The sequence below is a fragment of the Acanthochromis polyacanthus genome, chromosome 7 (assembly GCF_021347895.1).
Source record: "Acanthochromis polyacanthus isolate Apoly-LR-REF ecotype Palm Island chromosome 7, KAUST_Apoly_ChrSc, whole genome shotgun sequence".
Taxonomy (NCBI): Eukaryota; Metazoa; Chordata; class Actinopteri; family Pomacentridae; genus Acanthochromis; species Acanthochromis polyacanthus.
Genome location: NC_067119.1, coordinates 12,075,755 through 12,129,205, shown reverse-complemented (window position 1 = coordinate 12,129,205; position 53,451 = coordinate 12,075,755). Strand labels below are relative to the sequence as shown.

The 53,451-nt window shown below is 38.3% G+C and overlaps 5 protein-coding genes across 8 annotated transcripts; 4 read left to right on the top strand and 1 right to left on the bottom strand.

The window, feature by feature from the left end:
• Positions 1-274: 274 nt before the first annotated feature.
• Positions 275-15,551, top strand: mthfd2l (methylenetetrahydrofolate dehydrogenase (NADP+ dependent) 2 like). Of its 4 annotated transcripts, none has more exons than XM_022198108.2 (8): positions 275-459; positions 1,615-1,799; positions 2,025-2,147; positions 2,639-2,791; positions 6,120-6,227; positions 10,445-10,537; positions 14,674-14,799; positions 15,039-15,551. In XM_022198108.2, the coding sequence occupies exons 1-8, from the start codon at positions 317-319 to the stop codon at positions 15,152-15,154; spliced, it is 1,047 nt and encodes a 348-aa protein (XP_022053800.1). In that variant the 5' UTR covers positions 275-316; the 3' UTR covers positions 15,155-15,551. The 4 variants fall into 4 exon arrangements, with proteins under 4 accessions (XP_022053800.1, XP_051806284.1, XP_022053801.1 ...); XM_051950324.1 differs by lacking the exon at positions 275-459 and adding an exon at positions 469-781; XM_022198109.2 differs by lacking the exon at positions 275-459 and adding an exon at positions 469-805.
• A 124-nt stretch (positions 15,552-15,675) lies between these two features.
• Positions 15,676-18,920, top strand: epgn (epithelial mitogen homolog (mouse)). The gene is made up of 5 exons (XM_022198110.2): positions 15,676-17,225; positions 17,442-17,564; positions 17,922-18,042; positions 18,209-18,361; positions 18,649-18,920. The coding sequence occupies exons 1-5, from the start codon at positions 17,192-17,194 to the stop codon at positions 18,701-18,703; spliced, it is 486 nt and encodes a 161-aa protein (XP_022053802.2). The 5' UTR covers positions 15,676-17,191; the 3' UTR covers positions 18,704-18,920.
• Positions 18,921-19,038: 118 nt separating this feature from the next.
• Positions 19,039-29,811, top strand: LOC110953900 (proepiregulin-like). Its single transcript, XM_022198107.2, has 5 exons — positions 19,039-21,108; positions 25,304-25,384; positions 26,699-26,825; positions 26,898-27,053; positions 28,523-29,811. The coding sequence occupies exons 1-5, from the start codon at positions 21,069-21,071 to the stop codon at positions 28,668-28,670; spliced, it is 552 nt and encodes a 183-aa protein (XP_022053799.1). The 5' UTR covers positions 19,039-21,068; the 3' UTR covers positions 28,671-29,811.
• A 4,981-nt stretch (positions 29,812-34,792) lies between these two features.
• Positions 34,793-41,743, top strand: areg (amphiregulin). Its single transcript, XM_022198106.2, has 6 exons — positions 34,793-35,836; positions 36,530-36,706; positions 37,234-37,462; positions 37,627-37,788; positions 39,366-39,479; positions 41,388-41,743. The coding sequence occupies exons 1-5, from the start codon at positions 35,800-35,802 to the stop codon at positions 39,457-39,459; spliced, it is 699 nt and encodes a 232-aa protein (XP_022053798.1). The 5' UTR covers positions 34,793-35,799; the 3' UTR covers positions 39,460-39,479; positions 41,388-41,743.
• A 7,207-nt stretch (positions 41,744-48,950) lies between these two features.
• Positions 48,951-52,367, bottom strand: LOC110953888 (granzyme A-like). The gene is made up of 6 exons (XM_051950817.1): positions 52,230-52,367; positions 51,580-51,733; positions 51,259-51,400; positions 50,445-50,583; positions 50,085-50,342; positions 48,951-49,987 (listed from the first exon to the last, which is right to left on the bottom strand). Exons 2-6 carry the CDS (start codon positions 51,641-51,643, stop codon positions 49,796-49,798), a joined length of 795 nt encoding a protein of 264 aa, XP_051806777.1. The 5' UTR covers positions 51,644-51,733; positions 52,230-52,367; the 3' UTR covers positions 48,951-49,795.
• Between the last annotated feature and the right edge of the window lie 1,084 nt (positions 52,368-53,451).

The following is a 53,451-nucleotide window of genomic DNA, read 5'->3' as shown; positions in this document are numbered from 1 at the left end:
CACTTTAGAAAATGTGTTTGCTTCAATTCCAACACTGGTTATATGAGGTCTATCTCTGCAGTGAGAGTTGTGTACTTTCTGCAGCTCTGTTGTCGTGGATGTGCTCTATTTACACAACAGATAAAGAATCAGCTGAAACAAAGCAGTCAGCTGTTCCTTATAAACTACTACACCATGTGCAGAGGGTGCAGATCAGTCCATCATTCATCAGCTGCATTCACTGTCCTGCTCCCCACCCCCTTCACCACCTTACCCCACTCGCGGACGCGCACACGCACGGCGTACACACTCCACGCTCCTGGACACACACACAAACATGGCGGCCTCTGTTTCACCGCTACGCTCCTCCTTCAGGATTTGTAGCCCGCTAACGTTACACCATCACTGCTGCCGGGCCAAACTGCGGACGCACAGAAAATGCGAGAGCCAGAGGAGACACGTCCACCAGTCGGCGACGAGGTAAACGGCAGCACGTCAGCAACACCGCCGATTTGTCCTCTTAGTAGTCGGTGTTAGTTTGCGGAGGGGATGAGCGCCGGTGAAGGCGTGTGTGCCGTCACGTGTCGGAGGATGGTGATTGACAGCGGCATTCACCGTTCACGGTGGAGAGGGCAGGTTTTAACGGACTTACTGTCACATATTGAATGATGCGTAAATTACTAGTGTAATTAAACCGGACAGCGGTGTCAGCATTACATAAGTCACTGCAGTTTCGCCGGTTGTAGCTGACCGTTGATGGACGCTGCATTGGAATGATGTTAGCTGCGGCAGCTAAAGGACGGTTAGCTTCAATTTTACCGTTAAGGTGAATCGCCGTGGCTAATAGTGAGTCCACACCTCAGTTATTTAGCTGGACTTTAACACATGGGTCTCTCAGTAGTCGTATATTTCAAAAACAAAAGTACATTCTCACATTTTTAATAGATTTAGAGCTTAAATAAACAATGTAATGCTAACGTGTTACTCTAGTTAAGCTAGCCAGGGGCGCGTCCAGATTTTTTTCAAAAGGGTGGCAAGATGGGACTACTGAAAATCTCAGGGGAGCACACCAAAGCACATATCTGGATTTCAGTAACTCTGTCATGCCTGTGCTGTATGTAGCTTGTTCTAAGCTATGGCTGTGTACGAAATTAGCTCCTATAATGCCATTTTATAGTGCTGTTAGTTTCTTAAGTTGATGATGTTAGCTCCAGCATCTAAAGGATGGTTAGCTTTAATTTAGCTGTTATGTGGATGACCATGGCTAATAGTGACTCTACACCTCAGTTATTTAGCTGGACTTTACCACATGAGTCTCTCAGTAGCCGTATATGTCAGAAATAAAAATACATTATCACATTTTTAATAGATTTAGAGCTTAAGTGAATATTATGTAATGCTAATTTGTTGCTCTGGTTAAGTTGGCCAGGGGTGCTTCCAGAATTTTTTTTTTATAAGGCTGTGGAAAATTGTAAAGATGTTAATCTACTTTCACATAAGACAAAAAATGTCTGTCTCTGTCTTTATCTTTTATATTCTCAGATTTTTTTTCAATTAAAATTATCTTTCAGTCTGTTTAGTAGTTTGTACTGTGTATATGTGCATTCATTCATGTCTTGCAATATCCCTCTTCAGGCATGCTGCTGTGGTGATTTCGGGAACAGAATTGGCTCGTCAGCTCCACAGAGAAATCCAGCGTGATGTTGAAGAGCTGGTAGCTCAGGGTAACATGAGACCCCACCTAGGAGTGGTCCTAGTGGGGGACGACCCAGCCAGCCGTACCTATGTAAAGAATAAGACCCGAGCAGCCAGCATCCTGGGTACAGTACACGCATTCTTGAACACTGTATTCATAATGTGTATCATGCAGGTTACAGCCGTAACATAGATCTCCCTGGTGCATTCATTATTTTTAAGCATGCATGGATATATTGATACACATGGTTACACATTTTTCATAGGCAATGCTAATGTAACGTAATGTTATGCAACATGCTCATGGCTACATTTTAACATGGTATGTGGGATGTGTGTGTGCTCTCCAGGTATTTCCAGTGACACAGTGGTGCGACCAAGCTCAGTGTCCCAGGAGGAGCTGCTGGAGCTGATTGACAAGATGAACCGTGACTGGAGGGTTAGTGGCCTCTTGGTGCAGCTGCCACTTCCAGGTAAACAAAAAGCCCCACAGGTGTACACAGCAGACTTTTCCTCACTGACATCCAGATGTTAATTGGTTAGCACAGTGCAATCTCAGCTAGGCCTACACACACAGTAAAAGTATGGATTTTTTTATGTGAGTTGCAAGTATTCATAAAAGAAGGGTTTAATAATGTTGTTTTAGAATAGTGTTACCTTTTCCTGATTTACTGTAGACAATGGACGCATTTATATTTTGTTGAGGAACACAAACCTTGTTTGTCAAACCTTTCTCCACGCCTCAGTAGTTTTTGTCTCGCATTGTATTATTTCCGTAGGAAATGCCTGTCTGAGGCTGTTGTTGAAATCAAAGGAAAATATTTATGGACATACTGAAAAGACCCCCTTTTTGTATGTTTATAGCAGCATGTAGTGCATGTGTAGTTATCCAAATTTTGTCTTTATGTCCTATGTTATATTATACACACCTCTGAGCCTCTGTTTTTCTCCCTCCTCGCTTTAGAACATATCAATGAGCGAGCAGTATGTAATGCCATTGCTCCAGAGAAGGATGTGGATGGCTTCCATATTGTGAATATCGGGAAACTGTGCCTGGACCAGAGATCAATGGTTCCTGCCACACCTGCAGCTGTCTGGGAGATTATCAAAAGAGCAGGTAAACCACCAAATCTTATTTAGCTCATTTGCTCAGGCCCAGTTTCCTTCAAACTTCATTGTTGCTGGAAACAAATAATCCCCTAGAGGGCATTATAGCTCTATTAAATATAACTGAGCAGTTGTGATATTGGGTGTCACTGTGGTACAGTGGTTAGCACTGTTGCCATAATTTATCAGTCTTAAAATTGCATAACTAAAGGCAAACCTATTTCTGCAACTCATACTTTGAAGTCGTCAATTCCCAACAGATGTGGATCTCCAGTTATAAAAAATGTAAAGGTAACTCTCAGGCAGTTTGAGAAGCGGGTTTTTGAGGTCATTTGTTGTCATGACAGGCCCACTAGATACTAGTACCTCTATATACTGTAATTCATACCCTTGACCAAGATAGTGTAAATACTGTCGCAATTGAAAACTTGGAAAGTGTTTATTGACAAGCAGCTATCAGTGTGGAGGCTAGAACCCTTCTGATTTCAATTGTGCAATAAGGGGAAACTATATTGTTCAAAGTTTTCTTAACAGATGTTAAAGTAACTTGAAATAAGGAATGTAATTCCTTCAGTTTAGCAGACAAGGTTAAACTACAAACATTCTTTTAACAAAGTATTAGAGGTAGCTGTTAAAACAGAACTGCCCTGTAGAGCCACTGACGGTCAGGTTTTAATTCAGACAGTACTGACTGTACTTAGAGATGCTACAGGTATTAAATTAGAATAGATGCTTCTGATATTAAACTATAATATCAGATAATATTCTGTAATGGGAAATAACTCCATGGTAGCCTTACTAATCAAACCCAGAGGAGGGTGCTGTTGTTCATTGACAAGCAGAGCTAAACCTCTAGTTAATCTTGGGTGCTGATCTGGTTTATCGTCTTCAGTTTATTGTTTCTGAGAAGGCTGATGAGGAGAAAAATTGTTGCATAGTTCAGATGCTGTGGTTCCCCTGGCCACAAATCAAGGGCAAAGATACCATGATAGGACTAGAAGGGACTTTGATGATGTTAAAGGTCGCGTACCCACTGTGAAGAAATGAGACCTTGATGGCTGTTTGCACGATCAGCTATCAAAGTTTTTGAAATTTCCTTGCCCACACAATGTTGAAGCTGCTTAAAAAGCTTTCTATACTTGCTTTGTTGATTGAGTTGAGAGTGGAGAGTCAAGGGTGCAGCATAATCTGCTTGTCTATCCGAATGATTAGGATGTTTCAAATACTCATAGTTGGGTAAGTACACAGCTTGCGTGAGAGGGCGTCTTCTCACGCATGAATACTGTGGGCAGTCAGTGAAGTGATGTGAAGTTATTGAGGTCCCTGGTTTAAATAACCATTAACATATCTGACTAATTAAAGGCATGTAATAGACATTTACGCATTGATGCAGTGCCTACTGTATTTTTGTGACTATTTTCTTCTAAATATTTTCAGCTCCTTAAACATAATTTAGCATAAAACAAAGGCAAACTGATAAACACAAAATACAAATTTAAGTGGTAATTGTATTTATTGAAGCCACAAAGTTACCCAACATCTAGTCTGACTCACTGTAGGATGCAGGTTTAAAGCTGACATTGGTCACTCATGTCAGATGGCTTCGTCCTCTCCTTCCAATATTGTTGCTTCGCTGTGTGAAACAACAACCCCAAATCTTTGAGTAGCAAGGTAAAACACAGAGAAGTTTAAGGTTTGCCGAGGATTTGAATTGTGCTGTAAAGCAGCCCTGCTAGTTTTTTTTTTTGTTGTTGTTGTTGGATCGTCCAATTTAGTGACTGTGGTCGCCTTTGCGCTTGCAGATATTCCACCAAAATAATTTCACCAGACACTATTTGGAGTGAACACTGAAGTCACTTGATTTGTTTAGCTACACCCACAAGAACTGTAATCGGTTTTAAGAAATGCTGACAAACCAATGTGTTTTTCTTCCCCTATAGCAGAATGGTAGCGAGGTGCAGCCAGACCATTATATTCTACCAAATGGGCTGGATCACACTAAATCACCAGTGTAAAAATGTAGCCAAACTAAAAAGCTGGTTGTGCCACCTTTTGATTTAACTGCAGCCAAACCCTTCCAGTACCTGAAGATCAATCTCTGACATCACTGTAGTGAAATTTTTCTTCATCTTCTTTGCAGAACTGCTTTGGTGCAGCCTCAGTAGAGGGTTTGGCAATGTAAACCACTTTTTTTTTTAAGTGACAAGACTACTTAAGTTTTTTCTTTTCAGCCATACTCTTATGCGTGGCATCATTATCTTGCAGCATTACTCATCTGCACTGGCGCCTAAACTCACAGAATGATGACCTTTAACTCACTTGAGATTTTTCCTTTCTCATTTATGAAAAATTGTCCTGGGCCTGAAGCAGCAAAACATCAACATAACATTATGCTGCCACCTCCCGTATATTATTTTGTGTAATTATGTGTTTGGTTTATGTTAGTTTTGCTTGGATTCCTGTATTCTAAATTGCGTATAACATTCTCTCAAAATGTTTGAGGCTCATCAAAGTGTGTTGTGACAAACTTCAGATGAGCTTTAATATTCCTATGGTTTACCAGAGGTGTTAGTACTATTGTTCCAAGTCTTCTCTATTTGTAGACAATGTCTGTCACTGTGGATTTGTGAGTCCCAGTGCCTTGGAATTCGCTTTGTAGCACTTTCCAGACTGATGTACTGATTTTTCAGTCATCTTCTTGCTCATCTCATGATTTTTGCATCCTGGGCTACAGGTGAGACCTTCCACGAAAGGTCATGCTTCTGAAAATGGTTTGCTTAAGTGTTAGTTTTAGGGCTGGTCGTAATCAGTCTTGTTTGTGTCTCGACGAACTGCACTTAATTATCAAAGCAGTTTAGTAGGCGTTTCAAATTACTAAGTAAGGAGGCAGCTCTTATTTCTAGTTAAAAAGAAAAACAATACTGAAATGTCTTTGTAATTTTCTTAGTCACTGTGTTATTGTAGCTTGACATTTGACAACATGACTCAGCAGCATCCATATATATAATACAAGCTTTATTAGCAAACTGCAATTTTTGACAAGTGTATGCATACCTGTCCTCCCATTATAAATCATTTTGATGACAATAGATGTAGTTGTTGTCACAGGCGGGACATTGTGGTGCCAGACTGTGGTGCAGTTGGCAGAATCATCTCTCTCCACATGCCTGCCTGATTATTCAAAGGTGAAATACTGCCTTGGGCTCTCCATTTATTTTTTTCATTTTGTGTTTGTCTAACAATTTTAAATGTCTCTTTTTTCAGTTAAGCAGTATTGTCAATAAGGTATAATTTTTTTTTTTTTTTTTATGTTATCACCATAAAATGTCTTTGTTCAGGTATTGAGACTGTGGGAAAGAATGTCCTGGTCGCAGGTCGCTCCAAGAATGTTGGAATGCCCATTGCAATGTTGCTGCACACCGATCGCAACCATGAACGACCTGGGGGTAAGAGAGTGTGTATGTGGGTGCATGTGTGCTTCTCTTTGTTGTAGGTGAGTCAGCAGTGTAGTATGTTTGATGTGCTGCACTTTGTAGGGAAATGATATTGCACCATCTTGGCTTTCCCTGAAAGATATTGTATGCTTTGAGCTCTTGTCAGGATATGACCAATAAGTAAAGGCTTTAATGACTCCTCACCTTTTTGATTAAACAAAAAATGCTGATGCATGTCCTGCTTTAGAAGAAAACCCCGGGGAGTGTGAAGGAAAAGCACAGGGCGAGACTTTTGGCATTGTGCACCACCTGGGGACGGATCCACTCCTTATAAGGGTTCAGGAAGAAGGGATGGGATTTGGAATGGCTATGCATGTTCGGATGAAGCAACAAGATATGCTAGACATGTCAAAGTACACCAGTATCACAGGTCAGATCAACCGGAAGGTGTAAATAACTCACTTACAGCTGCATGCTCTGAGAAAGTATAGTCAGGGTCATGAGATCAAACATAGCAGTGGTCCTCAGTTTCAATTGCTGAATCGGATGAGGAAAAAACAGGATTTATTTGTTTAAATTTGTCATAGATTTAAGATTGCTTTGCATAGAAAAAAAATTAGGATCCAATCAGTGGTACCTCAAATGAGAACCCCTTTTGAATTTTCTAGAATGTCAAAGTGGAAAGAGGAAATAAAAATTAAGGCTGTAAGAAAACAAGGAAAGAAATTACCTGGATTAGGCTTCAACAGTTATTTGTAAATCCATTTCTATGTTTGAGTGCAAAGTCCTTGTAAATACTTAGGAACTACTAGCTACTTTTAAACTAGTGATTTACTTAATTTGGTTGCACCATTAAAAATTGACACTTTTTGCTTTGATGTGTATGTTACACTGTAACCGCTTTTATACCGTATTAAGTATAGCAAAAATATACAGTGAAGAGTCACACAAAGCAACCAATATAGCATCTATTAATAATCGCTGCTAGATTTTATGTTGAAGCTGTTGGGGAAAGGTTGTCTTTCATATTGTCTACCACATTGCTTATATTTTCTTTCAGTTTTTTTTTTCATGTAATGTTTAGGGTGATATTTCCCATTGATAGAAATCTCAGTTCAGAGAAACTGAAAATGTGGAATGAAATCCCGGTTTGAGTCTTCATGTGGTATTTAACACTGTTGAGCAAGTTACCTGGAACTTGAATTACTCATTTCACATCAATCATTCAAAAAAAAAAAATCACGTTTTCCTAATTACTTGGCAGCAAAAGTAATATGGTGCAATACCCTGTGTTGTACCCTTATTGTTTACCCAGCACAGCCCTATAAAAGCTGCCATCAAATAACTCGAGAATGTCCCATCTTTTGCAATTAAAACATACAGGAATAAAAGCAAACTCAAGCCCCTAAAGTTTGGACTGATTTATCCAGATGTTGCAGCTAGTTTAGCCTCACTGATGGCACACAGCTCCCCTGAATTAATCCTACAAAATGAGAAAACACTAGACTTCTGAGTGCACACAGATGGCTAATGTTTTTTTTTACGTAAGCAAACAAGAACTCACTAAATTTAATTTTGCCTGTTTAGTATCACCTGAAATCACATTTCTCATGTCAGCCATATGCAATCTACGACCAGTCTGCCCACTACACACAGATAAATCAATCAAAATGATAATAACCTAGCCTAGCCACGCTAGACAACCCACGACAACAAATTTAATTCTCTGCTAGGGTGGGTCTAGTTAACCTCCATAAGGCTCGAGGCTGGATGCTCCTAAAACTGGCCGGACGAATCGCCATGAAGTGTAGAGTCAGAAGGCGGGCGTAACTAAGTGACGACAGAGGCGTGACGATTCTGACAGAAACAACCGGCGCACAATAAACAGTTATCTTTCGACTCGGCTTTGGCCACAGCCCTTAAAGATTTGAAGCTAAAATTCAACTTGAAAGATAAACAAAGGACAGCACTGAAGTGTTTCATTGAGAAAAAAGACGTATTTGGACTTATGCCGACGGGATATGGCAAATCCTTAATATATCAGTTGGCTCCGCTGGTTGGGAAGCTAATGAGACTTAGCCACAATCCGGAACTACGTCAGCCTATTCGTTGCGCTGATTGGTTGTATACCTACCCAATTGCTGCAGAGTGATTTGATAGACAACCTTTTAGCCCGCCTCCCTCCCTGTCCAGCGTGCCTAGACCCTTGCGTCTTCAGAACATGGGTCTAGTGCGGCAAGGCTAATAATAACCCTCAATCAAACTCAAATTTCTAATTAAAATCCCTTTTGCTACTTGATCCTGAAAGAGAGGAACTACGTGACTTTATTACGATATTATGGAATGTGTAACTGGGTAAAATTGGAACTGTACGTGTATGTTATGTAGGAAAGACTGTTGGGTCAACAGGATGCCTTACAGTTTTCTGACTTCAGACAAACTTACCTCACATTAAATTATAAACTGTAGTAGAAAAAAAAACATTTTCATGAACCTCCAAATCACACCATTTAAGCATATCAGCTTGTACACAAATTCAAATAATTTACTGTTTTTGCAATGACACACCACAAAATCACTTAAACATCTAGCAGGAAGGCTGAAGATTACAACCATTTGATCAGGCCTCACCTCTCACCCTCCCCTATTTAGCATGTAGGAGAACCAACAGTGTCTTCTAAAATCATAAAAAAACATGAAACAACCCCCCCCCCCCCCCCCCAATTGTTTGGTTTGTCTGTTCTGAGATACTGTAGAAACATGGTAGACTCCATGAAAGAGGATCGACTCCATCTGTAGATAAAGGGTTCCTTCTGAGGTAACCAAAACACACTGATTCTCATGTACAGGCAATTGTACACTAATATAAACATAATTATCAATGTCATATTACATTTCTCCCAATAGATCCCCCTACATCCTGCACACTGGACCTTTAAATATTATCTAACAGCCTCGTTTTTTCCCCTCTACTGTATGTTCAGCTATACCTTTAAAGACGAGTTTAATGTACCAGTGCATAATGATAAGGTTAAAAAGCTGATGAAGCACTTTTTTTCTCCAGTAAATACATCTTTCTTGTCCCAAATGGAAGTCAAATCACCACAATGAGACTGTGTAAACAGATTTATGTCCCCGCAACAGGAGTAATGCAAGAACACACACATTTGATCAGGTATGCAATCTGCAGGTTTGATGTGCTGCAACTTGCCGTTCCTTCTCTCGCTTTCTTATCTTCCCAGAATTCTTCCTTGTGTGGGCTTTTTTATCTCGCTCCACACCCGCATTACTGGTCCTCGTGCAGTTATGGTGATGCAAAGTGTCCTCACATGTAGTTAAAGATTAAAATGACTGCATTTCCTCATTGTGTAATTACTGCCCAAGTGTCCTTACGCCACCAGCACCTGACACTGTGTTGGCAGATCCAACAGTAATGTAACTGAAAGAAACTAGTGCTTATGTTTTACATGGTGCAAAACACAACTGGCCAGAATTAATGTACATGAAGAGTAAATTCACCAAAGTTACACAGGTTAGGTGTTTAAATCTGTGCTTTGTCAGCCAGTGCCACCAACTTAGCACAACACAAGCAGATAGAATGTTGACCGTTTGTGGACTATTTACTGCAAATTGAACATAAAATGCGATAAATCAATCACTGTCGTCTCATAGGCTGATTTGAACAGATATATACAATGAAAGAAAACAAATTAAAGCACCTGACTGCAGCTAATGAATGGTAGATGGGTCTCTATTAGATTAGATTAACTTTCTTGGCCACAATTTAGCAAAAATTGACAATTAAACAGTTTATTTAAAGGGATCCACCAAGATGCTTAAGTCATGGATGTGTAGATTGCATGTAGTTCACTTAAAATATTTATTAATAACTTGTCAAAAGTGTAAATGGTACAGAATTGTGATTTAAAGTTAACATACTGCTTACTCTTGGTACTTAATTATGTACAAATACATGTTTTATACCTCAAGAATCTGTAAAAAAGTATAATATTCTGTCAGGACAACTACCACAGTTTGTCAGATACTGCAGTTTCTACAGTACGTAGCCCCAAGGGGGAAGTGTAGTGACAGAAATCTCAGAGACCGACCACAAAACCAATATAAAGCCAAAATTATTCACAAGGCTACACACCATAGAGGTGAAAAAATATTCAGTGTTTGTTCTTATTTGCATGAATAATTAAAAGCAAAATCATTTTCTCCCTCAGGTGATGCCACAGTGACCATCGCCCACAGATGTACACCGAGGGAGCGGCTGAAAGAACTAACCAGCCTGGCTGACATCATTATTGCAGCTGCAGGTAATTACAGCCAGGAGACAGTAAGACGCAATCCTGTCCATTCTTTCACAATTAAAGATGTCACTATTAAAGTCACATGCCTGATAAAGAACGTGGCACCAGCCAATGTTTCCTCAATAACTTTTACAACCTCAATTTGGTTATAAAGCCATGAATATGTTCCAGTACTTAGACTACCACACTTAAGTAGTGTAACATATTTAGTGTGTTTGAGTACATATTATCTCCAATTCAGTTTACCAGGAAAATACCAGGATGTCCAACTATGTCCAGTTAGGTTTTACAAGATGTGTGTCGGCATGCTTTTCCAGCCATCCTGACCCACAATCCTCTGTACCGTCATAGCAAATACCTCACAGTGTCTGACATGAGTGTAAACAAACTGGGGCATCTAAGAGTACCACAGACAGATGACAGCTTATGTTGCATAACAGCCTGTGACAGATAAACGAGAAAGGCGGTCAAAGTTTAATACGCAATCTTATGATGGAGTAGTCTGTCCTAATTGTAATCAACAGCATGCACTTTGTGGGCAGCTGCAGGACCTACTGAAAGGGAAAAAAAGTATGTGATTAGGAATGTAGCCCATGGCATCTTTTTTAAAAAATCACCAAAATGACATCATTTTTCAGAGCCAGAAACTTTTCGCCAGTTGCTGAACTATACCTTTGTACCATGCAGTTAAGTCAGGGAAATTAACCGAATCAAAGCCAAAGTTTGTGATATTTCTTTAAAACAAAGTTACTCTATATGTGCCTTTGAAAATTCCACAAAAAATAAACTATTCGCTCTATCCCAGAAACACAATGTAAAGCCATTAGTGACCAGGCTGATCTGAGCTGAACTGCAGGCCATGCCGACACAGAGCAGATAGGAGACAAGTATGGAAACAAATTAAAAATGTTAGTGATTAAATATCTCCTGTATGTAGAGTTGTGTTTTTGTTTTTTTCCTCAAATGTTGGTAAAGGTAGTGGACACATGGATCAAAGCTGTATATGTTGATTCCAAGTTTTTGTAAAAGAAACAAAGAAATGACACATCTGTTTTTTCTTTTTCAATGTCATGATTTATGCACAGAAGATATTTTTGAGTTGTGTCTGTTTCTCGTCATTGTTACGCTGTTTCTGCAGAAGTGTAGGACTTTGTATTGCAGTGGAAAAGGAGCCCACAGTGTGTAAAAATGTAATAGAAAACAGCCATTACTGAGGTGGAGAATAATTTAATTTATCACCAGATTCATTGATCAGGTTACAATTTTGCTTTGAAATAACTTATTTAAACTGAATGTTTTCTATATGACAGTGAATCTGTGAATGTTTTTCTCATTCATGTTGTATTTGTAATGTTTTCAGAGAGCAAACTTTCTATGCATTAGTTTATTTGCTACAGTTTTTCATACAAATTAAGCAGAATGTACTACAACTCGGCACGTGATTCTTTTTATTACTCTGCCAAGGGGGTGGCGCCTCGGCAGAGTTACGTGACCATCAACGTTGGTTTGTCTGTTTGTTTTCAACATTACTGAAAAATGGTCTGAAATGACACAAGAACCAAGTGATTAGATTTTGGCAGTGACTCGGCTTCTAGTCTGGATGCAGGGATTTGTTAAAGATTTTTCTGTGTCATTGCGAGATAGCGGCATGACATCACTGTAACTATGACAACAAGTGAGCACTGCACCTGCTGATGATCATATGATTGCGATCCTGCGACAAATGGACCATTGCAAACTTATCAGGACTTGTCCGTCGGAAATGATACAAGACACAACTGATTAAATTGTAGGAGTGTTTCTGAGTCCCATTAATTCCCGTCACCTGCTACATATTTAAGTCAGTGATTCGGTATCTGTACATAACGTACACATGCATAACACACGTCTGTCCTCAGCGCAAGGTCATTTTGTTTGTAAGTACATTTATATTAAATGACTACATTCCATGTTGCCATGATTTCCGCCACAAATTTCTTCAAGATTTCAGCCATCGGAAATGATCCGGTGACAGAAGCGCCTTAGCAGAGTTCTGCGCTCTCTGAGTGCTTTTCTTGTTTGTTGTGTAATTGAAGCAGTTCTCAACGTTCTCATTAAGTCTGTGTTGGATGATGTTTCATTGTTGTTGGAACTGGCACAGAGGGAATTATGTGGCCTGGTATTGCAATAAAGGGCAAATATTGTGAAAAGTGCTTGCCAGCCCTTACTTGAGTGATCTTGCTGGAATCTAAATAACCAACACTGAAGTTTCTCTGTATTTACCCGTTGCTCTGCCTCATCTGTGGTAATAGAGTTCAGCTTTCTGGAACAACAGTGGTGATCTTTGGCAGCTGGAATGTAGGACCATCAACCAATACATGATAGCAATACCTGTTGAAACACTCTTTGGGAACATAATACCTCAAAGGCTGCTTTGTTGTAGTCCATTTGTGATGGATCAGCTTTTTCCTCATGACTAAAAGCAGCTCCCTGGGGAGGGCACCTGAGCTTCTTTTTTTATCAGAATGTTAGGTATAAGTGTAGGAAATAATCAGCTGCATTTAAACTGTACTTTATGATTAAATAACACGAGTCATCCAGCCATTTGGGAATCTGCAAGCTTTTGGATTTAGTGAGGATTAAATTATTGTGAAACTTGCAGTAATTGCAGTTGGTAGGCAGTTAGATTCAGTATGTAGTTTAAGGTTAGCGTGTCACTGAGCTCCTCCAGTGTCTGTGCTACACTTATTATGATCAGTGTTATTTTCATGAGTTAAACCTGGTATTTAATTATTTAACTCAGGCTTGGTCCCATTGTTGCTACAGTATAATTGCAGTCTGAGAAGTTCAAATTGACCGTTTCCAGACAGACAACTTCAAAGAGGAGTGGTTATCAAAATAAATACACAATGCTAAATTATTTCCTTCCTCGCAGACTGTCGGCTCAGGTTTTATGATACGCTGCCCTTTAAGTTTAAGGTGAAGTGGAAAATGACACAGTGTTTCGTGGAACCTGTGATTAAACAGAGAAGACAAGCGTGACTGCCAAGAAGAAAAGACAGCCTGCTGTTCAGGGACTTTGATTTGATAAGTTGGATTCTGCAGAATGCTTATCTCTGTCCTGATATGGGTTATTTACATCGATGTGGTGTTTGAAATATGAGCATCATGGTGGTTGCAGGTAGCTTTTAACCAACCGACCAAGCAGGAGCAAAATAGTTTCTAGTTTGAGCTTTTCTTTTGGTGTTTTCAGATTAAAAGCTGGGGTGATGTGTGCGATTAAAAAAAATACTGAGCACAGTTTTTCACGTAGACAGTAGCTTACATCCAGTAAGCACTATATAGACATAATGGAGTATGTTCTTGTTTTCCTCAGTATTTTATATATTAATTAGGAGATCTTAAAGATGAAATTAATTGCTCCATACAGCCTATTTTTCTTTCCAGTTGCATACGTGTTGTGCTTTGATATAGCAGGTCCAGGGTTGTCTGCAACCGTGTTTGTGAACAAAAGCATTTCATAGAGATATTCTGAGCTATGGCTTTGTCCAGGATTTAGAGTGAAATAAAGAGAAAGTGCATGAGAATGACATGTCACTGCTTCCTACATTTACCCTGTCAGTGAGAACCCTGCTGTGCAAATGCCAAGTGAGGAGTCACAAAGTACTGTATAATGTTGTTTCAGCTAGAATATATTAATATTTTATGATTAGATATAATTTTTGATCCTATAATTTAAAACAGTAGGATTTAGAGAGACTGTCACCAGTTTGAAATCTATTCTGCTAAACATTTTAGAATTTTTTTGAGCATTTGTCCTAAAGCTAAGTTAACAACTAGACACATCCTCCTGTTCTTGGATCTGGCAGTTGCCTGCTTTATTACCCGATAATGAGGTATTTACGCTAACTTATGCTGCATTATATCAGCTGATATTTTGTACACAAGATGGCTATAAAATCGAATAAATTTAAGATGTGTTTAACCAAATTATTGCGAAACGATGGGCACAAGAATATATGCAGCATAGTTTGAGGTCATGTAAAAAACGTTTTTAGTGTAGTTTCATTCACAATCTTGTTTGTGGTTGTTGCTCAATGCAAAGCTTTGAAACAGAAGTAAAAATCATCCTCTGTCACGATATTTGTGGTTTCTGCGTGTAGGTGTTCCCAAACTGATCACAGCAGATATGATCAAAGAGGGAGCAGCAGTGATTGACGTGGGCATAAACCGGATCCAGGACCCAAAGACGGGCAAACTCCGGCTCATCGGTGATGTGGACTTTGAGGGTAAATAATCAGAACAGGAACTGAAATTTAATCTGAAAAGAAAATTAATGCTTAAACATTTGTTTTTTGGTCAACTGCTGATATATTTAAAATAAAAATAGGATTCCTGACATACTTCATGTGATGATATTCCACAGAAATACAGAGGTGTGGACAGAAATATGTGTCAGTACTAGCTTGATTTTTTTGGAGATAAAGAATATTACTCATCTACCTGTCAATTGTTTGATTTGTTTTAGGAGTGAAGGAGAAAGCAGGTTTCATCACACCTGTTCCTGGAGGTGTGGGTCCGATGACAGTTGCTATGCTGATGAAGAACACTGTGACTGCTGCCAGAAATGCACTGATGCATTAAGCACAGAACCAGTATAAAGCCATTCTTTTCAACGAATGCCATACGGTACAAACAGCATATAAACACACACACACACACACACACACACACACACACAGCTGCATACGTTTACTTAGGCACACGTCACAAACACAGACCTTTTGCCAAACATCCAACACACTTTTATTTAAACATCCATGAGCTCAAGACTCCATACCTGCTGGAAAACCTACTTGATATGGACTGTGTTTATATTGTTTATTTATTTAAGTTATTTGTTTCAGATTTCACTTTTTCAGAGTTTAGATTACTATTTTTTCTACTGAAGTCGGTTTGGTTCATTTTGAGCATTCCAGATTCACTGGAAATTTAACAATAATAATGAAATGAAATAAAAACAAATGGCTCTGCACCAATGCTACAGTCTATTTCTGCATTTTCCTTCTGATGTGGATCTGTGTTTTTTGGCGTTTGACGGAATGTTCACACCGTATTGAGAAGTGCATCAGTATGAGGCTCGTGAACCATTCGTTTGGGGATTTTTGGTACAAAAGTCAGCATTGTCATGGATAACAGAGCATGTTGCTTGTTCCATTTCACTGAATGCATCTGACCTGGGAAATTTACCAAGAAAGAGCTGAAAGCAAAACATACACTGATTATTTCCTCTAAGGTTGTCTCATCTTTTGACTAAAACCTTCAGTGATCGTAATAATTTGAAAGACTGTAAAATGGAAATATGTTACACACATTGGCTTTTACTCAAATCAAAAATAAAGCCTCATAAAGCTCTTAAGAACTTACTCTGTTAGCATTGTGGCTGTAGAAATGGCAGCTTTTGGTTGTCTTACCAGTTGCCATAAATGTGCAACAGAGATCTATGAGTCCTGATGACTTTGGTGAAACCCTGGCTATTTATATTGACACAATCTAGTTCAAATATCATTTAGTCCAATGCTTCGGTGTCTGCAAACTAACTTGATTTGTGTTCAGTGCTAATTATCAAATGCCAGCGTGCTAACTCACCATAAGGAGACAACAAAATCTAAAAAGGAAATAGATTTAGACTTCTCTATCTGATTCTGTGCTGTTCTCTTCTTCTAACTTTAACATATTTGATCTAGTTCATCTCATAAATCCGAGCATGCAAAAACAGCCGTTTGTCAAACATCGCAGCAGGCCGCAGTGGTGAAGACGAGTTGTTTCAGGTCGCAGTGAGACAGTGAAATTCAACTGCAGGAAGTCCAGTTTGAATGGCTTGCTTTTACAGCTCTGGAGTTCACCTGAGATAAATGACTTTATCCTCCATCACTGTGATCATGAGATAAACAGCAGAAATACAACATTCGGTTTACAACATAATCTACCGGGAGCGTGTGCTTGCATGCATTTTATTGGGCAAGGCAGCAAAGGATGTTGCACTGCAGCACAAGTCAAAAAGTCTGAGCTTTGCATTATGCATAGAGGAGTCAATTTAGTGAAGATAGCAAAACATTTTAGAGGAAGCAAAACAAATATACTGGTGGTAGATTTTGCACATCTGGCTTCTGATAACTTCATCTGTACAGCCTGTGTCTCCAGCTTTCTTTCATACATGTCCTCTCTTCATCTGTTTGACATTATTCTAAGTGGAAGCCACGAAAGCCTTCCTTTTGAAATTACCTCTCTGAAGAAACTGAGAGTTTCACAACTTGTGATCAGATGAAGCAACCTCTTCAAACTGCAGAGTACGTATCTGAGCTGAACTCTCAAACAGCCAAGGCAGGTTAATCCAATGAAGAAGCGAGCCTCCGGATATTCTCTAACCCCCCCACCTCTGCCGTCATCCCACGTTAGACTTTGTCTGTGCATGTAGAGTCGGTCCAAATAAAGGAAGTGATGCAGGTGGATTTTTGGAAGGAAATGCTTCTCATTAAAAAAAAAAAGTCTTTGGTTCATTGATTGGTTGCGAAAATCTTCTCAGTGGTTGACAGAAGAGTATATAAGAACAAGAAAAGCGTGTTGTTGGTCACATTGCAAAGAGAAGAAACTGAAATCATCACATCAGCACAAGACAAGATGCTTACACAGAGACAGACATACCTGGAGAAGGGTGAGTTTACTCTCTGGTTGGTCAACTTTGACATTAGATGATTAAGGAGGGAACTTTTTGAAGTTTTGTAGCAATACAGTCTTTTTTTATGTGTATATGGAGGTAAAAATGGCTGAGATTATGCAGAGTTGCACGTAATTTGTAAAGTTTTGTAGCACAAAGACCCGAAACCATTTTCAATATTTTAAATGAACGTTTTCTGTACTTTCCTTCCAGCTCTCCTCTTTGCTGTGCTGCTTCTTCTGACCTCAGCAGGTCATTCTGATTCTGCAGTGCTCCAGACCACAGCAACTCCTCCTCTTCCATCAGATTCACCTCTGACCACGCAGCTCAGCAACAGTAAGTGTCCTCACTCTGGGTTCTGTTTCAGCTTGAAAACGTGTTACGTAACGTCCCAAAATATCTTAATATATTTCCTAACTTGCCTGCAAAAGATTTAAGATTCTTTGTAGACGTCCGTGTGGCTTACTTAACTGATTAATTATTTACATCAAATAGTAAATTCTGACAATTAATCATTAGAATCAGTATGGGTCCCACTTCCTGCCACAAGGAAAACATGTAAAACTGTCTTTTATTTCATTTTTTTTAGCTTATTCATTGATTGGTTCATCACATTGTTAATTTACTTGATTGTGGCACAAAAGGGCTTCCGTATGTTTCTTGCTCATGTGATGCTCTCCTCTCTCTCTGCAGGCAGCATGGAAGGACCACGAGTCCAGTTTCTACACACACCATGTGGCAGCGATCATGACAATTTCTGTAGCAACGGTGGCCAGTGTGTGTTCCCCCAAGACAGCGTCGAGCCCTCCTGCATGTAAGCACTGAAATGATACCACAAACACAGCATGCTTCCTGCACAGGTGCCCTGTATGCTCTGATTATTTTAGCTAAGATCAGTACAAAAAATTTTTTTCTAATGCTACATGTTGGTTCATGTTCTCCTTTGGAATGCACTCACATATTTGTCCTCTTTTCTGCAGCTGCACGTCCTCCTATGGCGGGCCCCGCTGCATGTTCATTACTGAAGAAACTTATGTTCTGCCCGAGATAGAGGAACTGATTGCCATCGGCTTTGGAGTAGTCATGCTCATCTTTTTCCTGGCCATTTTGATTTACTGCATCGCCCTTAAGAGGTGAGTATCTTCAGGCTTTCTTGGAACGATACTGCACTTGTCTGCAAACACGGGGGGAATTGTGCTTTACTGTTGCAGAATCAGAGTCACAAAACATGAGCTCAGCATGTCTAATGAGATAAAACAGCTGTATTCTATGTAAATCTAAATTGCACTTCATTATACTTTTACATTAGTGGCATCTCACTGTGAGCCTGAAACTGTGTTTTGCTCAAAAACTGTTGAAGTATTCCCAAGAAGAAGTGAATGAATAATAATTCTGATGTATTTCCTTTCTTTGTTTTCAGGTGTAGGGAGTCAGCACCACTAATAAAATCTGCACCATCTGAAATTTCCGTGTGACTTCTCCTCCGTTTTCATTGTCACCTGCTGGAAAAACCCTAACACTTCATCATACTGTGTAATAATCATGTCATTTCAATGCTGTGAAAGGAGGAAAATCTGGATGACCTGAAAGCTGTATCACACCTGAATGGGAGGGGATAAATATTTATTGTAACTATTAAGTTATTTCAGTTTTCAATTTATTTAAAGTTTTGTAATAAATATGTGAAAAAGACTATCTGTGTTGTTTGAATTTCTGCACACACACACACACACACACACACACACATCCTGTTGTTTTTATTAATAATTAACTGGCTAATTGGGAGGCTCAACAAGCTGTTGAATTCTGACAGGAGATTCTTAAGGTGTCTCACATATTATCCCATTTAGTATTATTTAAAAACTCATGAATGCCTGTTTGATTTCCGCTTATTCGTCCTTAGAAGGGATAATGCTCTTTCCTCCGCAGACAAGCCACCTGTTCAGCCTAAAAGCCAAAAAATCTAATTAAACAAGAAGTCAATATGCAAAGGCTCTGACTGCAACAAAAATGATGATACATCATGGTTTTACTCTTGAACCGAGGAGATAATAAATATCAAGTATGCTGTCGTGTGTTGAATTTGCTAACCTTAATGTTGACATTGCATCTAAAAATGAGAAAAAATGGTAAAAACAAAGGTTGGCATGCACATTTCATGGAGTATTTTTTCCCATTCATGCTACTTGATATGTTTTTGGTCAACTACATTTATTTTTTACTTTCCAGTGTACCTTTGTTTCAAGGGCGTAGGTTTGCATAGGGACGGTAGGGACATAACACTACCAACTTTTCAAGAGGGTCAAATTGTCCCCACTAACTTTTAAGCAACCTTATTTGCATTATATAATGAGTTCAGTTATATAGGTCATTTTGATTGTCTTCCCATATGTTGTAAGGATAGAATTGACCCTACCATTATTAAGTGAATTATTTTCATTATGTTCAGACCAGGTTCAGACTTACATTTACCCCTTTTCACTTTCTGAATGTGCCGGTCCAATCAAACGTGCATGATTGGCTGATGACTTGACCCCCCGCCACCCACACGCACACTCACACAGCCCCGACAGAAATACACAAGAAATAAGCATGCCGCCTTCTCCGCCCCCTTCGAAGAGGAGGGATATTAGAAGTTTTTTTCGGCCAGCAGCAGCAGCAGACGACACTGTAAGTAATGTAAAAAGACGTCAATGTTGTGGACGTGGGGAACACACCACTAATGTTGCTACTGAAAGTCCGACCTGCATCAGAGTTAGCATAACATTAAACTGTGTGAACTTGCTAACCTGCAAAACTCGAGTAGGAAGCTGCTTAGAGAGAATTATCCTCCTGTATGTGTTTTCTACTGTTAACGTTAATTAAACTGTGAGAAACGTAGTGAACTCTGCTGGAAAGTATAGAACCAGAAAAACGTGAGCAAGAAGCTGCTTAAAGAGAGAGGTCCCAGTCTGTGTTTCACAGGAAAGTGCTGACAGTCAAAATAAAAAACACATGCTGCTGCTTTTCTTCTTGTAAACGGCCTGGTTTAGAAGGAAAGAAGGCTAGAGCATGTTGTGACTTTGCACTTTTGAAACCAAATACCTATTAGTGCATTTATTTATTAATTAAAATGTATTTAATTACTATCACCTGAACCAATACACATGAAAGTTAGTATAAGTCAATACAGATTTATTTTGCATTGATCATTTAGCTTATCAATTAATTAGGTTCATATTCGTGAGAAATGTAGCCCTGACCCCGTTCACCCAATCTGTTTGGTCTTATTAATGTCCCGTCCCCAGCAAAAAGTGTACATGCAGGTTATGCTGTTATATCGTCCCTACCAATGTTGAGACCAAACCTACGCCCTTGCTTTGTTTTTGCATATAAAGCCTTAAATATAATACATAATAATACAAATGCACATTGTTTTTTGTTTTTTTTTCACGTCTGCTGATAATGATTTGGGCTTTAAATTGATTTAGAATTAATAACATTTACTTGCAATAGACTGTTTTCTTTAGATTGTTATAGAACTTTTTTCTTAGAAGTACATCTCCCTCTGGAAGCTTCTGCCACCACAGTTTATCTTAAATTGCAGATTAAGGGTGAAGATTCCATTTCCACCTGGATTCCAACAAGTCTATTATCGATTGAAGGGCAAATCTGCCTTTTTATTTGGGCTTTGAAGTGTGAAATGGTCTAAATTACACGAGTCTGTCACCACACCCAGACCGCAGGACTGTGCTTCTACCTGAGAGTCTGTTTGGAAAAGTCGGAAGAGTTTTTCTTTTTTCTTTTTTTAAATCTGCAGCGACTCGTCTTGTTCTCTCATCGAGCGTCCCGGCAGCGAACATGTGGATCTGCAGAGAATCAACGATCCTCTCCCTCATCGGTAAAGTCTGTTTTCATAATATTTGGTAGAACAAAGTCAGGATCACGTATTAATTTAGAAAATGTTGGTCCTTTTCGTGAAGTTGTCGATGCAAACCCAGACAGGAGATCAGCCCCGATTTAGAGTTAAAAGCCGAGAAATGAGATGTTGTATTGGACTAAAAACTAACATTTACGCAAATATGAACGGTTTAGAACACTTACAATGCATTTATTTAACAGCTTCAGTGGCTCCTTACTCTCCAGATTAGGATTTTTAATTAGTAATTTCACTTCTCTTCATTTACCAGTTAGCAATTCTGTATTTTTATTTAACCTATTTTAAATAGATGGCTTAATCCCTCACTTGTTGCTGCCCTGTTTCTTTCATTTAACTGCAATATGCAATATTTTAACACTGCCAGATATATACTGACATTTTAACTATTTTATGGGTACTTTAAATGGCAAAAGAAATGCATTCTTTGAGGTGGTGTTGATGTGTAAACCATTTATCTGCAATGCAACCCCAATAACTACAGCTGCCAAATGAATGGAGTTGAATGAAAAGTGCAATATACCCCTGTATAATGCAGTAGAAGTTGAAATAATAGAAATCAGCATGCAATAGAAACATTTAACTAAAACGCATCTTTCCAAAAATGGCAATTATATTGAGTAAATGAACTTAGTTACTGTGTTTTAGAGAGAAATCCTGATATACTCCACTATGTTTGCATGTTTCTATGCAGCTTGTGATGGATTTTTTTAAAGCTCCACTAGTGGGAGAGACACTGAAAGTACTTTTAATAAGTTTCTTTGAGTTTTTGCGTCATGCTGCTGTGTTTTCATGACAGCAGTTTAAAGTTTAAGTGATGCAAATGTAGGCGATGAAGTGATTTAACAGTGTAAAGAGCAGACAAATTGACCTCAACCAGTTGTGTAATGCTTAATAATGATATTTGTAATACGTAATACTCCTGTGTGATGACAATTTTACTTAAATAATGTAAGTGCAAAGCTCAGATATTCTCTGCCGCAGCTAAAACAACTAAAAATCATTAATGCATGACTTTTAATTCTCTTGTTTTTTTTAAGGTAAAATGCAGCTAAAGTCAGAAATAACATCTCACATATGCCAAAAATTCTTAATCCGGACAGAAAATATGAATATAACTACATTTAGTATCCAAAGATGTTGCAGGTGCATTATAACAGACTGTTGATCCTTTGGTAAATTATGCAGCTAATGCTTTGATACTTAGTGTTTGCCTTAACTTAATGAGTATTGTGCATTTGTTAAATCGGTCAAAAGCTGAGCTATCATGAAATACAAGGCCTGTTTCTGCAGCTACAAGTAATTTCTAAAACCAGCTCGAGTGGAAATTTTGGGTGCAGATGTAGGACACGTCGCTGTGACGCCGATGTAGGGCCAAGAGCCTGAGGGGAGCTGGAGGATGTCGGCAATTAAACCGTGAACGGAGCTTCATTATTCTGACATGTGCAGTCGGGTTAAATCTGTCATTTGCTCAATCGGGCTCGTTCTTCTGTGCTAAAAGTCATATAGCAATTAAGACATTTTACATATTTTACATTTTGTGGAGGAGATCAGGTTAATAAAATGCTGAGAATGCAGAAACAATATTTTGTAGTAGACTGCAATAATCTAAATGGTAAAAAGTGAGTTTTAACCACCTTAAATGCAAGTAAATATTTGAGGTCAAGCCCTTTAAAAGGTCACAAGATGAACTTTAGGGGTCATGAAGTGATTGATGGAGAGTAAAAAGAAAAAGAAAAGTTGTGCAAACCAAATGCTTTGGATTTTTCCATAATCTTTTCTCTTTCTTTTGTAAAATTTAGAATTAATTTGACGCAAAAAAATAATAACAGTTGTGGCAGCACAGTGGACATATTTGAAATAGCAGCTGCTTGTATTAAACAGTTGCACTGTAAAGTTTTTCGCTGAGATTTCACAATAAATTATTGGATAAGTTTTGCGTAACTTTCACAGCAAGGATTACAGCATTATAATGTGAAAAGTACTCGCAACAGTTTCCTGTAACTTCACATCTGTGATATCACAATGCATTGTTTTAAAAGCACAACTATATACTGCAACTTCACAGTTTCAATAACAAAGCAATTACTGTGATTTTACATTACAGTACTGGGGAAATACAACCTTTTGCTGTACATCATTGCAACAAGGCCCTGTACTTTTACAGTGTGTGCTGTTAAAGTAATGCACAAGTTGACAGTAATTTACTGTGGGTTTACAATGTGTACTGTGGAAGTCATGCAAAAAAAACATTTCAGAGTTTTGTGTGCAGCTGTAAGTTTACTCCTTTGTTTTGAGTTGCCGTGTGAGTCACGTAAAGTCTGTTTTGTTGCTGCTCAAAAGCTTTTCAGTCACACTTTTTCACTGATGGTGCAAAATGTTGGAAAAATACAAGTTTAACTCTCATCTCAGTTAATGCCATGACTTAAGGTGGATGTTGGGAACATCAAAGTGCGCTGTTAGTGAGTCACAGGCAAATGATTTAAATGAGCTGATTAATTAGTAATACACACAATTTGCTTTGGCTCTATTTCCAGTATGTTGAGTTCTTCAGAACCACCCAGCAACCAGACGGAGTTCTCTCCCTGAAAACACAGAAAAATACCTGTGCAGCCATAACAACAGACAGAAACCCAGAAAGGGTGGATGGGAAGGATTTTATAATGGCTCCAACCAGATTCATAACCAGTCATAACCAGACACATCCTATATTCATGTGTTTTTTTGTTGCATCCTCTGGAATGTGGGCGGAAAATGAGCCGTCAAAATGAACAGCAAATATCTGTAAAGAAAGTGATACAAAACAGTGTAACTTTATGGCCACACTTTGTAAACAAACAAATGATCATTTTAAAATATGCAGATTTTTGATGTGGACATTATGTTCACTTTTGGCCTGTTTATTGGTTATTTTCAACATGTAAATTACTTTTTTCCTGTAATTTTACTGGACATTATCTGCAATTTAAAAAAAAAAAAAACAGGAAAAATGTAGGAAAATTATTTACCAAATTGTGTTTTTTTACCTTAATGTGCATAATTATACTTTCAAAAAATAGCAAATATTGGTAAAATAATTAGATTTTTTGCTCCTAAAAAAATCTATAACTACAAGTCTCAGAAATGGTACAGTGCTTGACTATAGAAACATATACCTTGTTTAATTAATTAATTTATTTTTGATGATCAAACACTGTTAGTATATGGTGATTTATTAAATATTATCCAGAATTTAACAAAACTGCGAAAATCTATAAAGGAGCAGTTTAAAATGATTTACTATTTTTTAAAATCTCAAATGTACCAAATGTTGCTTTCAATTAAAATCAATTAAAAAGTATAAGGATTTCATAATTGCTGCTACCAGATTCATAACCAGATCTAACCAGACCTGAACCTGATTCACGTGTCTTCTGTTCCTTCTGCTGGAATGTGGGCGTCTACAAAATGCAGCACGTTATAAAGTCGTGCAGGCTGGTACAGGCATGTGGGCCATGCAGGCGGCACAGGCAACACGTCACAACCTCACAACTGGCATCGAAACTGACAGTTCTCGCCAAATGATGTGTTTTTCCTGTGATCTTAACGAGTTCTAAAATTTTCCTTAATGCTGGCGCGGTGTCTTAACTAAATAAACAGGCATAAATCATGAACAGATTGCTGTGGACTAATCAGGATAATGATCCGCTTTGTAGCGTGCAGATTCTTGCTACGAATGCAAATTTCGAGAACATCAAACATGCTGATGTTTAACGACTGCAGACTGTGTAGCTCATTAGGTGAAAATGATGTTGGCCTGTAAAGTTCTGTTTCTTTCATGTCAAATGTAAGCTTTATAAACCACATATACGGTCATCTGTAATGACAAATGTAATTAGGTTAAAGTGTTCATATGTGATCACTTAAAAGTTATGAATTTAGGGTGTTTCTTTGTCTTTAATACAACATCTAATGCCATGTAAATCTACATAAAGGCAATTAAAGCTTATGAGAAGGGAGAGTAACTTGTTTAAACTGGTAACAGCTAACCTGTGGAGTCCCATTTTCATACTAACACTCTTTAAAGGGCCTTTACTGCCATGAACACATGATGTGACTCAAACTGACCTGCCAGTCCTTCATCCCGTATGATTAATGCTATTTCTTTCCTGTTCAACAGGTGTCATGCTGATCTGGCCATATGTCCTCACCAAGAATGTCTCACCCAGACTGCAGGCAGACGGCAGCTCTCTATCTGCAGGTATTCATTCACTAGCTGCTCTGATGAATTTATATCTGTGACTTTTGTAGGCTCATGCATGAGACTTCTTGTCAAATATGATAAATATATGAATTATTGTGACGAATGTATTTTGGGGACTAGAAGTAGGTCTCATATGGGGAAGTTATACTCTTGTATACTGATAGCATCACTTCATTTATTTTGTTTTTGGTACAACTTCTCACGAGGCTGTAGACATAAATGTATCTTGTAAAGATGGTTAACTGTTCACTAACAGTTCAGCTTTCTCTGTTTCTGTATGGTGAGCTACATATATTTGGGGTTCGAACTGTTTAAATCCAAAAAGAGACGTGAAGATGCCACACTGGGCATTTTTATGACATTTTTGGATCAAACAACTAACTGACTAATGGAGCAAATACCTAGTATATTCATCAATAATGACAATAAACGCTGATAGCAATCTGAATGCGTCAACATCAACCAAGGCCATAAAGGAACCTGAGTCCGACTGTTGGATTTGATCGTCTTTTAAGTTGAAAGTCAACAGTTTACGCGCTGCATTTTTAAAGCTTCACATCAAATGTGTTGAATTTGAAAGCCAAAACAATAAAAAAAAATGTTGAAATAAATGTGTAAAAATCTGATGTAACAGTATATTTAAAATGTATATATTCATCACATTTCAAAGTAAAGTTGCAAATTTCTTCAAAATTCTTCAGGTCAACAATTAAGTTGAACCAGGCAACTAGAGGGATAGAATAAACTGTTATTACATAGCACATAGAATAAAACATAAGCTTAAAATCAACAAATGAGGGCTGAAAATTAGGCTCATTCTCAGTACTTATCATCACAAAAAAGTTATAAATACAAGTCAGATGGTCTTGCTTTGTCTGATCAACAGCCAAAATAACAAAATATTCAGCTGAGTATAATATAAGAACTTTAAAAGCAGTGAATTATTGTGTTTGAGGACTGGATACGATCAAATGTTTGGTCATTTTGCTTTAAAAAGACTTACAGTAATCATTTTCAGCCCATTCATTTTCCTTCTGTTGACTAGTTGCTGCATAAAACACGTCAAATATAACATCAAAATTCATAACAATGTACTGATTTCAAAGATGCTCCTGATCCTCCAAGCCTGAGATCATGATAATCGCACTTTTCTTACTGCAAAAACAATACTAATACAGTAATGACAGCAGTACTACTCTGACGTTCTATTGTTCGAAACACAGGTTTGTAGATTTATTGTCATCTGAGGGGGGGGTGTGCTAAGGTTGCAGTGAGAAAGTTTCCAACAGCATCTTGTTGCTGGTGTCTCAGGGCAGAGAGAAGAGCGCCATCATGTGGTGAAGAGGATGACAAAGAGCTGCGACAGCACCTTTGACGATTACTGCCTGAACAACGGCCAGTGCATGCTGCTGGTGGACATCAATGAGCATCACTGCAAGTACGATCCTGAGTGTGTCTGCAGCTTCATCCTCGCCTCTAATTACTCCTGACTCCTCTGCTTGTGCTGCAGGTGTGTGGGGGAATACTCTGGCCCCAGGTGCGGCACCGTGCGGCTGAACGACTTTGTCGTTCAGCCGCTGGCCGAAGAGCAAGTAGTTGTCGTGGTTTTCTGCGTGAGTTTGCTGATTCTAGGTCTGGCTGGAGCTCTGTACTTCTGCTGCAAATGGTAAGAAGCTTTGATGTGACTTAACAAGTTCTGAGATATGTTAACACTGTTGCTGGTGAAGTAGATAAGGATAAAAGTGATTATTAGTGCCTGCATTTGAAGGATGTAGCTACTGATGGGACATCAGACTGCATGACAACCTCCAGTGTAACAAGAAGCTGCAGTGACATTAGGCTAAATCTGCTGTTTCTTCTAAATGTCCCTTTCCAGCTGCACTGTAAGAAAAATATAAAAGGTTAAAAAAAAACTGTGAACAGTTGATTACTGTAATGTTCAACAACTGGTAAAAAAAAAAAAAAAAGGAAAGTATCTGTTAAAGAAAATGATAGACAGTAAAATAGTGATTAATTTATGGTAAAGATACTGAATTTGATGTGGACTGTTTTTTCTTTATTTAAGCAATCAATGTGTCAGTTAATACTATTTACTAGATATTATTTGTCATTTAACAAAAACAAATGTGGGAAAATTATTTGCCAAATTCTTCTTATTTTTTTACATTCATATCCATATTTTTCTTCCAATTATTATTATTATTATTATTATTATTATTATTGTTATTATTATTGTTCATAATAACATGGAAAAAATTCCAGTTACTTGCTAAATTAACAATTAGGGCCAAATGCTGCACGCATTATGAATTTTAAAAACAAATACAGGAAAAAAGTACTGTTTTTTTTTACGGTCAACAAGCAAAATAATATTTTTCCTGTGATTTTATGAGATACTATCTGGTGAAAATCTGCTGAATCGTAGTTTAAAAATGACCTGCCATTAAATCTCTAATATACTTTTTTTCAAATAGAAGGAATTACCTGTTAAAAGTATAAAAAGGTAGTGTAATTTTTAGGGGTCAAACACTGTAAAAGAATAAAACACCATTTATAATTTTTGAAGTTGATATTATTTGCACTTATGACCAATTATTTTACAGTCGACATAGAAATACTTTTAATGCAATTTCACTCTGTATCTAAAAAATGTAGAAAAAAAAGGGAAAACATGTAAAATACCTGCAAATTATTAGTTGTTATTTAGAAAAACAACAACTTAAAAACAACTTTAAAAAAATTTTTTCAAGTGTGTCCTGAAAATACTTTTGCGTTTTTTTAAAAAATCTTGTGCATTTTCAGCTGAACAAAGTGTGATCATAGATTCTGAGGCTGATCCTGACACCAGATTTCATCTTCTAAAACCTTCACGTTCACCTTTTGTTTCAAACTGAGCAGTTCATGACGGGAAATGTTTCCTCACCATCTCCTTTCATGCAGATACATGTCAAAGCCCAGGTGATGATTGTGATCTCACAGCCATGTATTTCGGCTCTGAAGTCCCATCAACCCGCAGTTCAGATTTTATTAAAGGCTTTTCAAAGGATTTTTTTTACACATGGTGAAATACATAGTTGGTGATGTAATTATTGCCTTTTCCTCTACAATAACTAATGTCCCTTGTCATTTTTGCAGGTATAAAAAAAACAAATTCCCACGTCAGCAGAAGCGGCAGGGTTACAAAGGAGTCCAGGCTGTTTACAGTGTTTCGTTTACTCTCACGCCCACTGCATGTGCTGCTGGAAAAACGCAAACCTGGGTTTCTCCCGCCTTTCCTGAATGAAAAGTTCATCATGATGCTTCCTGACCAGCTCGCACTCAGTGGCCGGCTTACTGGTTCTGCTCCTGCTTAGAGTGCTGTGCGTCACATGGCTTTATCCAGCAGGGAGATCATCACAAAGAGATTAAAATGGTCAAAAAGCAGCAGCTTTGTACGCGCCGTGATTGTTTTCCTGCCGCACCGGTTCTAAAGTTTCGCCGCCTGTTACACTCAGTTTGAAAAGATGAATAGGGAGACACACAAAAACAGTTTCTGTGTGTGTGAAACCACCCACATGATGGTGGAAAAATCATGCAAAATGCCTGAATGTGAGGGCAAAGGATGGGCAAATGCAACGGTAGTAACATCTTTATAGAGATATTTAGGTCACTGTTTGCAAAAGAAACTTCATGTGTTGACAGGCAAGAGGCCACAGCTTGCAATAACTGCTGGAATGTTTATCAGAATCACTATCAAGCTATAGTTTCTTCACTTTTAACTCTTATTTTGTCATAATTTGTGTATCTGAAGTCTGATTTCAGATTAGTTTTTGAGATTCAATGAGGCTTTCATCAGCCTCCAAGATCTAAGAATAGAACTGATCAAAAATCTGAATAATAAAAGTTTTCATCTGCCTGCTGTTTCTCATCAAAATTACTTCCTCAAATCCACTTTTTCCCCATATTTTGGTTCCTTAAACCGTATTTTTAATTTAACTTTCACACTTCTGAATTAGCTTTTTATTATTGTCTCTTGATAATTGTAGCAAAAACATTAATTAGTCGCCTTTATCATTGTTACTGCCATTAAAAGTTTTGTGTTTTATTGTTCAAAACTTTGTCAGGTCATATAGTATTCCCATTTTAATTATTTATTTCACAGTATTAATGTGTAAACTGGATACTTGCTCTGTTACCGCAAAGAATGACTTTTTAAAGTTTGTATGTTTGTATGCCTTCACATGCTTCTCAAATCTACATGCTACATTTTACAGTTTTCTTCCATGTTCTCTTTAAAAGAATATCTTTTTTAGGAACACGTGAGAAAAAAACCTTCCAGATGCTGCTTGATGATGTTTTTACATGGAATTCTTGCAATGGCAGTATTAGCTGTGCATGTACCAGAACATATGTCTAATAAAATCTAACATAATATATACATTTAACATTTGCAGCTTGGAGTCACTTCATTTACTGCACAAACGATCATCTCTGCATTTTTTCAGACACCAGTGTGAATATTTGTGTGAAACTGTAGTGATACCGAGTGTGTATTTGCAGGAGTTTTCCACAAGAACACTAAAAAAAATGTAGATGTACTGAGTTTCAGTGCAGAGTAAATAAAAGAAAATTGTCCCATTAGTAAGAAACACTTACTATCTTGAAGGACACGACTATAAAGCTGCAGAAAATCTATAGAATCAAGCATGACAATAGCAGATATAACTTGCAAAAGTACTGTAAATTACGCAAACCAAGGAACTTAAGGTACATAAAACAAAATACATGTTATGTATAGCAAATGAAATCTTTGCAATTTTCAATCAGAACTTTCACAATCATTAAGCTGCAGTTTGTTCTTAATGTATATTCCACGACCTTTGCAGAAAATAGTGTTTTTTCTGCCAAGTTCTGAGCAAATCTACACTCTGGAGCATTCAGATCAGCAGAAATCATAAGAGTTGGTGGTAAATGATAAAGGATTAAAGAGGTTGTTGTTTAGTAAATAAAAATCTACTGATGCTGCTGTATGTGTAAGCTTAATGTGTGTTTTATCTTCAGCTTTATTTGGAACTCTGCGTAAAAGCTCAAGTTGAAGCTTCACAGAAACCGAAAAGCCTCAACAGTTTATGCAGCCAACAGGATGTCAGATGTAATTAGTTAGTTAATTAACAGCTGCATTTCTTCATTTTATTACTAGTGTACATTGTGGCTCACTATGACATAATGCAACTGACCCTGATCTTTACTACTACTGAGGATGTTTGATTGACCTTCCCTGCTATTACAGTGTCTATAAAATGTATTCACCCGCTTTGGAAATTTTCCCCTTTTTATTGCTTTTCAAGATTGAATCATGGTCACTTTAATTTGCCTTCTTTAACAAGAATTTGCAAAAAACAAAAAAAAAAAAAAAAAGACTCTCTCATGTCAAAGTGACAGATTTCTACAAAGTAATGTCAGTTTATTAAAAATATAAAAATATAAATAAGTGATTGCACAAGTATTCACTTCCTTGGACGTGACTCATCTAACTCAACACAGGCGCAGCCGGCTGATGTCACACAGTTTGAGTGCAGGTAATGGGTTCTTCTGAGTGACTGTTGTATGAAGACACCTGTATCCGGAAGGTGAATCAGTACTGCTGGTTAGAAGTACACCATTAAGTAGCAACGTTGTGAAAAAGGTAATTAACCCTCCTGTTGTCCTCATTTACGGGTACCAAAAAATATTGTTTGCTTGTATGAAAAAAATCCAAAAATGCAGCAAAAAAATCTTCAAATATCTGAAAATTTGCAAAACATTCAGGAAGAAAATTCCAATAATTCCTTTAAAGTTTTCCTTAAAAGTTTTATTTTTAAAAAAAATCCCCCAAATTTGGCAAGAAAATTCTTGTAAATATTTTCAGAAAATGAGTGAAAAAATTCCCCAAAAAAATCCTAAAAATATCTACAGTGATTACATCTCTATCAGTGAAACTTCCAATATTTTTTTAGAACATTCACATAAAAATCAACCAAAATCCAGTGAAATTCGCTTGACATTGGTTGATTTTTTTGAATGTTCTTAAGAAACATTTTTTAACATTTTTTTCCACCAAAAATGTTCAAAGATTTCCCAAAAATGTTGAAAATGTGGACATCAGAAGTTTCACTGTGAAAATATATATTTTTTCCACATTTTAAAACTTTAAAATGGGTCAATTTTGACCCGTAGGATGACACGAGGGTTAAAAAGCCCGTATTCAAAAACTTCAAAGTCACAGAATATCCCTCAGAGTACAGGTACATCCATCAGTAAGAAATGGAAGGAATATGGCACATGTGTACCAGTGACTGTGCAACAGCTACCAGTGAGGGAGGCCACCAAGACACCTACGACTTCCCTTAAGGAAATATCATTAATATTATTACTTTGTTGAAGACTGTTGTCAAAAAAGTAAAATTAGATTTACTATAATTCACAATTAAACAACAATAAAAAGGCAAAACTTCTGTACAAGTCTTTGTCTAATGCTTTTGATTAACCAGCTAACCTGTTACCTGCTAGCATACAGTGCTATCAGTGGGAAGATCGTATCATATTCTGTATGTTATGAAAGAAAACTTAAATCAAGAATGAATTTACACTTTTTGAACTTTATTTTAATAATCACAGGTTTGGACTGGACCATTTCACACGCAGGGATCTCGGATTTTGTCCCATTTTTTTTGACAAATGTGAAAACTTCAACAAAAGTGAACGCATGCTGTTGCACAATTTATACACAGCGCCTCGTGTACACTACACCCACACACTTCCCAGCCTCATGATGGATGGATGGACCAGCGTTTTAAAATCATGACTCGGCATTGTTTGCTTTATAAGATAGAGTCACCTTAACTGACCCTTTGATAAAGTTTCATTCCAAGCATCGGGACTTCATTCATGATTGTGCTTTTGCATCCATATAAATGTGCTTTACAGACATTTACTGCAAAAAAAAACAACAACTTAGAACTGCAACTACAAAATGAATGTAAATTGTTGAGTTTTATAGAACCCCTTACACTTTTACTGTTTTTATGTAATCTGATTCGTAAAAAGAAAGGGCTAACAGTAACATGGCTAACACTTGTTAAACACAAATGAACAGATATGCTTCTCGCTCGGCTGTTGACATTTGACCTACCGAGTGCAGCGTCCGGCGTCAAGTTAATCAGTAGCACCATTTGACTCCCTGCGCTCTGATTAGTGCTTCAGCCGGAGTCAATGAGGCATTTTAAACACCTGACTGAATCCTCTGCATAGGTTCTGCATGCTAATGACCAGCGATGATGACACATAAACATTAACTCACCTGCAGACATTGCTGTGTTAAGACATACTTAAAAACACATAAGCGTGCACTTACACACACAAAAGACCCGCAAACACGCCCACGCGCTCGGTGATGTCCATTCTGTTCTAAATATAACACCGGCGGATAAACATATCCGACATTCAGGACCTGCTGCTCTAATCTGGGCACTGTGCTCATTCTATGTAACTATTCTTACCTAATTATTGCATAAGTAATAGTAGCTTGCTCATGCAGTGAGTAATGGTGGAAGCCCCATTAAGCTGCATCCTTGCGTGTCCTTTAACAAAACAAAAATTTCCACGTGTATCATGTACACATTTGTTTTTCCTGCTCAATGCAGGAAAAACAAATGTTAGCCTATATTTTTATGGTATTTTCATTATTTGCGGTCATTTATGCTAGCAGCGTGACTCAGTGGGTGGAAATGTCTGTCATTTTGGTGCAAACTGGAATATAACGTAATTTATATTGGCATTCATGTTGCTCAGATGAGGAATCCTAATGAATTTGGTGGTTCTCAGATTAATCCTCTAAGTTTCCACCAATCCTTTTGCACATCTACTTGATAAACAGACACGTATGGTTCAAGCCCATCCGACTTTGACCCCCCCATTTCCCTTTAGCATCATAATGAAGCTGACATTTGCAGTTTTTAGGGGAATGTCTTGGCATCTTGTAGATAATTTGCTATGAAAATTTACTAACCAGTTGGGGCAGAAGCTACAGTTTCACTTAAGGGCAATAAGGTTCAGGGAAACCTAAGATCAAACACAATTACCACAGTCAAGAAATCAAAGGCTAACATTTTTTGCATTGGTAGACCTGTTTGATTTGAAGAGCAACAATGCCTGTTTTGGGTGGTTTATTTGTGCTTTTACCTGTTTTCTAAAAATGCATGATTCAGAGTTTTTTTTTCCAAAGACATGTGGCTGCATTCGTGCGTAAAAATCCTTCATGCTGTCATCCAGGCAGCCGTGTGTTTACAGTGGGCGGCTGTTATGAGGTGCTTCCCTCCAGACTTGTGTCAGTCTTTCCACACGTTCATATCGCATATCCCCAATGTCATTACACATAATCCAAATAATTCAATGGCCATAAACAAAGCGTGTCAGGAGTTCCTGGTTGCCGTGGAAGCCCAGGAATGAGATTTGGAAGTTTACAGCATTCCAGGCAGGTTTCTATTGGATTCCAGTGTGCACGAAGGATGGGATGGCCTCTCTGTGCAGACACAACAACATAACCAACACACCCTGCTGTGCAGCTTCCCCACCCAAGCCTTAAGGTCTCTTCTTGGTTACAGCTTACTGAAATAGTAACACCAGGCATCACTTAGTCAAATGCACAGACACATATGTCAATTCTGACACGGGAAGACACCCTGGTGAACCAAACACAACACGACACACACATGGGATATGAAAATAAGGAAGTAAAACAGGCACATTTTAACCAACGACTGAATAAAAAAAGAGATGTAAGAGTTACACGCAACGAAAACATGATGTATTTAGAAAAAAGGCAAGTTCAGACGTGAATTGCTATCACTTTAAACATGATCTCATATCACTGTTTGTAGACCTACTTGTTTTCATTTGTCCATATCTGTACACGATAACATGATAATAATGTATTTATGATCCTCACTATCGGCTTCATTGGAATGTAATTTCTTACTATTGACCATCTTTGTACCTTGAGTAAAGTGTAGACGTGACACTGAACTGTAAAACCTCATAAATAAATTTAGCCAAATCAATTCGTCTTTTCTAGTTTACTTAATGTAATATATGACTTTTGCTAGTTTCTGCTTAGTTGAATATAAATTATTGTGTTTTTTCATTTTCTATCCACTTTAGAGCTTGAAAACACAAACTCTTCTAACTTAAAATTATGTTGTTTAAACACAAAACTAGCAAGATTTTCCAGGATGTGCCGATAACAACTTAAAACTCCCCACACACCTGTTTTTTTTTTCTGCAGTTTGGGAAAACAGGCAGGGCATGGAAGCTTGCTGTGTGCCTTTAATACATGTTAAATAAAGTTATAGTTGTTTATTTTCTTAATAATCACAATATATCTAGCTATGAGAATTCCGTCTCTCTATTTGTAGATTGATAGTACATCTCAGTGTGATGAGAAGCATCCTCACATAATGTCTTTGTACTGATTCTAGTGAAAAAAGAAAAGGATATGACAGCTGATACTGTAGATTCTAAACAATAAATGAAGGAGAAACTCTTTAAACTTGCAAAAAAATACAAGTGACCACTGTGTATGGCAGTAATTGATTCAACTTAATATCTTAAGTTCACTGAAGTAGTTTATTCAAATTCAGTTAATTCAGCTCTAGTAATTAACCAACCACAGAGCAGTTAACTCACATCTGCATAACAGCTGTAGAACTTAGGTTTCTAAGCTGAATGAACTGAAAATTATTTACAGTGTGGGTTACAGTTCATTAAAAAAAAAAACAAGTGTTTCAGTCCTGCCAAGTGTCTCCATTTTTGTGGTTGTTTTTCATGTTTTTGTCTGCAGTTAGCCAGCTCAAAACACTTTTTCAAAACAAATTTGGGCTTAAAATGTCTTTTTTTTAAGTTTGAACTCCAATGCTGTTGTGAGTGCGTTTGTGCTGATGATTCACTACTGGACTAAAGGTGTAATTAAGGCCTCATTCGTGACCACAGGGGAAGTAACAGCAGCTACAGAAGCAGAAAACAGCTGTTTCTGAGCCTCTAATGGTGATGAGGAACAAGTCAGAATACATCAAACTCTTTTGTGTCTCAGCCTTGTTCAGACTTATTATTCCCGGACAGAAGCCTCATCGTATGTGAGAGCAGGACTTGAAAATGTGTCGCCTGGGGCAGATTAATCATTAGACACACAATGCATTTTGTTGCGCTCTCCCACACACACCCCCTTCTTTCTGCTCGGAGTCGAGAGGCAGGCGTTGGTCTATAAAAGCTGCACCCAGAGGAGGTAAAGAGAGCAAAGCGCAAAACTCTATCAGCAGGGGACAAACACACACACCTCAACACACTCAGATACAGATTAAAGCAGGACTGTCATACACTAAACTCTCTCTTCCTGGGATATGAACCCTCTCGTCTTCACCTGTCTCCTGTGCTTCGGTAAGTCTGGACTTGTACTGACTTTCTCTCTGTGTGTTTGTGCGGATAGTTTGGATCAATGAAATGGTAAGAAGAGAAATGTTGTGAGGAACAGAGGAAGGGGCCAGAGAGAAACATGTATCTGCATGTGAAGGCTTGTGAAAGATTTTCAGGTGTTTTTACAGAGAAGAATGTGTGACAGAAGCAGCTTTTTGCCTCTCAGCAGACTAAATCTTTTGCAGGTCAAGTCACTTGACGCTATAAAAGGTCAACATATTTCAAATACTTGATTGCCTTTTGATTGAATACTATTCATCAGTGGTACATTACAGCTGTGGATGTGGACTGGTTGTACTGGTTTCAGGTTGTTCTTGATATTTGGAGGTGAAATAATGACTCAGAAGCAAATGGGCTGAGATTTCTGTGTACAGTTTTATTAGAATATAAATCATTTTAGTTTCCTGGTGAAGTGGAATTTTTAAAAAAAACTGATTCCGATCAGTTTCTAATTTGATTCCTTGAAAACTGTAACTAATAAACAGAGTCAAAAGAATGTTCTTCATATTTCCAGATGCTGACGTAGAGATAAACTGAGATTTAATTGCATCAAACGACATGAACTTTGGCCTAAATTTCTCCTTATTGCATTGTTATGTCACTGTGTAAAGTTTACGTCATCTGATGTTTATTTCCTGTGTCCTCTTGGTTTTACAGTAGTGTGCAGTGCTCTAGGTGCTCAGGCATCTGAGGCCACAAACTCCACCGAGCTAGCCGGAGTCACTGGGGGTCCGGCCTCCGGCGAGGGCCTGCCGAGTTCGCTGGGCGACGATGACGACCTGGAAGTAGACGAGGAGCTTTCGGGAGGAGACAACGAACATTTTAGCCTCCACGGTATGAAAACCAAATCTGTTTCTTCTATATACTTGAATTTTTGATTAATAAATCGATTCTTCAGGTGGAACGGAAAGGTAAAGGGTTAGGATGTTGAAAAGCATAAAATTTGAGATACCTTGAAAATCTTGAATTTAAATATTGTTCCTTATTTTGAAGAATACTAACAGTTAAAACATAATAATATGCCACATTTGTTTCCCAGAAAATATCAAGCTATATCCATAGTTTGTACTCAGAAGACGCTTATCCAATACATTTTTGCAAAAAAGTGCAGAAGAAGAAACTTTTTCCTCTAAAAAGAATTTAAGTAAAGTGAATAAATACACTCAATTTTCACTGGGTACATTTTCTCTACTTATTACTCTTGAAATTCTATGTAACTGTCATTTAGCTCCTTTTTGTAATTTTCCCAAAACACCCAGCTAGGAAACCGTTTAAGGATTCATTTTCTGTTTAATGAATTCAGCAAAAACCTAAAACAATGACATAAACCCTCACTTGCAACTCACCCTCTCCTGATACAGACTTGGATCCCACCAAAGATGAGACGAAGAAGAGGAAGGGCAAAGGCAAGAGGAGGAACAGGAACAAGGGCAAAGGCACCACTGCCTTGAACCCCGAGCACACCCACTACACCAGCAGATCCACATCCACTCTGAGCGCCGCCGACGATCCCTGCACCTCCACCCACCTGGGCTTCTGCATCCACGGCTACTGCAAGTACATCGAGGGCCTGAAGGAGCCAGTTTGTATGTGAGTACAACCCCAGCTACCTTTGTATGACCTTCCTGTAACAGAAATATCGGAACAAATGATGCACAGAATATTTTTAAAGAAGTTACTGACAGGATAGAGTAAAAAGTGAATGACTAATGGTTGTCATTATTCAAAAAACACTGCATCTGATCCCTCTGCAGATGTATGAAAGGCTACGACGGTCAGCGCTGTGAGATCCAGACCTTGGAGACTAAATTCCCGCAGAGCAGCAACACTGAGCTGGTTCAGACAGTTTTGGTGATCATCGCTGTGGTTTTGTCAGTCATCAGCTGCACCGCCATCCTGCTCATGACCTGTGCTCAGTGAGTCTGAAAACGCCACACAGCCACAAACACAATCACACACTGACACACACTTCTGAATTTTAAAGCTGAATTGAAACCAGGCTTCAGTTCCTGGCAGCTTTAATTCCAGCAGTAACAGAAGTTTTTGTGGGTGGGAAGCCAGTGAGGGATCTTAGGGTAAAACAGTAAAATGCACTTTAATACAGACTAGTATTCCAAAGATAGATTTAAAAAAAGGAAAATTTGTCAAAAGTTATCTTGCAATCCAAAATCGAACTGATGAAAATGAGAAATAAAAACAGAATTTAAAAAGAAAGACAAAATTCTTTACTTTGACTTTAACTTCTAATCAGTTGCTAAAAATTAATCTTACTTATTAAATGTTCTATTTATGTTTTGTTGGCTTGATTATTAGCTCATTACTTTTTCTCCATGTTAATTTCTACAAGCAAATTTCCAATTTTTGTATATGTATGTAATATTTTGTGCCGAAACCAGAATGTTCCTAAGAGTAATGATAATACCATTGACAAAAAAAAAGCAAGATCAGCCCAAATCAAAGCTACCATGTACAAAAAAAAAGACATGGAATTACCAGCACTGGATTTGGGACTTTTTCTACAGAACAGCATCAGTCCATTGGGTTGATTGGTTCTTCAGCATCTCTTGATACTTAATAGAACAATTTTCAAACTCTTAAGTCAAAACACAGCTCTGATTTCACTGGATATAAGCGAGAAATCAAAACTAAACACTATAAATACCAGATTATGATATATTTTTCTTTTCAAATGATGGGATGACATTAAGTCGAGATCTAATGCTGGCGGTTTCGAATGAAAGTCCTCTTATTCATCTTTATTCTTTAAAACCATTATAAGTAAGATTAATGGAGAAACCATCCACACCCCATGAATCCCAACATAACACACATTACAATCCACACACATCCTGCCCAGAAACACTTCTTGGCAAATGAACTCACTGACACATCAAACGGCACATTAACACACCCAAACACACCCACACTATAAAGGTGTTGCTCACCACCCTCACAACATGGATGCAGTAACTCCTACACCTTACAGACAGCATTCTTACTTTTACTGTAGACTGGTAGTGAAATCTACAATTTAACCAACTTCACATTGCTCATACTTCATGTTCAGCTACCATCCTACAGTACTTAGCCTATTTAATGGTGGTGACGAGTCATTTCCTGCACAATCACAGTTCCTTATCAATATGTAGCCGAATAACAGCTATTGTCTGGGTGGTGGACAAAGTCAATAGTCCAAGATGGTGCAAACATGAGCGTCAGCAGTGCAATTGAAACTTTACAGCCACAGTTAGGCAGAAGCATTGAAGTCTCAAGGTGCATAGAAAGTAGACTTTATTACTGTGAGAGTTAAACGGGGTTAATTGCAATGTGTCAGTGAAGTTCATAGAAATCACAGTCAAGACACAATAAAAACACACTTTGGACTTCATTTTTTCCCCAATTAGCTGCACTCCTGCTGTGCAAAGTAACTGATCATGTGGGAATCATGAGAGCTGTTGTCAGCCTTTATGCTCACCTTGAATGTGTTTTGTAGTTACAGGTCTCATAAAAACTTCCTGGCATCCTATCTTGGAACTGGGTCGGAGCAGGAGAAGCTACAGAAGTCCGCCGGTGACGTTGTGGTGTGAGGGCGTCGAGTTACGATGAGGTGGGTGTTGCTGAGGTTTTGACCTACTTGTCCCAACACTAATACAAAGCCACTGTGCTTTGTGCCGCTCAGCATTTACTGCAGTCCAAACTGCATCAAAACAATTACCTCTAGGGTAAGTGTTAGCGCTGACGTCAGGGGGAATTTCAGACTGTACTACTTACATAAATTTATTCGCTATCTTACATTAAGAAAGAAAAATCCCCATTTACAGCAAGCACAAGCTTTGTGGGAGTCAGAATTAGCCGCTCCATCCTGCTCTATTAGATTAAGTTTACACTCAGTCAACCCCAACAACTAATTCCAGAATAATAGTGTTTCCCGATTTCCATGATTCACATAGAAATAAAGTGTGAATTAATGATCCTGTACCGAGTTCTTGTTTGAAAATGAGACAATCTGAATCATTAGAAATTAGTTCTGTGCCTTTAAACCTAAAACAACTTGACTAGCTGTTGGCCATATCTCTTAAAATATACTTGCTAGAGCCGTTGTGTTTAGGTAAAACCCAACATTTCCCAGCTATAAATGAGAAGCCTGTTTACGATCAACTCCAAAACCATTTCTGTAGAGAATTGCCATGCATTTTTAGGATTTAAATGTGAGCTGTGCTTATGCTCCATGCAAGTAAAGTTGAAGAGCATCCCAAGAAGGCCTTAGATAAAACCGAAACCTTCCCCAAGCAAATGCCGTGTAAATGCTATTTGCTCAAGTAATATTTTGATGCGGTAAGAAGGTCATGTAATCGTTTATTTCCGATGATGATGTATGTCTTGCTTAAGTCCTCTAGCATCTGCTCACGTGAGCTATAAGCCAAACAGGAAGGAGTGGGCTCACAGGGTGATGGAAGAGCCCTGTTGTTGTTATTGAATGCAGCGAGTTGCATCACGCAAAGAGGAATCCCCACTAGAGGCATTAGCGTGGATTAGCTGAAGGGTGTCTCGGCCTGTCCCATCTCTGAACCGCATTCCAGCGTAAAGGGAAACCACACGCTCGGTCGCACACATTCACCTGTGTGTCCAAACAATAGCAGTACTGACACACTGACTGTACACGTGATGACCGTAGCGTAAGAACTTAATCTCTGAACTTACATGCGGTCAGATCTCACTGAGCAAACGCACGCACACTTGCATGCGGTTGTCACGTGTTTAGAAGATGAAATTTCGGCCGTGAGACAATCAATGAGGCCACGCGGCTTCTCTTTAAAGTCTGACGTCACTTATCATCCACTCTGGGAAAGAAAGTCACAGAAAGATTGAAAAAGTGGCAGTTTAGATGTGTCTCTTTTTTTTTTAAATAAAATTGAGGAATTTCCTGGCTTGTCAGAATTTCCATGAATATTTTTATTATTGTATTTAGAGAGTAACTTTATAAGTAACTGTTACTTTTTCGTATTTGTGGTCATTATTTTTACCCAAGTGTACCCAATTTTACTTTTTACTCTAAGATCAGAAAAAACTTTATTGAGTCCAACGGCCATAAAATAATCTATATGACCTTTCAGGTCACAAAAAAAAAGAAAAATATTACTTGACCTAAAGCCACCGCATTAGATTTGGACACTCCCACTAAGGCTCCACAATGTGGTCACATCAGCAACAACAGAAAAACAGCAGTAAATAGCAAATCAGAATTACATTTAAAAAGGATTGTCTCAGTTTTTGACAAATGCAACCATATAACTTTAAAATAATTCCATCAACTGGCTGAATGATTTTTGCTTTTTAGTTGTGCAGACGGTCTTTGCAAAAACCAACCATACAGTGTGAAATTTTACTTTCAGTGGCTAACAGCGTTCTCTGTACAGTTATTTTAAGCAGTTTGCTTAATTTTCTATCAAAGTAGTTTGTGAGTTTCTATTTTTACAGCGCATTTATTGACCTTTGATTTCTGTCTTTTCCGCAGCCTGCAGCACGATTCAAAGACGAAGCAGAACAGAGGAGTCTGAGCACCTGACAAAGCTTTAGAGTGAACAGACGGCTTCACTACAGTAGATGCTATGTAAAAAAAACACTGTCCAGAACCTGTTACAATGTAATTTATTTAGTGTAACTATTTATTGCTAACAACTATATTTGTATGTTGGACACCATTATAATGTCTTTTATGTGCGAATGCTGAGCATTCAGCTTTTTGATGTTCTCTAGGTTTGGTTTTATTTATTGCACTGCTATCGTTGTAGGTCAGAGAAACGCTCTTCATCTCACTTTGGAAAAGGGATGGAATTTGATCACCAATAAAGTCTCTGAGTGCTATGTGAACGTGTTGTTTGTTCATGCATCTCTGCCTGAGTTTCTGTGTTTACATTCCCATCCCTGCATGTGTCTCATACCTTAGCAACACGCTCACACAAACACAGCCGAACTCAGATTCAGCGGACAAGAATAATCATGAGAAAAGCTCTTAGAAAATTATCTGACATCACTGAGGAATTCGGACAATCATGAGAGAAATGCAAAAAGCCCAAGAGAGTGGAAAGTTGTTTTAGGTGCGTTTGTGAGTGTGAAACAAGCTGGACCAAACTCAGATAAATAAATAGTACCTCAGTGCTTGAGTCTTGGAAAATAAATCAATGTATTTGGATACACCTTCTCGTTCAATGCTTTATATTTTTATTAATACTGAAGATTAACACTTTTTTCTTCACAACATAATTCCATATCTATTTTATAGTTTTGAATTCTTCAGTATTAATCTACAATGTAGAAAATAATTAAATAGAAAAACAGTGAATGAGAAGGTTTTGACTGGTAGTGTGTGTTGTGCACCAATGAGTGTGCAGTATTTCCATGACTGCAGTGATGAGCTCGTGAATAGGTAACAAATGCACTCTTGCACAGGCAGACTTGGAAAAGCAGTGGAGTGTCTGGTCTGAGCTATTTTGGGAATTCTCTGGTAACTCTCCTCACACAAACTCAAACAAAGACTTGAACGTAATTATATGGTTCAAGACAAAGGAGCTCAGAATAGACTGTGTACAAAGAGGGCAGCACACAGACAGGTTTGTCTCAGATGAAAGATAGATAGACAGATGGACAGATAGATAGATAGATAGATAGATAGATAGATAGATAGATAGATAGATAGATAGATAGATAGATAGATAGATAGATAGATAGATAGATAGACTAGTGTACGAGGGGCGTTCAATAAGTAATGCCCCTGACCCACTTCCAGTTGTCTGATCCAGCTGAAATTTTGCAAGTGCAATGATTTATATCTCTACGGGTTATGTAGCAAATTACAGCTGTACACTAGTTGTGGTTTCTGATTTACACATCTTTGAACTGAGTCAGGTGTGAAATTGAGCCTGTCGAGTGTCGCGCAGTTATCCAGTTTTTGTATTTGAAAGGACGCACACCACAGAAGACTGTTGATGAAATGAAAGAAACTTATGGTGATGATGCCCCATCATATGACCTTGTAAAACACTGGCATCGTGAATTCAAACATGGTTGGATCTCTGTAGAAACAGCTCCCAGACCTGGTCGCTCCCAGAAGGAGGGCGACCAGGTCTGGGAGCTGTTTCTACAGCCAACTGGAAGTGGGTCAGGGGCGTTACTTATTGAACGCTCCTCGTAGCTGGAGCTGTATGGGTTCCAGCAAGGAAACATTCTTCATTGAAAGCTTATAGCTGACAGTAAATGCAGGCACTTTAGATGTAGACAGTCAGAATCTACAGACTAACTGTGGCAAGTTCTCCAAGATTCTTGAACAACTTACATGCAAAGTAGCTTGAGAAAGTGTGTGCACTAAATTTACTGCTGAACGAGGCCGGCAGAATGTCACAAGTTTCAATGACTTCACATCAGTGGAATTTACAGTAGCAGTTCAGACAGCTGTTGAAGGTAAAGTGCAAAGTATAAACAATCAGCAACAGCAGATTTAAGTCACATGTCTGACAATAAAACTGACTGGAGACTGGAGTGAAACTATTTTTTCAGAACTCTCAGTAACCTGACTATATTTTCACAACTTTCAAAATGTTGGACTTGTTGGAGTTGTTCTTCAGATGATCTAACTTCCTCCTTCAGTTCTTCAGCCTTAAAATAAAGTTTGCAATTCGTCCAAGGGATTTCCAGAGAAATTTACATTTTACTTTGAAAAGAAAATTACTGAAGTAGACATACTAGCAATATAAAGCTCATATATAGATCATTTTATTTGTTCACTAGACCAAAAAAAAAAAAACTCCGAATATTAAAATCAAACAGAATTAATTTTCAGATTTGATGCAGGAACAAGAAGCCCGTATCATTTCTCCAGAAAATTGCTTTACTATATAAATAACTGCATTCTGAAGTGTATTTTAGCTAAACATTTTTCCTCCTTGATTATGTTTTTAGTGTATTTTTTTTAACAGTTTGCCATATTTTGTATTGCTTTCCAACTTTTGGCCCTTTTTCTTGCCAAGCAATCATATAATAGATAGGGCAGAATTCATTGTTCTCGTAAATGAAGTTTCAAACATTTAAAAACATGATATTGCTTAAGTCTTAGAAGTAGTTTGGTGCACTATTCCTATCAAACAGTGACTGAAAATGAAACTTAAGTCTAAAAATAATTGATAAACCCCAGCCTCCTGAACTCTAAAGGTGGACTTTGTGACATTTTGAAAGTGAACACAATGCCTCCTACGTCACACCGTCACCTTATCATTTCTTTCAAAACATGATTGACAGTGCAGCTTAGTTGTAAAGTAACTAAAGATTTGGGAGACAAAGTTGGTTAAAGAGTTGTTCACCATTAGCATTTCTTGTGTTCATACTTGTTGTGCAGGTTAAAAATGCATCTAGAACTTAAGTTAAGGATTTAGCAGGTGTTATGGACTTGGAAAGTTCACAGCCTGGCTCTCAGATCAGGCTCAATCTGCTGCACCTGTGTGATTGAACTCAGCTGTGTGCTGTTGTCAATCAGCTGGGCGGGGATATAAGGAGGGATCTCCCAACCGCGCCGTTGGTTGTGAGTAGGTGACCTGGAAGGTTTGATGCCATCAGTCGGCCTTCTTCCAGAAACCTATTTATCTGTGTGTTGTGTCAGTACACAGAACCCAGCACTTCCTTGCTTTTGTTTTGGGGAATGTTTGTCTTTTAAGGGGTTTTACTTTTTGTTTGATTTACCATCTTGGTAGATTTAGTGGGGGATAGTGGTGGTATTCAACCACACACTATCCTCTTTTAGACCACAGAACCCCATTTTCCGCTTTTGTTAGTTTCACCCGTTAACAATCTTGGTTCATTTAGTTTCGTCTGAGCAAAGAGGGGGGTGAAACATAACACAGACTGAGGTAGGGTAGATTATGTTTTCTTATTACTGGTGTTTTTTCCCTGACAATATAATGTACACATTCTGACCCTCTGTCACAGTACAGCAAATAGCACAATGACAGAACTGCAAGGGTTGCTTACTTTAGAAGACTTAGCCTGCCTTAAAGTGTCATAATAGCTTTATTTCTTACAGCCAACAGAAAGGATCACTTCATGACCAGTATGTGAAGGAGGAATGATTACACTGACCAACATTCTGTCAGCAAATGACTGCATCTCAGTGCTATATCACAACACTTTCAACAGTCTGTGACATGTTGGATGTTGCACATATTTACTAACAGTTGAAAGTTAGATGAGAAGATTACAAATGTGCAAATCTGCCTAGAGTAGATTGTCCTCCATACATGAGTTAAGTGCACGAAAGAAATGAGTGAGGGAGGCCACATAGACACTTATGACTCACCTGAAGGATCTACAAGCTTCAGCAGCTGAGATGGGACAGACTGTTGTCCTTCACCAGTCTAAGTTTTATGGGAGAATGGTGAAGGGAGAGCCACTCTTAAAAAGGCTCAGATTAAACCCCAACTAGAGTTTGCCAAAAGGCATTTAGAACACCCTGAAGTCCTTGGTTTGAGACCAAAATTTAACTTTTTAAGGCTAGAATTTGAGTTTGATAGACACCAACAATACACAACACTATCTTCACTGGGAAGCATGGTGGTGGCAGCATCATAATATATGGATGCTTCTCAGTAGCAGATTTTGAAAGGCTTGTAAAGGCAGAAGATAAAATAATGCAGCAAAGTATAGGGAAATCAAATCTGGAGGACAATTTGATGCAGTCTACAAGAGAACTATGACTTGGGGGAAGATGTGTGAAGATAACAAGGCAAGTTTCGAGGTGGCCAAGTCATACCCAATACTATAGTCTTATTAAGAATTTATGGCTGACTTGAAAAGGGTTATTCACTCATGATCCTTGTGCAACTTGACAAAACTTGATCAGTTTTTCAAAGAAGAATGGGGTAAAATTACAGTGTCTCGATGTGTAAGATTGATTTGGACCTATCCACACAGGCTTGGGCAAATACTTATGCAATGACTTATTTTACATTTTATACTCTTAAATCATTGGCAGTACTTTGTAGAGTCTTTCTAGGAATTTGTTTTAACAAAGCCTAATTTAATTGTCCATGATTCAGTGCTGAAAACCAATAAAAACGGAAAACTTCCAGGGCGGGTGAATGCTTTCATAAACACTGTATGACACAGGATATGTGTTTGTATTTTAACTTGCATATAAAGTTTCTGACGCACCTGATGGGAAACAACAGTTTTCAGTTGCCTTTAGTAAACAAAGTTTCACTCTGTGTTTGTGCGTGGTGCTGTGTCATTAGTGACAGAAAGGTGAGGCAAGGAAAGCAGCTCATCCAACATACACAGGTGATGCAAGTCGAGGTAAACATTTACTCTAATTTTGTGCGTGTTGGCGCGCGTTGTGCGTCTGTGACAGCGATCTCCGAGGTCGAAATGGCTATTTAAACATGGCAAAAACATTCATAAATGCTTGTGCATTCATCCATTTGAAAAAATACGTTAATATGGGTGTGGTGAGCTTTGATAGTTTCGATGGCACGAGGTGGGCCTGTGCGCTTTTGTGGGTGGCCATGGAAACAGTGTAAACACACAGGCAGATGGCTGGTCAGTGTTAATTCACTTAAGGACATGCTGGAATTTCATGGGTGTGGTAACATTTTCTTTTTTTTCCTTTACCTGTACAAGGGAGCAGGGCAGTTGCCAAGGAAAGTATTTTTTATTTTCCTGTGTTTGTGATTTTGATTTCCATCACAGACTTCTCATGCAGCAAAATAGTACCAGTTGTCAAGCAGCTCATATTTAGCCGTGCTGTTGTAGCAGAGCTCTGGAGGGGGCAAAGTCAGAATAGAGTAAATACTTTAATGACTTGGATGGATCACTGTTGTGCTTTTTTTTTTTTTTTTTTTTAACATACACTCAGGCTCCCCAGATGATTAAGGCTATGGATCCTGACTTTCGGATTCTCTTACTAAGTGAAATTTCTTGACAGACATGCTATTTTCAGGATGAACTGCAACAACATTTTATCAGTTTAAAAGTTTAAATTGTCCAAAAGGTTAGTTTAGAATAGAAACTTTATTTCAGACTGAGGTGGTCTACATTGTTAAATAAAAATACACACATATTAAAAAAAAGAAAACAGAAAATACACACAGATTTAAAAGAAAAGCCTAGTAAAGGCAAGAGCGCCAATGGCTCCAAAGCCTCGAAGCAAACTTTACCAAGCTGCGTCGAGGATTGCATATTACAGCACCAAATATTTGTGAAACCTATGACATTCTCACCGTTCTCAACTGCAGATTGTTTCTTAGTGCTTTTCGTAAAATACAAAACCACCACTGTGCCCAAATACAACCTCACTGAGCATGATTGTACACTCTGAGTTCTGTTTTTATGCGTTCATAGCATTGTAGTACCATTGTCTGTCCATCCACTGTCCCATTCTCATGAATATCTCAGGGAAGCTTTGAGAGAATTTCTTAAAATTTTACATGAATGTTCAACAGGACTAAAACTGATTGGATTTTGGTGGTCAAGGACATTCTTGTGCATGTGATATATCATAAATACTTGTAGATTATTTTATCATATCATGAGAGTGTTCTGGCCACCTGTACTCTAGGCGGTAGAGTGGATTCTCCGCTAATTGCATTGCAGATAGATTGATCAACATTCCCTCTATATGATGAAGTGTCCTCAGGCAAGACATTGAACCTAAAGGAATCTTGCCTGATGGAACAACAGCTCCACTTCTCTGATTACTGCTAAGGGAGGAAAACGCTAAATAAGTGTTCACCATTCATTTGGACTCAATCATAAACTCATTGGGACTTCATGGTTAAAGGTCACCAGGACTTTGGTCATAACTTAAGAATTCATGCACTAATTCTAACAACATTTCACACAAGCATTCACTAAGATAAAATGATGCAGTGATGAGTTTTATATCAAAGGTCAGTGTCACTTTGGTATCATAATATTCAACAAAATACCTCAAGAACAGATCATATTTCACATTTTTTCAAATACTGATGTGGTGATGCTAAGCTTGGCTGCACACCTTGAGACTGTGGCAAGTGTATAGATCTTCTGCGCTGAATTTGTAGCTTTCTAAAAAAATACATATTTAGGGTATCTTTACTGTCATCGGTGTAACTTTTGAGTTTTATTACTATCAACTTTATTTGCCAAACATGTAAACACATGCTCAGAAAGAACAACATGGGTAGAAACTGCACAACTTGACTGTTTGGTGGAAGTTCAAAACTGTGAGACAATAGTTGTAGTTCTGATTCAGTTAAATTAAAAGCTAGTTTAACAAATTAGAAGCCATGCGTGTAGATTTATGCTCTCAGAGGTTGTCAGTTTTACTTCAAGTTAGATGCTCAGTGTTATATGTACCATTTTCAAGTGTTGCCCATGGGGATCTGAATCAAGAAACAGTATTTTTCAATCTGTTTACCTCTTATTAACAGATCTGCTTTGCATTAAAGTGTTTTAATAGCACCTGTAGTGTAGTACACTGTGTGGAATCCACTGACACCACTGCAGCACTAACTATAGCAGAGAGCACCATCTAGTGATACACTGTGAAAACTGAGCGTCAGCGTCCGGGTCATAAAAGCTGGGTGTATAGATGTAGTTAGTAGGCTAACATGACTACTGTGTGACGCAAGAAAACCAAAAGAATTTAAAGTGGGGAGCAAATATTGCGGAGAAGCTAATGGGCTGCTGTCAGCTCACAGGAATGAAAGAACAACAGTGTTTAAGATAAGAGACACTCATGATCGATCCTGTCAGAAATGCTCCCCTGCCAACTTTAATGACAAAGGCAAACATTTAGTTTTTAAAAAAATTTCTGACATGTTTGATGAAGATTCACTGTTAATGTCTCATGCAACACTTGAATAAAGTCTGTTCTGCAACCGTGTGACATTTGCACATTTCCTGTAAGGGGCGACCGTGGGAGTCAGTCTTACGTGGTCTGCTCTGAGTAAGTACATGATGTTTTGTTTTTTCATTTTAGAACTCAGTGTTCTTTGTTTTCACTTTACGTACGATTAATCCAAGCAATAGAATGAAGGACTACACACACACAGCGTTCTGTTTCCTGAGACATCAAAGGCTTTTAATTTGAATATTGATCTCATTGTAAAACTAGAATACTGAAATACAAACCTGTGATGCCAAAATATGTGAAATGATTAGAAGCTACTGTCATGCAGAAGGTGCTTTGGAAGAGATACAGTACAATTATCAAAAGAATGAGAACAAAAGAAAGACAGGACACCTGTTTGTTCAGACATTTTGGCTTTATAACAGCCGAGAAGGCCTTTGTTTTGAGGTTTCCATACAGAAATAACTAGCATAAATGCTAACAAATAATAAAGCATGCTCCAATCAAAAATTATTTTCAAAATATCCGAGCTGAAGCTTCAATTTCAGTTGAAGCTTCTCATGCAGGAAGTGGGAAATCTGTTTGGTTAAACAGCTGAATAATCTCACTTTGGTGTTTTAATGGATGGGCTTGGGATTCTAAAAGCATGTGAAAACTATGGAAAGCTAGGAGTTAAAAAATACCGCCATACAAGCCTATGATGGATAAATGGTTCAAATGTGCAGTTTGCAGTGGTAGCAGTGACAGATTTACCAATAAAATCGCAGATTATAATGATAGCAGTTGCAAAATACATTTAAGCCAACCTCCCATCTAGCTAACTAAGCTGACATTAGCTCATGAGTTTTTCAGTTCAGTTCATTTATTTCGAACATGTAATTAATAACATTCAATGAATGATTCACAAAGGCAACATAAAAAGTCCATTATGCTTCTCATATAAGGAGACTTGGAGGAAAACAAAAGCTTCAACATATTTGAAAGGGAGTGGGAAGAAGTTAAAACTTATTTAATCCCACCTCTAAAGTTGGTTTGTACCTGCTGATTCACTAAATTTCAGACATCCCCATTGTTTTGTTGATCCACTTGAGGTGATTTTTGGAGAGAAAAGAGTACACTCCAACTTTTTTCTTGTCACCACACTTCAACACTTTCACCCCACCTGTCTTCTCCACCTCACCTCCAAAAGAGGTCACTCCAACTAGTTTTCTGTCACACAAAATCGGGCCTCCTGAACCCCCCTACAGAGAGAACAAACACATGATCAGTATATCTTTGGAGGCTCAAAGCAGTTATAGAAATGTGTTCACTTCCAAAATCAAACAAATGAAAGCTCACCTTACAGGTACCAGCCTTTTTCTTACCAGTTGAACCAGCACATATCATGTCACTGGTGATAACAGGATTGCCGTTGTAATGTTTGTCAGAGTTGCAGGCTACTCTGTCGATGACAGTCACCTTGACAGCTGACATCTTCTTTTTTTTCATTTCTCCCCATCCAGCCACCAGACAGTGTTTGCCGGCTGCTGGATCTTTGACGGTTTCACCCAACTTGAGCCATTCCACCGACTTGGTTTTCCTCACTGGTGTCTGGAGCTGAAATTTGAAAATAAATAAATAAATAAATAAAAAACAATTCCAATTTAGATTGTTGCTTTGTTCCTTCACATAGTGTCAGTCATTGTAATGTTGGCTTACCTCCAGTAACATGAGGTCATTGACCTTTGTATTATTATCAAAGCCTGGATGAGGAAAACATGTCTTCACCTTTCGGACCTGCCTGGAGTGTTTCTCTGCTTTACCGATGGCATGGACCCCCAGCAACACTTTCTTAATCCTGAAAGAACAAAAACACAGCATATTGTGATATTATAGTTCACTTATGATAAAGGTTAACAGACCAGAAAAGTGTACAATATGTCAATTTTAACTGAAAATATTGCTAATTTTTAGACCTATGTGTGAATTACTACATAGTAACAAGGTCAGGGTCTGTTTTAGTGAGACTTGCATTTTTTTCCCTTCTTGTTACAGTGTCTCGCATGTGTGGTTTCATACAATACTATACTGTGTTTTCTCTCAGAATTAAATTTATACAGGCAGAATTTGCTGCATTTCAGTTACAGTTTTTCCTGTTTTATTATAGATGATGAAAATAGCAACAAGGTGTGCAAAATTCATATTCACTGAAATGAAATCATCCATATTATGCTTTGCTGTGGTTTTGTGTTTTCTTTTTAAAGTAACTAAAATTTTGCTTAATGACAGTTAAATATTTGTAGATACAGCACAGTCCTTCCACCTTCTCATCTGGGTAACTGTTGCATTTAGAAGTTATTAAATAGCCTGTTAGGTTTTGATGTGCTTTTTAAAAAACAAAATCAGGTTTTTCATGAAAACTGTAAGTATTGCAATGTTAAATAACCACAATTCAATATCTTTGACATAATTGTTTTAAAATAAACATTGCAATACTTTGAACATTGACAATTGAAGAAACATGGGTTCCTACTCGTCACAGTGTGCAGCAGTCAGAACCCATTTTGGATCGATCAGTATCCCTCCACAGACTGGTTCCTCTGCAATCAGCAGAGCCATGAAAGGCAACGAGTGCTTCTTCACTTGTTTCCCTCCAATAATCTCTGAGCCATGACCTAACACCAAAAATATCCAGACAGTTCATTCAACAAGAAGAGCAGATAAATGATCAGGAGTTGGTTAACCAAATGCACAGCAGTTTGCACCAGCTGCACTGAAGTAACATGACTTTACATTCTGCATGTTTGCAGAAATTAACAAGGAAAATGATGCACAAGAGAAAAAAATCACTCACTTAACTGGACAATGAGGAGGAGCCCACATGAGACAAGAACACAGAGATCCTTCAGGCACAACATTTCTTCTTATCGCTCTCTTTGATCTGAAGACGTCTGCACTAAAACCCACCGTGACACTTGTCTTTATGTGTTAGACTCAAAGGATGGGGTCTGACCATGGAAAAGCATGAGTCAGCAGAATGGACACACACTGGCGCGCGCACACACACACACACACACACATACCTAGATACACACACATACCTACCTACATTAATATAACATTCATTCCCCTTAATTTTACTCTGCATTCCTGCAATAAACTGAAGCAGTAACCTGTTATCAAAATAGCACAACAATAACATATCTTTCTAAATACGTGTCAAGTGTTCAGAGTCCCAACATCTCAAATACTGTTGAACAATGTCACAGACCATGTCATTAACATGTGCACAAAGCCACAGGAACAGCCACATAAACTCAGAGCGCGGCATCTGCCGTATTATAAAATGGCGCAGTGCGCGCGTTTACTCGCGCTGCCGCGTGTAAACTCCGCTCATTAACTCATTAAAGTGCGCCAAAACACAGTCATGAAGCATGTTTCACTCCCACTACCAGACACCTCACTTTCCCTTGTCATTTTGTGTGATTTTCAAAGTGTACTGACCTGGAAAACACAGGCAAAAGGTTCACAGGCATGAAGACAGAACCGATTGTTTCTCTTCCCAAAATTCCTGAGGAGATGGGCGGAAACCCACACCCAAAAGAACCTGGGCGCAACAACACCTGAGCACATTCTTCTTCTTCTTCTTCTTCTTGTTTTACGGCGGTTGGCATCCAGCTTCTTGGTGCATTACCGCCACCTTCTGTTCCGGAGTGTGGACCAGACAGTAGACTTACAGACTTTACCCGACCTAGTTCAAACTATCAAATCTACAAACACACACTACAAAGACCAAACAAAAACCCAAACAAAGAAATAAACAAAAAAAACAAAAAACCTCTAACTTGCACTCTCCACACCCAAGCCAACTACCACCCCTTATTCCTATCATTATCCCTACCTAACCATCATATTCTATTATAAACCCCGGTCCCCTTTAAAAAATCCATCAGTGCCCTAACCTGTGCCCTCTCTTCCATACTTAGCAACTCTTTCAGTGTAAATTCCTGCACCCCTAACTCCTTTATCCTATCCATCAGCTCCCCTCTCTGCACCTCATATCTTCTATACCTCAGAACTACATGTTCCACCGACTCTTCCTCCTCCTGACAACCCTCACATAAACCAGTCTGGTGCTTCCCAATCAGTTTCAGTGTTTTATTTAGTGCACTATGCCCCAACCTTAACCTGGTCATCACACTGTCCTCCCTCCTGTGTCCACTACTCACCCTCCCACCTCTGACACTCTTTTGTACCTGATACAGGTGCCTCCCTTTCTTCTCTCCATCCCACCTTTCTTGCCACACCGAGTTGCTTTTTTCCCAGATAATACTTTTGATTTCTTTCTTGCTGATCCTCAGATGCATTTCTATTTTCCTTTTCAGTAAAGCTCTCTTGGCCAGATCATCAGCCCTCTCATTCCCCCTCACCCCTACATGTGCTGGTACCCACAGAAACTTTACCTGACCCCTCTGGTGAACAATTCTTGTTAGTGACTCAAGGGCTGAATACAGGATGTCCTGACGGCTGTTTGAATGAAAAGACCTGAGGCTTGCTAGCACTGTTGATGAGTCTGAACACACTAATGCCTTTCCTAGACCAGTCTTCTCCACCCACGGTAGTGCAACGAAAACCGCCACCATTTCCACTGTGTATACTGAAAGATTATTAGATGTTCTCCTGTTGATCCCAGTTCCTCTTTCCGGTACTGTAACCCCAAATCCTG

What these genes read in the sequence shown, in the direction of transcription:
- mthfd2l (XM_022198108.2), top strand. Translation starts at nt 317, where the DNA reads ATGGCGGCCTCTGTTTCACCGCTACGCTCCTCCTTCAGGATTTGTAGC. An exon ending in CCGAGCAGCCAGCATCCTGG is followed by an intron (nt 1,800 to 2,024) that starts GTACAGTACACG and finishes TGTGCTCTCCAG; the next exon opens with GTATTTCCAGTGACACAGTG. An exon ending in GGAGATTATCAAAAGAGCAG is followed by an intron (nt 2,792 to 6,119) that starts GTAAACCACCAA and finishes GTCTTTGTTCAG; the next exon opens with GTATTGAGACTGTGGGAAAG.
- epgn (XM_022198110.2), top strand. Translation starts at nt 17,192, where the DNA reads ATGCTTACACAGAGACAGACATACCTGGAGAAGG. An exon ending in GACCACGCAGCTCAGCAACA is followed by an intron (nt 17,565 to 17,921) that starts GTAAGTGTCCTC and finishes CTCTCTCTGCAG; the next exon opens with GCAGCATGGAAGGACCACGA. An exon ending in AGCGTCGAGCCCTCCTGCAT is followed by an intron (nt 18,043 to 18,208) that starts GTAAGCACTGAA and finishes TCTTTTCTGCAG; the next exon opens with CTGCACGTCCTCCTATGGCG.
- LOC110953900 (XM_022198107.2), top strand. Translation starts at nt 21,069, where the DNA reads ATGTGGATCTGCAGAGAATCAACGATCCTCTCCCTCATCG. An exon ending in AACGATCCTCTCCCTCATCG is followed by an intron (nt 21,109 to 25,303) that starts GTAAAGTCTGTT and finishes CCTGTTCAACAG; the next exon opens with GTGTCATGCTGATCTGGCCA. An exon ending in CTGTACTTCTGCTGCAAATG is followed by an intron (nt 27,054 to 28,522) that starts GTAAGAAGCTTT and finishes TCATTTTTGCAG; the next exon opens with GTATAAAAAAAACAAATTCC.
- areg (XM_022198106.2), top strand. Translation starts at nt 35,800, where the DNA reads ATGAACCCTCTCGTCTTCACCTGTCTCCTGTGCTTCG. An exon ending in CTGAAGGAGCCAGTTTGTAT is followed by an intron (nt 37,463 to 37,626) that starts GTGAGTACAACC and finishes ATCCCTCTGCAG; the next exon opens with ATGTATGAAAGGCTACGACG. An exon ending in CTGCTCATGACCTGTGCTCA is followed by an intron (nt 37,789 to 39,365) that starts GTGAGTCTGAAA and finishes TGTGTTTTGTAG; the next exon opens with TTACAGGTCTCATAAAAACT.
- LOC110953888 (XM_051950817.1), bottom strand. Translation starts at nt 51,643, where the DNA reads ATGTTGTGCCTGAAGGATCTCTGTGTTCTTGTCTCATGTGGGCTCCTC. An exon ending in CCTCCTCATTGTCCAGTTAA is followed by an intron (nt 51,401 to 51,579) that starts GTGAGTGATTTT and finishes TTTTGGTGTTAG; the next exon opens with GTCATGGCTCAGAGATTATT. An exon ending in AAAAGGCTGGTACCTGTAAG is followed by an intron (nt 49,988 to 50,084) that starts GTGAGCTTTCAT and finishes TTCTCTCTGTAG; the next exon opens with GGGGGTTCAGGAGGCCCGAT.